We start from the raw sequence: 72,089 nt of genomic DNA on the forward strand, positions 1-72,089 counted from the left end.
TCAAACAGCTCTAACACTAAATTACTTTCGGAATTTCAAAGAATTATTCTAACCTCATAGTGGAAATATACACTCAGTGTCCAGTCTATTAGGTACACCCATCTAGTTCCGGGTCGGACCACACTGTGCCTCCAGAACCGCCTGAATTCTTCGGAGCAAGGAAATTGGTATCAAGGGACCTAATGTGTGCCAGGAAAACATTCCCAACACCATTACACCACTGCCACCAGCCTGTACTAATTACACCAGACAGGAGGGGGCCATGGACTCATGCTGCTTATGCCAAATCCTGACTCTGCCATCAGGATAATGGAACAGGAACCGGAATTCGTCAGACCAGGCAATGTTTTTCCACTCCTCAATTGTCCAGTGTTTGTGATCACATGCCCACTGGAGCCACATCTTGTTTTTAGTTGATAGGAGTGGAATCCGGTGTGGTCGTCTGCTGCAATAACCCATGTGTGATAAGGACAGACAAGCTGTGCGTTCCGAGATGCCGTTCTGCACACCACTGTTGTACTGTTCCATTATTTGCCTGTTTGTGGCACGCCTGTTAGCTTACACGATTCTTGCCATTCTCCTCGGCTTCTCATCAACGAGCTGTTTTCACACACAGGACTGCCGCTGACTGGATGTTTTTTGTTTGTCGCACCATTCTCGGTACACCCTAAACACTGTCATGTGTGAAAAGCCCAGGAGGCCGACCATTTCTAAAGTACTGAAACCGGCGTGCCTGGCACAGACGATCATACCATACTCAAAGTCGCTTAGGTCACTTGTTTTGCCTGTTCTAATATTCAATCGAACAGCAACTGAATGCCTCAATGCCTGTCTGCAAGCCACGGCCACGTGACTCACTGTCTGTGAGGTAGTGTACCTAATAAACTGGCCACTGATTGTATCTAAAACACAGAAAAATCATGGTTTTGACAGCACTGGGCCTTTAAACCTTTTGGTTTTCAGGAGATCCAGGTCAAGAAGTAAAGGCCACGTTTTGTAGATTAAAGGTTTGTAAAATAGTGGTATAGTCTGCGGCCATTTAGTAAAATGACTGCCCCACGACTCCCAGGGGGGCAAATCTGTGGTGGCTCCATATCTAATTGTTTTCTTGCTACGTAAATCTAGCTTTGTGACAAATTTGGTGTGTTTGTCTCAACAACAAAAAAAATCAGAACTGTTAATTAGTGCTACCGTTAGCAGCCATTTCAAATGATGGCTGCTACGGCCCCAAGGGGCCAAATCTGTGGGGGCTCCATATCAAATTTTCTTGCTATATAAATCTAGCTTTGTGACAAATTTGGTGTGTTTGTCTCAACAACAAAAAAATCCATCTGAACTGTTAAATAGTGCTACCGTTAGCAGCCATTTCAAATGATAGCCGCTACGGCCCCCAGGGGCCAAATCTGTGGTGGCTCCATATTTAAATATATTTTCAATGTCCATAAATCAAGCTCTATGACAAATTTGGTCCCTTGACCTCAAAGCAGTCCTTCTGATTTGTAAAATATAATTACAGTCAGGGGCCATTTTTCCCCAAAATGGGGGATAGGCCAAATCTGGGGTGGCTCCATATCTAAATATTTTCAGGGCACATAAATCTACATCGTTGCCAAATGTGGTGCTTTTATCAAAACGTTAATTTATCAGATACACCACCCCACTATTGGGATAAAGGCACATCCATAGAGATAGTTAGAGGATGCAACATCTTATCTGTCCCACCATGGCGTCTATGAGAGCATGGTTAGTGTCATTTTGGCCATCTCCATTTTGAAGTGGTCAATTTTCTTCTTTTACTGAGTTGGCAAGCAAACTGAAAAGGTGCATACTGCCACCTGGACTGTGTTTTTTGAACAGGTAGAAAGCCAAGGTTGGCGATTTATGCCACCTGTAATTATGGAATGTTTGCTTACAAGTATAATTAATTGTCTGGTCCATCCTTGTGATCTGGGTGGAATTATGTGATACTTCCTTAACCTATAGGAAGTCCACCCAGTTGACTACTACAAAATGGTGAAAGTCCTCAATGCTGCTGCCCATGCTAAAACGTAAAACGAGCTTTCTGGCACTGGAGTCCTCCATATATCTCTATTTCATTGTAGTGGTTGACCTATTATACCCAGTAGGGGGTGACAAAGTGCATGAAAATTAAGAAAAAATATATTTAAGCGTCATCGGGAAATGTAGCCTACTATATTGTGACTCAAACACAAGCTGGTTTTCAGCAACAAACATACTAACCTGAAGCCACAGCTCTGAGATCAGTGACTGAACTGTATTTTACAATGGAAGAATACGGCAAAGAAACCCAGTCGAGAGAGAGTAAAAGACGGGAACGTCAAGCAGGTAATCCGGTTTATTTACTAAATCCGGCGGATATGTTTATATTTATAGACAAAATGGCCACATTTGCGTCTCTTTAGACAACACATGACCAAAGAAAGTAGTGGGACAGGGACACGCCCTACAAAACACGGCTGTGTCATGCAAGTCCAGCAACCCACGCATTTATGCCACAATGTAGCAGACTTGCTGATATAACGGTTACAGTTTGAGATTACAATTACATTGTTGCATTGAACACATTTTGCCTACAGTGTTGTGCAGAAACTACGAGCTTCCAGTAGCTGTGCGTGGATAAAATCACCAGGGAAAAGTCAGAAAAAATAGCCATATTACAACCTATGTTGTGATAATTGAGTTGTTTGCTCTAGAACCTGTTATTTCATATGCATTGCGACCGTGATTATATAGACCTAAAGGCCGAGACAATAAGAAAACACAGTGGCAGAATAAATTCAACCACCCCTTTGTTGTATCACACAACCGGAGTGCAACCTCTATCCGGTGAAGTCCACAAAGCAATTTGCATGTAAACAAACAGTTAATTGACCTACAGCACGACCAAGCAAGTTAATGTTTCCCGACATTTTCGGACCACTAAACAACTAGCCAATTGATTTAGAATCACGAGAGTTATGCGTGTGCACAAAGAAAACAGGAGCTGCCTCCACTATTCCAGCACCATCAAATCACATGTGCTTAGTCTAATACAGTGACAACTAAAAGATACTAAAAACAACTTAGTCCAATCAACGTAAGCTACATACAGTGGCGATTTTAGCATGTCAATCTTGGTAGGGCAAATTATTTACTTGCACTATAAATGGTGACAAACGGTGAACACAAACTGTTAGGGCCTACATAAAGTTGTCCCAACAGCAGTCCCAACACTTTACCACTGCCTCACCTGGCTAACAGCGGAGCCTTGTCTGGCAGCGATACAGTTCATTGAGCCTCAATTACTGCCTTTTTAAAAAACATAGCTGACTTGCTTAAACAAATGCGCTTTCTACTGACAATAAGCAGCATAAGGGGGAAGACAATACATAAGAGGCAATACGTAAAATGATCAAGACATTAATGAGCGAGCTAGGACGGTTTTAGTCGTGTAGTAAGCTGTTAGTAGCCCATGTGCCTCACCCTAATAATTTGGTATATTTTCCCCTCATAATTTCACCCACTGCTCTGACATGGTGGTGCACAGGCCTATAACCGGTTTTAGAGAAATGTAGGCCCCAGGAGTAGGGTTGATTTGAACAATGTAAACTTACAACGGCAGTCAAGCCCCCAATCTAACTGTCCAACTTGCTAGCTACTTACAGACACAAATGAGAGACACCACACTCTGACCATTTTACTCGCTCTAGCAGAGCTGGTTAGGCAGTTTTCATGTTATCCAGAGCGTTGCTGCTGGCAACAATTTAATTACGTTTTTTTGCCGACGTTTACTGAAGCCGGCCATATTCAACGGGTGTTGAGCGTTCGTAAATGTATAAGTTATTCTGTGCTCTGGTAGAGTGCTCTGAAATCGGAGTAGATAGCCAGAGCAAATTTTTACGAAGGCACCCGAATGTCCATTGAGAACGGACAACAACTATACCACTTAGTTAAGAATGACAAGAATAATCAGGTCAATAAACGTTGGGTAGTTAGGTTATAGTTAATATACTGGCAAGTTTGATGTATTAGTAGCCAATTAACGTTAGGTAGCTAGCTAACATACCGGTACATACTGCTGTAATGACATGCTATGTGGTTCATAAGGATAGCGTAGCAAAAAAATTGTCAGCCAACATAACGTGTAAGGTAACTTATTTGAAAAGTCATTACTTTATTATATTGCTCAACATTTTAATATTTGTCATAATTAGTTTAAGCAATGAATTTCAATCCGCTCTCGTTGGACTTCGGCTGCATATTTTCTGCCATTTTCTTCAAACCCGAAAACGATGTGAATCTACCCCCATTTTCCAAAGAATTGCATTATGGGCCCTAAAAGCACTGAAGGTGTCCGCTGTTTGTATACTTCGTATTTTGGCAAATGTAGTTTATTTATTTTTTGCTCGGCCCCACCTGCTGTGAATGACGGGTCGCCACTGGTTAAATATGATGTGGCTGTCCATGGTTCTGATCTATTTGTGTGTTTCTGGAAGTAGAAAAACATGTTGACTCGCCCTACTTGTAGAGAAATGCCAATGCCACCCTTCTCTCTTTCATGTTGACAAAATGGTTTGTCACTCTGTCATGAAGTACACACTTTTATTTGTTGTTGTCCTACGCTACCTGGTTAAAATTCTTGCTCACTAGCCTAACTTCCTTGCATGGGCAACGTTAGCTAGTTAACATTAGCCTTCTACATCTAGCTACATATTGAACTTCCATCCCTTCAGGCCAGGGGAACAGTGTATGAACGAATGGTTGGATCAGAGTTGCCATTATAATCATTGACCAGTACGGAGAACTAGTTAAAACCAGAAGTACAAATCCCTATCTCCATCCATGGCTAGTTTATGAAAGGGCAATTTTAGCTAGCTAGCCTCCAGGAGGACAAAAACACAGCAAGATGTAACAATTCAAGTTGTTTCTGTCATTTACGTATGCTCTCAATGCGATTTGATAGGAGTGACGCCAAATTCAAACTGGCTTCCCTTGACACTTTTTGTTAGTGCGCCAGGACACAGTTGAGCTCACTCATTTTAGCTCGAAAGCCATATTATTTATATTTTTTAATCAAGGAAGGCCAAATGCTCGCTGGCTTTCCTTGCATTCAATGTTACGGGCGGCAAAGACGTCATACTCTTTAGGACTAGACATTAGCAGACAGAGACAGAGGGGCGCTGTTTCACTCACTTGGTAGCTTTCTCCAGTGATACTACTGTACATTCAGCCTCGTGCAAATTGAAGAAAAAGTATGAAACACAGAGATACGAAAGATACATTATTTTCTGTATTATTTTTTTCTTGGTCATTTTTTTGGGGGGGAAGCCTGGCATCCATGAATACACGCCACTGCCAGCCTCAGACCGTAATTCAGATCTTAACGGGCTCTATCTAATGCCACGTTAAACAACTGTGAACTCGTAACTCTCCGACTTCAGTGCGTTCAAAACAACTGGTAAATCTGAGAAAAACTATCTCTGACTGGGAAAAAACGATTTGAACAGTCATCCAACTCGGAATTCCAACTCGGGAACTCGGGCCTCTTTCTAGAGCTCCGACGTTCCGACCTGAAGATCACTGACGTCATGATTTCACCTCGTATTTTTCCAAGTACTCAGTTGTTTTGAACGGGGCATTATTGCAAATTCTGAATTAGTAAACATTTCTAAAAACATAATCCCACTTTGACATTATGGGGTATTGTGTGTAGGCCAGTGACAAAATAAATCTACATTTAATAAAACAATTATTCAGGCTGTAACACAGAAACATTTAGAAAAAGTCAAGGGGTGTGAATGATTTCTAAAGGCAATGCGGATCGTTACATTTGCAGACTAATGTCAGTTACATGCTGACCAAACTGGACGCGCGCATGCGCATGTTGATTTTGTACCTCCACACCAGACACGATCAGGGCACGCAGGTTGAAATATCAAAACAAACTCTGAACCAATTATATTAATTTGGGGTTAGGTCGAAAAGCATAAAACATTTCTGGCAATTTAGCTAGCTAGCTTGCTGTTGCTAGCTAATTTGTCCTTGGATATAAACATTGGGTTGTTATTTGACCTGAAATGCACAAGGTTCCTTTACTGCAACAATTATTAATCCACAGATAAAACGGTAAACCGAATTCCTTTCTCGTCATCTCTCCTTCCTCAGCCTTCTTTTTTACTTCTTTGGACTTTATATGGTGGTTGGCAACCAACTTTACGGTGCATTACTACAACCGACTGGAGTGTGGATGTCAGTTCATCTTTCAATCACCCATGTGGGTATATGCTCTTAAAAACCAATGAGGAGATGGGATAGGCCAGACTTGCAGTGCGTTGAGGGTCACAAATAGAACCTATTTCTATTTTAGCGCCTGGCCACGCAGACGCTCGCTGAGGCGCAGTGATTGAATAACATGTACCGCACGCGACGCGAGCATGTTAGGCTACTATTCCTAATGTGAGGAGATTGCATAGTCATCATTTTGGCTAATAATATATCTCAATCACTGTTAGCAAAATAGACAGTTCTGAACAATGCATGCCTGAGCACGTTTCTTCTCATTTCGTTGCATAGGAATAATGTAGCCTTTTTTATAAACACATTTCATGCAATTCTACTAAACTTTATATGACTGGAGACATAAGCATAAGCCTATTTTAGTAGCCTACTCTCCTACTCACAAATTAGTAGCCTACTCTGCTGACACTGACCAACAGATCAAACATCTAATCTAGGTCTACGAAAAGGGGAGAAGCAAATTGTACAGTATGACATCCATCTAGCCTGGAGGAGGAAATGATTGTCCCCAAAAACACGTTCCAGTGGTAGTGATCCAATGATAAAGAAAGTGAATATGGGCACACTCACTGGAGATATGGCCAATGCTCTCCACTGGTGCCAATAAGATAGATAGGCTACTGTTCACTCAATTGGGAGTTGAGGCAGTTTAGTCTATTTCTTCTCTTTTCAGAAAAAAGCCATTTGCTTTCTAAACTGTTTTTCCTACGATTGTATTTTTAAATATTTAACTGCTTTTCACTGACCGCTGCAACTCAACAAACAATGTGGCTGACTGGCAAAGTAAACTGTCTGGTACTCTCTTGAGAGAATGGCGGGCAGGCTGGCAGCTTCTCTCAGAGAGATGCTCCACATGGTCCTAAAGCCAGCCAATCAATTGATGCCAAATTGCCATTGCATTTTAATTGGGTTTGGAATGATTTTAGTCTACTTTTTTGTAGCCTACTTTTGCATTTTTGGTCTTGAGCTTAGGTAGGGCGACATCCCTGCTAGGTAGTAGTATAGTAAGGTTATTTGCCAGATAAAATCCATAACTTAGTTTAGTGTCAGTTAGTATTAGTAACTATTAGCCCTAGAATGCACCAGAATAGTTTTGCTAACTGGGCTATTATATGAGTGTATCCCCCTCATTAAAGGCTTGCAATGTTACTGTTGTGAATGCTTTGTATGACATTTCTCTGTAGGCTCAAGAAGTTTGCTTACTGATTGTGATTCCTTGAAGGGATAGATGCTTGTTAGATATGTAGCCTGTAGGTTTAATTCAATTAGTAAAACTTTAGGGGTTTGCATTTGCCAAATTTTATTTGGGTGGTTCAGGGTGTTAATCTAGGGAAAGGTTAGTGTTACCTGGATGGGATGCTTCCGCTGGTTGCTGACATGAGACACATGCACACTGTTTCTGGGTATTACCGGTAGTTATAAAACAAATTTCAGCCTAATTGTTTGTAGCCTATGTATCTGATTCACAATTTAGGTTATTAAGGTTGCGTTTACACAGGCAGCCCAATTCTGATATTTTTTACATAATTGGTCTTTTGACCAATCACATCATGTCTTACCATATCAGATCTTTTTCAGAGCTGATCTGGTTGGACAAAGACCAATTAGTGGGAAAAATATCAGAATTGCCTGTCACAAAAAGAAGATTGGGTTAAATACGGAAGACACATTTCAGTTGAAGGCATTCAGTTGTACAACTGACGAGGTATCCCCCTTTCCCTTTCACTTGGCAATTCACAGAAGAATCCAAATGAAAAATAAAGAGTAAAGAAGTTACCAGAAATGCATGATGTTGAAGGGGCTGCTCTTGTAATGGCTGGGATGTGAAAAGGTTTATTTTCTGTCTTCGGTTGTATTTTACTCTGTTTGTATGTTTTTGTATTGTCTTTCAGCCTTGGAGAGCTCAGATACTGACAATGGCCTATGTGGTTGGATCATAGTCGGCTTATCCATCCTTCTGATGCTTGCAACTCTGCCTCTCTCCATATGGATGTGTATTAAGGTACAGTTATTACCTATACATCCACACAAGATAGATGATGCGTGAACTGAGAACTGGTTAGTGGTGTCATTCTATTTATTCTATGAGTTGATCACTTACCAGTATGCCTTTATTCCCAGTGAAATTGGCTTTCTCTCCTCTTAATGCTACACCAGCTGCCAGAGTTGTATTGTTAGATATATATACTCACTTTAAAGTTGATGTTGTTGATACCCAATCAGTGGTATTTCAATATTGACTGATCAGTGAAGGTAGAGTGAGAAATGTCAAATGAGGGCTAGGGGACAACTAATTAAGCCACTGTTTCTTTCTCTCCCAGATTGTGAAGGAGTATGAGAGGGCCATCATCTTTCGCCTGGGGCGGATCGTACGAGGAGGAGCCAAAGGGCCAGGTAATAGATACACTTCCCATCACCACCATCACATGCACTGTCCCTGGAGAAAGTTTCACTGTACATATTTGCTATGATTCTCTCAAGGTCCCATACTTACTTTACCAAAACCCTTGATTAAACATATTATGATCACAGACCGTATGAGATGGATGAAAATTGCAATAAAAAGTATGTGGGCCTGTCTTAAAACCACCTTAACTGTGAAAATATGTTAGGAGAGAGTCAAGCCTCTTTTCAGTGTTAATGTGGTTAGGGGTACATCTGCTTTGACCTATTTGTTTTACATTGTAGTGGGCTGCTGCACTACTACTTCCATTGGACCATTGTGCAGGGGTGCACTGCAACGGGTCAGTTCTGCACATCCTGTGTCCTAGTTTAACCTCTCCTGTCCTGTAGTAACTTATGTGTTAACATAATTCCCGAATGTACACAGAATTCCAGGGTTCACACATGCTTTCAGCAAGCACACTTTCTTTCCTTAAGCATAGTTTGTGTGGTAAGATGTTTGCCTTGGTTACACTGTAAAAGATGTCAGGTGTATCTGGTATGATAAACTGAATATGCAAATATGTTCCCTGCAAATCTTCATAGAATACTTTAGCAGAACTTTTAAAGAGGTCATTATTCAACAAATACGGTCACTACAGAATCTGGCAATAAGTGCAATCAATTAACTAATGCTCTTAAGAGGCTTAAACTAAAGATCTTGTCTGAATTAAAGTGATCTGAGAGCTTTACTGCTATCCTGTCTACAGATTGACATCTTGATGAGCAGCAGTGGGCCTAGTCATGGTGCTGGATTGGTAGTGAAGAATAAACACCCACATCCCTCTTCAGTTCTCTGCTCTCTCTCATCTTTCTTTTGTATTTTTTGTTTGTGTGTTGTCCTTCGCCCTGATGATATTACCCTTTGATTGATGCTAACCCTATCCCTATTTGACATGCGTTGCCATGATGTTGTAATGGGTATTTGCAATGGGTTCTCTTTCCTAATTTCTGTAACTGATGTGCTGAGCAGAGGGCATGCCTCTCCTCTCTTTTTGTAGTTGGAGTGGAAGAGTGATGCTGAGGGTTTTGTTGACAGTTTTCCCTCAGTATATAGTGTCGTTCTTAAGATGGCTGATTAATTAACTGTATTTACACTAGTGTGAGATTTTGTGGTGGTCCGGGAGTATGTTGGAAAATTGCTGCGGGGACTTGCTTCCATTCAGCCACAAGAGCATTAGTGAGATTGGGCACTGATGTTGGGCGATTAGGCCTGGCTTGCAGTCGGCGTTCCAATTCATTTCAAAGGTGTTCGAAGGGGGTTGAGGTCAGGGCTCTGTGCAGGCCAGTCAAGTTCTTCCACACCGATCTCGACAAATCATTTCTGTACGGACCTCGCTTTGTGCATGGGGCCACAAAGGAAATTTCAATGGAACATTGTCATGCTGAAACAGGAAAGGGCCTTCCCCAAACTGTTGACACAGAGTTGGAAGCACAGAATCATCTAGAATGTCCTTGTATGCTGTAGCGTTAAGATTTCTCTTCACTGGAACTAAGGGGCCTAGCTCGAACCATGAAAAACAGTCCCAGAACATTATTCCTCCTCCACCAAACTTTACAATTGGCATGTTGTTCTTAGGCTTGTGTACGGCTGCTCGGCCATAGAAATCCATTTCATGGAGCAGTTTGGAACCCGGTAGTGAGTGTAGCAACAGAGGACAGATGCTTTTTACGCGGTTCGGCACTCAGTGGTCCCGTTCTGTGAGCTTGTGTGGCCTACCACTTCGCGGCTGAGACGTTGTTGCTCCAAGACGTTTCCACATCGCAATAACAGCACTTACAGTTGACTGGGGCAGCTACTGCCAATGTTTGTCTATGGAGATTGCATGGCAGTGTGCTCAATTTTATACACCTGTCAGTAACGGGTGTGGCTGAAATAGCCAAATTCATTCATTTGAAGGGGTGTCCACATACTTATGGCTATTTAGTGTACTTGAGTCAAGGGGCATTTCAATATAACCTTTTCTAATTTTGTATGACTTTCTATCAACTCTGTCCAGAACAAAGCATACATGAAAATGCCTACAAATATGCAGGCCTCATTTATTTTCAAAGACACAACTGGAATATCAGACTTCAAATAAGTAGTTGCACCGTCAAAACTGGGTCAAGTTTGTCGGCAAGAATGCTGACCGGATTTAAATGATTGCCTGAACAAATTATTAGAGGGCCTACACATTTCAGTAAAGACATTGAACACTGAAAACATTTGCGGGGACCAGAATGAGGTTCTCTCTCCTCACTAAATGTATTTATTTATTTGTTTTACCTTTATTTAACTAGGCAAGTCAGTTAAGAACAAATTATTATTTTCAATGACGGCCTAGGAACAGTGGGTTAACTGCCTTGTTCAGGGGCAGAACGGCAGATTTTTACCTTGTCAGGTCGAGGATTCGATCTTGCAACCTTTAGGTTGTTTTAAATGGTTCCTTCTGTGAGGAATTGCCATCTTCAGAGAATGTTTTTAACTTATTTGCAGATAATTGTTGTCTATAACAAAAAAAAGTAATAGTAACAGTATGCAGAGCCAAATTAACCAAATATTCTTCACTTTTACTGACTGGGTAAGTAGAAAAGGGCTTAACTGCCAAAATCGCGCACTATCCCTTTAACAATGTGGAAGATATGCTATTACTACACAAACCTCCAACCTCCAGTGATTTCAGGTGACATGGCATTACTTGTGCAGGGGTGGTACTAATGTAACTGTAAAGTGGCCACAGTAGTGTATCTAATCTACCATAGCCATGCTATGGACCTCAAACTCTCAAGTCTGTTTTATGTTTGTGGGAAGCCTTCTGTTATGCTCTCCATGGATGAAACATGATCTCACGGGATTCCGGAACAGCCACATGATAGCAGCCTGGGGTAATAATAGACCCTCTCCATCTATCACGGAGGGACCTTCACGTTCCTCATCTGCCCTAAGAGCCCAGGCATAAACACCAACGTTTAGTTTAGTATTTGGTTTCCCCAAGTAAACTCTACTCATCTCTACGCTCTCTCCCTCGCTCTCCAAAGCAAGCCTTGTCCAACTGACGGATAAGATCTTTTAACAGGATCAACTGTTATAGGTCAGACTATAGGCTAGTCAGTAGTCATTACTTTTTATGCCAGATCTTTCCCTGATGCTTTATGCATTGGTCTTGCTCTGCATTAGCCTTAACCAAGTTGTTGCCATTTTTAGGGTGGGAATCTTCCATCATATCCCATGATGCTTTTCATAGCAAATTTAGAGCATACTCCTACATTGCAGTATTACCAGGGCCAGCTGGCACTAGGAAAAATTATTATAGAAGGAAGGAGAAGGAAATGTATACACAAGTGAAGTTTTAAATGCCTCTGTTAAGACTCTTTCTTACACACCATCATGCCCAGCACTCTGTGTTTGTACTGTGCTATATTGTACCATGCTGAACCTGAGTGTGTGCAAACAAATAGCAAATGTATATAGTCATGACCAACAGCAGTCGTGTGACTAATGGAACTCAGGCTTGAATGTAGTCTTATGCCAGACATTTACTCAATTCTACTGTACTGTATGTTAAATGATTTATGCTACCCTTACTGACAATGACATTTTCTCAGCTTTTGTGATATTGAGTAGCTTTAAACTTTGCTGTTAAATTTGTGTGTGTGTGTCACACCCCACAGGCCTGTTCTTCATCCTGCCCTGCACAGATAGCTTCATCAATGTGGACATGCGCACCATCACCTTCGACATCCCCCCACAAGAGGTGAGCCCCCCCCCCGTATTACCATGATTAGCCTATCATGTAATACATAGTTGTCAGTGTAACTGAATGTTCCCCCCTCATCAGGTTCTGACAAAGGACTCAGTGACGGTCAGTGTCGATGGTGTGGTATACTACCGTGTTCAGAATGCCACCCTGGCTGTGGCCAACATCACCAACGCTGACGCTGCCACCCGCCTCCTGGCACAAACCACCCTGAGAAACGTCCTGGGAACCAAGAACCTGGCTGAGATCCTATCTGACCGTAATGAGATCGCCCACAGCATGCAGGTACTGAACCACATCGACCACTAATGACTCTGTACTGACCATATGCTGACATGCACAACTCCACATCATGCATGTACTAGAGGACTGTGTAGATTATAGGTATTCATTTAGTGTTGAACAGCAAGCCATAATTGCCATAATACAGGAGAAGATATTGCGAGAGTTCACTGAATGGCTCTGTTTTTAGAATGTACACTGTAATGGGTAAGGTTAGGATTGGAGAAAACTCATTCATTGATCTTCCGGTTATGGCCTTTCTCATTGTTTTTAACCTGGTCTCTCAAGACATTTCATCCTCCAGACTTACTGCTGCAGGAACATTTGGATCTCTATCAGTTTAATATAAAGATTTATTGTTTTCACAGATACTGGATAGGTGCAGTGAAATGTGTTGTTTTACAGGGACAGCCGTAGAAGTACGGAGCCGCTGGTTCAAATTAGAGTTAAGTGCCTTGCTCAAGGGCACATCGACAGATTTTTCACATTGTTGGCTCGGGTATCCGAACTAGCGACCTTTCGGTTACTGACCCAATGCTCTAACCCCTACAGTACCTGTATGTCAGATTCATATGTCATCTAGTCTTCAAAGAGATGCTAAGTAAGGGGTGTTCTGGGCCTATTATGACCTGAGTTTACCTATTGGATGTGGAGCTGAATGTTTTACCACCTGTGTTGTTCCCAGTCCACCCTGGATGATGCTACAGATGACTGGGGTATCAAGGTGGAGCGGGTGGAGATAAAGGACGTCAAACTGCCTCAGCAGCTCCAGAGGGCCATGGCAGCAGAGGCCGAGGCTAGCCGCGAGGCCAGGGCTAAGGTACAGCACTGACACATATAGACCAGGGTAACACACACGCTGGAACATACATGCATTTAGTCTATTTTTGAGGTTAATCCTTTTCCTCTGAGTGAAAATTCCAGTTGTCTTCTTAGTTTTGTTATTTCTTGGCTTGATTTACTTTCAAAATATATCATTCAGATGAATTTTTTTTTGTGTAGGGTCAAGATGTCATCTGCCTTGTTCCTTTGCAACCAGTGGTCTTGCTGTAAAAACCCTTCCATTAAGCTAGAATAGATAGTGAGAGCAAAGCAGGCCACAAGCAGGGGAACCTCTAACCGAGTCTCCTCCCATCGGTCATTACACTGATTGGATACCATCTTCACATGTTGAATCTGCTGGTTAAAGATGAGGTCTCTGGGATTGATTGATTTAATTTATTTAATCATCCACTCTCTCTATGGTTTCTCTCTATATACTCACATTCACTTGTTCTGTGCATACTGTGGAATTCTCTCTCTCTCTCGCTATCATCTCTCTTCATGAATTAATGGTCCCTCTTTTCCCTCCATCTCTCCCTTTCTCTCTGTATCTGTCCTCCTCCTGCTGTGTCCCCTGGGCCCTTGTGTCTGTGTGTAGGTGATCGCAGCGGAGGGGGAGGTGAACGCATCACGGGCTCTGAAGGAGGCCTCCCTGGTAATCGCTGAGTCTCCGTCTGGCCTACAGCTGCGCTACCTGCAGACGCTCAACACCATTGCTGCCGAGAAGAACTCCACCATCATCTTCCCTCTGCCAATGGACATGATGCAGGCCTTCATGAAGAGAGACTGAGGAGAGCCTGATGGGTGCTTTGTAATTGCTGTTACACACACATTCAAGAAACAAACGTTCACACATATATCATAGTGTGTTGCTTTGCGAATCTGCTGTAGAAATGTAGTGGCTGTGATTGAGTGAACCATTTCCCTTGTGCCAAATGTTCTTAGGTCAATGCCAGCTGGTGCAGAGGAGGATAGTTAGAGAGCTTGCCTAAGCTTATGCGTCAAAGAACTTAATGTCACCATTTTATGTGTGTGTTAACGCAATTGAAGTGAACAGAGAAACAGGGTTTGAACAAAACCAAAGGAAACTGAGACACCAGCTCTACTGAGGTGTGGTGTTTCCTGCACTGCTATGAGGCTGAGACCAGGATGTACTAGGGACCCTGTTTGTCTGTCTCTATGGGCAGAAACCTCTTTACTATGGCCATGTTAAACCTCTCAAGCCTTAAGTCATTGCTATGGGGTCAGTATACTCATTTCATGTCGTTTCTATGCATATCTGGATGGAAATTGGAAATGGATTTTAATATTTTCAAATAGCAGTACTTTATAACCACACTCGAGTGTGAAAGAAGCTACATGTAATTTGTATGGGATTTGGAAATTGGTCCTGCATTTTCTGATAGCATACTCATGTATTGCTATATTTAAAAAATATAATCTTTGGAGAGTCCTGATCAGTGTTTGTATTGGCACAGAGTTTAGTGATCGGTTCCATCCAGATCAAAGATGTCTTTGAATCAGAAAAGCACCGTGATCAGATGCTGTTACAGATCCTATACAGTATAAATTACTTTACTGTATAAAACCTGGTATGTGTTTTATGTTTACTCTGCTGTTTGTGTAAAGGACATTGTTCCCTTATTATGTATGTTACTAAACTGCTCTGTTGTAGCCTATTTTTATCATATTGAAATGATTTCTTATCAAGTTAGGGCTGGCCGATTATATTTGAGTTTGTGTTTTAGCACGATGTGGAAAATGCCTGTATCGCAATAATCGAGGTTCTGTTATAACGTAACGTTTTACAAATGCAGCATCTCACTGTCTCTTCTGTCAGCCCAATGTCGAATCATCTCACTGTCTCTTCTGTCAGCCCAATGTCAAATCATCTCACTGTCTCTTCTGTCAGCCCAATGTCGAATCATCTCACTGTCTCTTCTGTCAGCCCAATGTCGAATCATCTCACTGTCTCTTCTGTCAACCCAATGTCGAATCGTCTCACTGTCTCTTCTGTCAGCCCAATGTCGAATCATCTCACTGTCTCTTCTGTCAACCCAATGTCGAATCGTCTCACTGTCTCTTCTGTCAACCCAATGTCGAATCGTCTCACTGTCTCTTCTGTCAACCCAATGTCGAATCATCTCACTGTCTCTTCTGTCAGCCCAATGTCGAATTATGTTCCAATTGCGTGCCAACACGTGCACAGAGGTTATCCACCACAGCCCTAGACAGCCTTTCACAAGTTGTAACCACGCCGGAGAGGTGTATTAGCGGTAAAATTCCACCAACATGGATAGTGAGGAAGCCAGCTCAGCCTCTCGTGAGGATGAAATCATCCCCAAAAAGGGCAGCAATAGTTTTTTCTGTAATATGGAAGGGGTTCGGGTTTAAGAGGTCTGATGTTAAGCAAACGAATGGCCTGTGCAAAATGTGTCGAAAGAGAATTGCTACGAAAAGCAGCAGCACAACCAACCCCTTCCATCACCTGCAACTGAAACACGGTGGAATGCGTGAGACTACGCAATGATGATTCCAGTCGCCTGAGTCCCAAAACGTCTTAATAATTAAAAGAGAAGCTACCATAGCCGAAACCTTTTCAGACGCAATCCCTTATGACAAGAAATGTTTGAGGTGGAATGAGAATGGATGCATTGACCTATTACATGGCGAAATATATGGTTTCAGTCTTTACAGTAGAAAAGTCAGGCTTTAAAAAGCTGATAAGTACAGTTGACCACAAATATTAGCTTCCAAGCCGTAGGTATTTGACGGAAGAAGCCCTGCCGCGATTATACACTGCTACCGGCGAAAGAGTCGCAGAGAAGCTGGCTAGTGTTTCTTATTTTTCCACCACAGTCGATCTATGGTCGAGCAGAACGTCAGAGCCGTACCGAAGTTTGACAGTCCACTATATCAATGAACACTGGAAATTGCGAAATGTCTGCCTCCAGACGTCTAACTTCCCCGATGATCATACGGGTGAAGTAATGGCCCAGGATCTCAACGACTCTGGCATCGTGGAAGATGAGCGAAGACCAACAGGTGTACATGACAACTGACAGCAGGAGCAAAAAAACAACAACATTGCGCTTGAACAACTGGACCGGACTGCAGTGCTTTGGGCACAGGCTTCACCTCGCCATCGGTAAGTGTGACATTGGATAATTAAAGTGCATTCAAAAAAGTTATGTTCAGGCCAGCTGTAGGCTAATGTGTTAGTAGTTGTCATTCTGCCAATCCAATAGCAAATAACCATAGGCTGTTTTTAATTATAACAAATGAACTAAATTAATTATATAAATTAAATATTCCAACAGCTAGTGGTCAACCATTCCTAAACAATAGAATAGGCGTGTGGGTTTGTTCATTTGTTTTGCACAAATAGGCCATGAGGCCTTGTATATTTTTTTCTTTAAATGAAGAAAATTCCGTTAAGAATTATGTCTTGGCCTTTTTTAATTTGTTTAGCGAAAAACAAGATATCAAGATATATATTGTGAATTGTCCAAACCTCTGAAAAAAATGAGTAGATGTAGATATTACTTTTAGGCCATATCGCCCATCCCTATATCAAGTTAATATTTTCACATCCACATCATTAACCTGTACTACAAAACATGAACTTGTATGTTAGTGTGACCTTCAAAGCTGTAGCGTGTTCTTTCCACTATGATTCAACCTTTAAATAAAAAGTATATACACACTTGAAATGGTATACGATGGAGACAACCCTCAACACATCTAGTGTCGGTGACATTGGGTTTTTTATTGAAACAATTGGGGAAAACAATTGACAGGTGTGATGTGGTGGCTAATGAGAGTTATAGCAGCAAAGCTTTGGATTCCCGATGAAGAACCACATTGTAAGGCTGCAGACAGAGCCAGGCCAACATGCACTGACCAGTGAGGAGAGGAGTGAGACACCTAGAATAGAAGCACTAAGGCCTGAGAAAACCATTGACAGTTGTGGGTAGGCCGTCATTGTAAATAATAATTTGTTCTCAACTGACTTGCCTAGTTAAAGGTTAAATAAATAAACAATTTAAAGAAATGAAGGGTGCTCCTGTTGTGACACACCAAATAAAAACAAAACTGGCCTGGTTCAGTCCCTCTCCCCTGCATTCCTTTCCATTATGGCAGAGAACCACTGCATTCCTTTCCATTATGGCAGAGAACCACTGCATTCCTTTCCATTATGGCAGAGAACCGCTGCATTCCTTTCCATTATGGCAGAGAACCGCTGCATTCCTTTCCATTATGGCAGAGAACCGCTGCATTCCTTTCCATTATGGCAGAGAACCGCTGCATTGACGAGTAACTTCATACTGAACATGAAGTATTATAGATTAAGGCTACAATGGTTATATTACTTGGGTGGGGTTATGTCTGGCAGTGTTTTACTGCATTACCCCCTGCCTCTGGTTCAGAAGATTGTACACTGAACAAAAATATAAACGCAACATGCAACAATTTCAAAGATTTTACTGAGTTACAGTTCATATAAGGAATGTTAATTGAAATAAATTCATTAGGCCCTAATCTATGGATTTCTGGGCAGGGGTGCAGCCATGGGTGGGCATAGCCCCACCCACTTGGGAGCCAGGCCCAGCCAATCAGAATGAGTTTTTCCCCACAAAAGGGCTTTATTACAGACTGAAATACTCCTCAGCTTTTTGTGCGAATGCAACATTTCTGGTATCTTTTATTTCATTCTCATGAAACATGGAACCAACACTTTACATGTTGCGTTTATATTTTTGTTCAGTGTAATATGCTAAGTTCTTCATGTTGAAATTGTAAGATTCTGAATAGCGAGAAACAGTCTGACATTGTAGAAATAAATTTATAGCATATCTCACACATAAAATATATTTAAATATCCATGCAGATTCCCTTATCTAAGCCTGCGGTTCTATTTAAGCCCTTATTATTGGTCACTTACATGCTTATTTGCATATGTATAAAAGCTAATAAAGTATTATCAGGAGAGATTAATATAGTGTACCAGTGCTCTGTGTCAGCTCAACAGGTGTATGAAAGCCTGTTCTACTCTCTCAATATATATTTTTTTATTTATTCCAAAAAGCCTCCTTCTCCCACTGGCAGTCAGAGGTAAGGACGTTGGCAGGGCATAAAGGGTACAACCATTGAAAGTCTCATGACTGGAGCTGCTCAGTGTGTGTTGTAGAGCCAGGCAGCAGGGTTAAAGGTGAGGGTTCAGAGCTCCAGCTCAGCCATGGCACGCTCCAGGGGGTCGCTGGTCCAGTACTCATGGTCCCAGCCCAGGAACCAGCCGGTGAACGTGGGTGGCTCGAACCCTTGCTTGATCTTCACGATGGGCGTCCTGCGGTCACGGTTGGCAGGGTCCGACTCAATGTAACGCACAGCTAGGGGAGGAGGGGTTTAAATGAGGGTTCTATAGAGGGCAGTTTTCCCAGTGGTAAACTTCTCAATCAAATGATTTTGGTCATGACATGAGTAATGCACTCAAAAGGCAGCATGCCATGTACATTCTCTATGGAAAACAGTCTAGATGATAATGAATGAATAATTCAATTCAGCAGTTTTCCATATTCACTTACCGGAGGCCATAGCCTCAGTCTTCTCCTCTTCATGGGCTTCATTCCCGATCCAGACAAACACCTAGAAGAGGATATTCAACCTACATTAGACTACGTACAGCAATTCAAATCAATTTAATTGGTTGTGTACATATATTTTGCAGATGTTGTCACGGATGTAGCGAAATGCTTATGTTCCTAGCTCCAACAGTAACACCTAACAATACTGTGGCGTACCGTGGACAAGCCACCAGGGGGAGACTCATCGAGGCCTGGTGACAGAGAGTCTACATCACGCAGCGGTGGCTCCCTCTGCTGGATGTGCCAGATCTCGACGGGTCCTCCGGCCAAGACTAATTGAGGCTGGTGAGTAACCAAGGGGCTGATTGCTCACCAGCCATACGGGGCCCATCAAGCTACACGGGAGGGTTGGAGGTAGTAAGAGGTTGCTACTGGATGGACATGCTCACGGTCTTCTAGAACCAAGAGGCTCAGTGTTCTACACCAGAGTAGACAGCATTCCCCAGAGCCCAGAAGGTGGTAACCCAGAAGAGGTCTCCTGGAGGAGACTGGCTTCTTTTCTTTTCCTTTATTGTTTAAAATACATCAGTTTCAAGGGTGTTTATCACATTTATGTCAGTGTCTGATCTGTGTAAAAGTCTTGATCAAACCCTTTGGTCTGCCACAAGTGTTGGAGAATGCGGGAAAATCTGACAAAGTGGTCAGACCAGGGTTGACATTTACGCAGTATCAGCATGGGCGAGTTGATAGCTCAGTTAGTTCGGGCCCAACAAGTGCAACAGTACAGTCAGGAACGAACGCTGGAAGAACCGTGTCTACAGAAGCCCGCTTGAGGAAGTCAGGAAGCTGCGAGGAGAAACGCAGACCGAATTGAATCCCAATCAGTCAGTGTTTAATCAAGCTAATGGAAGATGACCACTTCAAGACCTACCTCTGCACGTTTGAATGGACAGCACTTCGGGAAGGATGGCCCAAGGCAAAGTGTGTGAGTCTGCTGGCACCGCTCCTGTCCGGAGACGCCCATAAGACATATTATTACCTCAACATCGAACAGGAGGCTAACTACGGTTAGCGAGGGAGGTACTCAGCTGCTACGGGTACAACCTCCCCGTTATCAACAAAGTGGTCATGGATCACTTCTTACGGGCGTTATCTCATGACATGAAGAGGGCACCAAGCCTATGCGCGCCCCAGACCTTGGAGGACCTCTTGGGAGCCGTGGAGACGCACCAGAATACTGAGGCCCTGCTGAACAAGACGCAGGCTGACCCCACCACCATACTCCCCAATCTGACAGTCAGCCGGGCTAAAGGACTGCAGACCCGCGGAGAGACAGACGGGGGAGAGTCGACCTGCCGCCGCCGACTCCAGGTGGATGAAGACCAAAGGAGGTGTTTTGAGTGTGGCTCCCGGGGACACCTCACATGGAATTGCCCGGGTCAAGAAGAGTCGATGTTATCAGAGGGCCCTCGAGACGGAAGTTTACATACACCGTAGCCAAATACATTTAAACCTGGTAAAAATGACCTGGTAAAAATGACATTTTTTCAGTCTTTTTAAAATATATTTAAATCTCTTTTTCCATTTTTAAATGGCAACCCAATGTGATACGGATCTGCTATTTTTAGACCTTATAGCTAGAACCTCCATCAGAAGCTAGCCATCAGATGCTAACCAGCTAATTAGCTACTAGCTATTTAGTTATTGTTAGCCACTGCTAGCGGCCTTTACCTTTAGCTCAGACACCAGCCACTTTTAGCCTGGATAATACCCGCCAGTCTGCATAGCGCGATATCAACCCTGAGCATACCAGACTGCTTTTTTATACTACATCACCAGATTCCTGCTGTAAGCTCTGGACCATTACTCCAGATCATCGCAGCTATCTAGCTGCTACTGAGTGGCCCAGCCCCAAAGCTAGCCTTGAGCCAGGCCCATCTCCCAGCCTGCTCAGTGGACCCTATGATCACTCGGCTACACAGCTGATGCCTCCCGGACTCTTCACTAGCACGACTAGAAGCCACTACATCACTGATTCCTGCCATAAGTTCTGGACCTTTGCATCGGCTCATCGCAGCTAGCTAGCTGCTACCGGGTGGCTATAGTGGCTAACACCCTTGTCACGAAGCTAGCACCAGTTAGCCTCGAGCCAGGCACATCGCCCGGCTAGCAAACTAAATTACTCCAGCTACAATACCTCTTTTGCAAATTGGCCTTTGTCGACAAGAAGCCCCGCCGATCCATCACGACTGGTCTGCCAACGTAATTCCGTCCGTTGTGCCCTCAACCGGCCTTTGCCGGACGTAGGTGAAGATGCTTCCGCTAGCCCCGGCCTGCTATCTTTTTGAATGCTGTGTCTCCTGCTTGCTAGCATAGTAACGACTACCTAACGGCTTCCCTGTTTCATCTATTGCTGTTCACTGGACCCTATGATCACCTGGCTACATAGCTGATGCCTGCTGGACTGTTCATGTATCACAGTCCTCCATTTTGTTTATCTGTCGGCCCCAGCCTCCAACTCAGGCCCTGTGTGTAGTTTAACTGACCCTCTCTGCCCATTCATCGCCATTTTACCTGTTGTTGTTGTCTTAGCTGATTAGCTGCTGCTGTCTTACCCGTTGTTTTCTTAGCTAGCTCTCCCAATCAACACCTGTGATTGCTTTATGGCTCGCTTTATGTCTCTCTCTAATGTCAATATGCCTTGTATACTGTTGGTTAGAGTAGTTATCATTGTTTTATTTTACTGTGGAGCCCCTAGCCCCACTCAACATGCCTCAGATACCTATTTTGTCCCACCTCCCACACATGCGTTGAACTCATAACTAGTGCCTCCAGAGATGCAACCTCTCTCATCGTCACCTAGGTTTAGAGAGATTTACATCCCCAAATACAACATTTTCCATCAAGATAGAACTGCCAAAGGGGGAGGAGTTAGCCTGCAGAGTTGTGTCATACTTTCCAGGTCTATGCCCAAACAGTTCTAGCTTCTAATTTTAAAAATAAATCTTTACAGAAATAAGTCTCTCATTGTTGTCACCTGTTATAGACCCCCCTCAGCTCCCAGCTGTGCCCTGGACACCATATGTGAATTGATTGCCCCCCATCTATCTTCAGAGTTTGTTCTGCTAAGTGACTTAAACTGGGATATGCTTAACACCCCAGCCGTTCTACAATCTAAACTAGATGCCCTCAATCTCACACAAATTATCAAGGAACCCACCAGGTACAACCCTAAATCTGTAAAAATGGGCACCCTCAGATATTATTCTGACCAACCTGCCCTCCAAATACACCTCTGCTGTTTTCAATCAGGATCTCAGCGATCACTGCCTCATTCTCTGCATCCGTTATGGGTTCACGGTCAAACGACCATCGAACGACCAGCGAACAGGCCTTTCTAATCGACCTGGCCCGGGTATCCTGGAAGGATATTGACCTCATCCCGTCAGTAGAGGATGCCTGGTTGTTCTTTAAAAGTAATTTCCTCACCATCTTAAATAAACATGCCCCTTTCAAAAAAAAATTAGAACTAAGAACAGATATAGCCCTTGGTTCACTCCAGACCAGCACAAAAACATCCTGTGGTGTACTGCATTAGCATTGAATAGTCCCCGCGATATGCAACTTTTCAGGGAAGTCAGGAACCAATACACACAGTCAGTTAGGAAAGCAACGGCTATCTTTTTCAAACAGAAATATTTATCCTGCAGCTCTAACTCAAAAAGGTTCTGGGACACTGTAAAGTCCATGGAGAATAAGAGCACCTCCTCCCAGCTGCCCACTGCACTGAGGCTAGGAAACACTGTTATCACCAATAAATCCACGATAATCGAGAATTTCAATAAGCATTTCTCTACGACTGGCCATGCTTTCCTCCTGGCTACCCCAACCCCGGCCAACAGCTTCGCACCACCCGCAGCTACTTACCCAAGCCTCCCCAGCTTCTCCTTCACCCAAATCCCGATAGCAGATGTTCTGAAAGAGCTGCAAAACCTGGAACTGTACAAATCAGCTGGGCTAGACAATCTGGACCCTTCTAAAATTATCCTCCGCCATTGTTGCAACCCCTATTACTAGTCTGTTCAACCTCTCTTTCGCATCGTCCGAGATTCCTAAAGATTGGAAAGCTGCCGCAGTCATCCCCCTCTTCAAAAGGGGAGACACTCTAGACCCAAACTGTTACAGACCTATATCCATCCGGCCCTGCCTTTCCAAAGTCTCCGAAAGCCAAGGTAGCAAACAGATCACTGACCATTTCGAATCCCACCGTACCTTCTCCGTTGTGCAATCTGGTTTCCGAGCTCACGCTCAAGGTACTAAACGATATCATAACTGCCATCGATAAAAGATAGTACTGTGCAGCCGTCTTCATCGACCTGGCCAAGGCTTTCAACTCTGTCAATCACCGTATTCTTATCAGCAGACTCAACAGCCTTGGTTTCTCAAATGACTGCCTCGCCTGGTTCACCAACTACTTCTTGATAGAGTTCAGTGTGTCAAATCGGAGGGCCTGTTGTCCGGACCTCTGGCAGTCTCTATGGGGTACCACAGGGTTCTCGGGCCGACTCTTTTCTATGTATATATCAATGATGTTGCTCTTGCTGCGGGTGATTCCTTGATCCACCTCTACGCAGACGATACCATTCGGTATACATCTGGCCCTTCTTTGGACACTAACAAACCTCCAAACGAGCTTCAATGGCATACAACACTCCTTCCGTGGCCTCCAACTGCTCTTAAAAGCTAGTAAAACTAAATGCATGCTCTTCAACTGATCGCTGCCCGCCCGAATAGCATCACTACTCTGGACGGTTCCGACTTAGAATATGTGGACAACTACAAATACCTAGGTGTCTGGTTAGACTAGGCTCTCCTTCCAGACTCATATTAAGCATCTCCAATCCAAAATTAAATCTACAATTGGCTTCCTATTTCGCAACAAAGCCTCCTTCACTCATGCTGCCAAAATACCCTCGTAAAACTGAATATCCTACCGATCCTCAACTTCGGTGATGTCATTTACAAAATAGCCTCCAACACTCTACTCAGCAAACTGGATTCAGTCTATCACAGTGCTATCCGTTTTGTCACCAATGCCCCAAATACCACCCACCACTGCGACCTGTATGCTCTCATCGGCTGGCCCTCGCTACATATTCGTCGCCAGACCCAATGGCTCCAGGTCATCTATAATGATTTGCTAGGTAAAGCTCCGCCTTATCTCAGCTCTCTGGTCACCATAACAACGCCCACCCGTAGCATGCGCTCCAGTTATATCTCACTGGTCATCCCCAAAGCCAACACCTCCTTTGGCTGCTTTTCCTTCCAGTTCTCTGCTGCCAATGACTGGAACGAATTTCAAAAATCGCTTAAGTTGGAGACTTATATCTCCCTCACTAACTTTAAGGATCAGCTATCTGAGCAGCTTACCGATCGCTGCAGCTGTACACAACCCATCTGTAAATAGCCCATCCAACTACCTACCTCATCTCAATATTGTTTTTATTAACTTTTTTTTGCTCTTTTGCACACTACTTGCACATCATCATCTGCTCATCTATCACTCCAATGTTAATTTGCTAAATTGTAATTACTTCGCTACTATGGCCTATTTATTGCCTTACCTCCTTACTCCATTTGTACACACTGTAAATAGATGTTTCTATTGTTATTGATTGTACGTTTGTTTATTCCATGTGTAACTCTGTGTTGTTGTTTTTTGTCGCACTGCTTTGCTTTATCTTGGCCAGGTCGCAGTTGTAAATGAGAATTTGTTCTCAACTGGCCTACCTGGTTAAATAAAGGTGAAATAAAATAAAAACACCTGTATGTATATGTATAGAAATGATGGACACTATATAAATAGAAAAGGTGTGTAGAGCAGTAGTTATATAGGATGAACCTTGACTAGAATACAGTATATACACATGAAGTGGGTAAAACAGTATGAGAACATTATTAAAGTGACATTAAAATGAATCTGTTATCCACTGTGTTACTGTTAATACATCTCCACACTTAATCATATTCACATCTTAGAAAATACCACATGCTAATGTATCTACCTGATCCCACGTGTCCATGATCATGACATCATCGGTAGCCAGATCCTCTTGGGTCATCTCCCCAGGTACCTCCTCAATCTGAGTGGAGGAAACCAGGAGCATTAGAAAGACCAGGTTAATTAACCACGAATGGCTGAAAGTAATAATATGGGACTCACAATGAAGTTTCCGGTCTTGTTGGAGCAGGCAAAGAGCCTGGGTGGATGGGCGTCCATCTTGTCCTTGCTTCTCAGTCTGGAGGAGGTGCGGTATGCTGCCTTCCCTCCCAGAGCCTCCCAGTAGTCATCTGCACAGAGACACACAGCAGGCAGTTGGTTAGGGCATGCTACAGCCAGCCACAGAGCAAAGAAAAGCCTATGTTCATTGCCACAATGTACAGTACATACCAGTCTCTCCACCCTCAGACAGTTCTGAGGAGGACACCCCCAGAATGTCACAGAGCTGCTGGGTGCCATTTTTCTCAGTGTCACTGGCCCCCTGGCCCACCCACATGAACGAGGCTGCTGGGGTCACCAGGAGGAAGGTGTCGTTGGAGTTCAGGTTGGAGGACACAGCATCAACCTAGAGGTGGATGGATGAAACATGGTGTGTGGAAAATGACCACGAGTGTCATGTATTTAAATATAGTGCAGTTGAGTAGCTAATTTCAGAAAAACAGGGCACTATCGCCATGTTACTCACCTCCACAGCTCTTGTGCACCCTGCAGAGTTGGAGCGCACCTGGAAGAGTCGTGTTTCTGCAGGAGCGGACTGACCCCCGTCTCTGGACGTACCTCCCTTGTACACCACCATGGGCTGTCCCCTGAACAGGCTCATGAGGTGAGCTGGCTCCTTGCCCTGGACTACTCTCACCTGGACCACAGAGCAAACTACTTAACAAACATCTATACTGTTGTGATGTACAGCAGTTGGACACATTGTTAATCATGGTGATTCATGCTGGATAATTTCAAAAAAATAATTGTCTGTGCAATAAGAAATTCTGAGACCAAATGTAGAGAAAATCAGGAAGCAGTGGATCTTTGGAAGAATATAATTGTAGACTTGCATACGTCTACAGTAATACCCCACAGGGTGGCATCAGTGAGCTCTGAACAACAACAGGGTAGGAAAACTCTGACAGAGTTAAGTGTTCCATGGCGCTCCCTACCCTAATCTCCCAGCATACTGTGCGCCTGTCTGTATGTCTAGCTGTCTGACAGCAGGGCGTCCTGTTTGCTGGATGCAGCCAGCTTGCCTCGTCATCCCCCAGCACAATGGGGGCCTTCTCTCCCCTCCCAGGCCGATGGACTGTGTGGCTATCTCACTGTTCAGTCACTCAAGAGTGTGTTTATTCTCCTCTCAACACCATTCCTGAAAGTTTGGGACCTGCGTGGGCCTGCACAAAGCCTAGTTTCAGATTTTTTTTCTCCCAAAATTGGAGACTGCTGGACGGAGGGTTAGAGAGCTTAGGTGCATATTGAGTGAAATAAGGAGCCTCTGTACTGAAAACTTGTGAGGCAAGGTTCCATGTTTATTGTGCTAACTTATTTCCATGCATTAAGTTAGTCTAAATGCTGTTTATTTTGCATGACTATGAATTATGCTGTTACAAATGTATGGGAGATGACCTGTGTCATCAGCGTTTCGACTTCAGGGACAGTTGCTTGGAACATTAACAGATTTGTGATGGAAGTTTTCACCCTGGTGGGCTTCTACACAAACTTAGGATCACTGTTAGTCATGCATTAAAACACATCAATAACATAACTACGCAGTGCACGGCAAACATTTTCACACTGTATATAGACAGGAGGGTGAGACACTGACAGGCATAGACAGACACACAGACAGACACACAGCAAGAGATGGTCACAGACATTCCCAGAGCATCAAACCTTATACAGAGCCAAGGCATGATCTAGTTAAATCATAAAGAACTGCAGCATACAAGACAACCTAGAATCACTGTTGGCCTCTCGATAACCTATGCTTGAGTAGAACTAAGTTCTTAAGGACAAGCAAGAGAGCTCTTTCCCCCCACTGCAGGCCAGAAAATAGGCTGATCTGGGAACAGTAGTATGTGTCAGAGTGGTCGTGAGCGGCGCAGTGGTCTGAGGCACTGCTTCGCAGTGCTAGAGGCCCAGCGTCGTCAGGATTAGGGGAGGGTTTGGCCGGGGTAGGCCATCGTTGTAAATAAGAATTTGTTCCTAACTGACTTGCCTAGTTAAATAGATAATGCAACAGAATCAGGGAGGGCAAAGGGAACTCCATCATAAACATGGCTTTGGAATGTCCTGTTTGATTTCTCTGTAAACACATTGAGCCATGTCAGTTAAATACACAGATTCTAAGTCCCCCATGCCTGGGCTATGTACTGAGTCATGCAGCCCTGGCAGAGGAGGGGGGTACCTGGGTGGTAATAGGAGCCCCAGCAACCTGGAAAAAACAAAGAGTCAGGAAATGACAGGAAGCAATGAGAGGAGGAAAAGGGAGAATGATCGGACACACTGGTAAGGAAGGAGGTTACTGGGCTGAATACAGATGAGGCCAAGAGGAAAGTATAGAAAAAAGGAATATGCGATGGGAAAAGAAAGCCACTTCTTCCATACACAAACCCACTCACAAACACCCACTCATTACCTGCACAGGCCCACCACCAAGCTCATCGTCCAACTGGGCAGCCAAGATGGCTGAAGCACCAATTTCGTCCTGGGAAGAATCACTTCCCTGCCTGAGAAAGACTCCAGTTAGCATGCAAAATATCTCTTATGATAGTTTCTACTGTTTATTTTCCATCATTTTAATTCTACTTTAATGTCTATCTTACCACATGTAGATAATGTGCCCTTGGCGTCCTCCATGGTGATAGTTGTAGAGGATGATGTAACTGTCTCCCCCATAGAATTGTCCGTGTGTGGAGGGGTCCACTTCCACCTTGTCTGATCCCTCAATACGCCAGATCTGTACATGAACATACACATGATGTGACCCCTAGTTGTGGCAGGCTACTGAAACAAAGCTGTATATGTAAATACAGTGTGTATCATGCATAATCATGTCCCTCTCATTTGATTGCTATCTGTTTTACTATTTAATATCCTTCCTGTTTTGACTGCATCTGGTTGAAACCCACACATGACTGCTTCACAGAATGCAATTACTGTATAATAGACCTACTATGTAAAGTTGATAGTTGCTAATAGCAATACATAGTTACTTTAAGAAAGATTAATGGGAAGGCTTGCTGTCTACACATGCTCCAGCCCCTCCTCTCGTCCGCTCACCTGCTTCTCTCCGTCGCCCCCGTCCACCATGCCGTGCTGGGCAGCCATGGCAGGGGAGTCGTGGAGCGTGGCGGCATCGAAGGACACCTTCGCTATCTTGGCGATGCTGTTGGAGACATAGGCCACACCCAGACCCTCCGTCTGGTCCTTGTCACGCCAGTTCTTGAAGAACTGCTTGAAGAGCGGCGTCTCTCCCATCTCCGGCAGGATCTGCACCTGGGTGTGTTTGGGGTAGCCCATCTTCTTGATGAACTCATCTGCTGCTTTCATGGCTGCCTTACGCTCCTCCAGGTTGGCTTCTTTGCCTGGGTGAGAGTGTGCGGGAGGGAAGAGAAATACAAAAAAATAAGTTTCATTAATTAAACCACTTAGAAACTCTAATGACTGAAAATCAACATCTACGTATAACTGTCAGCATGGTTGATAACAGAGGACCATTATCTTTTAAAAGAAGAACCCCCTTCTAGTTGCATCATATTATCTCGGAGGGAGTTCATGTGACACTGTTCAATGTCTCATTCTTTAAATGTGGTCTGTAATGCTACACTTTAAGTGTTACCAAATGGACATGAAAGCAACCATACCATGCCAAAACAAGTCTAGCTATTGTGCTTTAATTGACTTGCTGAATCAGCTGATGATAATATTTGATGTTGGGTGACCCCAACAGACCTTTCCAGACGAAGATCTTGCCATCAGAGCCATGATCCAGGATGAAGCAGTCGCTGGACTCCAGTGCACTCTGGGAGAATGGGTTCTCTGCTGCCACCATGGACATGGCCATGTCTCCACTGCCATTGGACACCTGGGGGAAATGAGGAGAGACAGAAGAAGAGTTGTGTTTTTCTCTTGATAGCCACAGGTGAATGTGAAAAGTCCTCATAATGCAACTAGACCAGTTGGATGTTCGTTTCAGTGGTTTGTTCACTGTTCTCCAACCTTGTACAGTTTGGCCATTTTCCTGTTTGAGGCATCTGCTTTGATGTCATCAGAGGATCCTTCAGGCAGGTCTGATTTATCTCCCAGAACCTGAAGACGCACAGAGAAAATCCCTTTTAGATATACTTCAGAAAAGAAAACAATAATTTTACCACAGCTGGAGTTCATTCAAACATCCATTATACATCATTAAACATCATAATGGACGTCAACAAATCACAGACATAGAGAGAGTTCTGTTCTTTAGTAGTTTATGATCTCACCTCTATCATCTTGTCTCTCTCTGCCCCCTCGTCACACACGTACACGCGGGCTCGCCCACTGCGCTCGTTGTCACGGATACCCTTGGCAACCTGGGTGGCCTTCAGCTTCTCAAAGCGGTTGCTCTGGGAGCCACACCACTGGTAGATCTCCTGTGGGAGGAGACAGGGATACACAACACAAAGAGGAATAAGCTAAGGAGCTTTTATTCATTTTATTTGATTATTCTTGTTTTGTTTTATACTCTTTGATGTACGGTGTTCTTGTTTTTTTGAAAGGCGCATAAAATCCCATGTATTATGATTGATTTATTATGATTATTATGTGGTCAGCATCGACCAGGAATTAGTTGGCAAGAATTTCAAGTACAATCTCTCTATTAAATGTTTATATTTTATTGTAAGCAAGATATAAAACTTACATTGTACATGCTTCTCTGTTTTATCATTTAAATGTGACACCAACGTTTGATGACGCTGTGTCCTATATGAAACTTAAAAGTCCCCCTGTCTCCCTCAGGCTGATGGTAACTCACGCTTCCCAGGTCCAGGATGAAGCAGTCTCCCTGGTTGAAGCTGTCCCAGCTGACAGGCACCTCTGTTGCCCTGACAACACGGCGACCTTTGACCTGCAGCACCCGCTGCATAACCACCTCGTTGGTGACCACATGTTTGAACCCAGATGCCACACCTCCTTTCTAAAACAGTGACAAATGATATGGTACAGTTATTATGCAGGTAGCCTAGTGGTTAGAGTGTTGGGCCAGAAACCGAAAGGTTGCTGGATCAAATCCCTGACAAGGTAAAAATCTTTCGATCTGCACCTGAACAAGGCAGTTAACCCACTGTTCCCCGGTAGGCCGTCATTGTAAGTAAGAATGTGTTCTTAACTGACTTGCCTAGGTAAATAAAGGTTAAATTAATTTAAAAAAACATTTAATGGAATCATTCACATTTCTAGAACACATTTCGCCATACAATTCCAATTTCTATGAATTGTATGGAGGAATACTTTATACTTTATTCCCATTAAAAGGTTGATTAGGTTGGTTACTCCATAACCATTCAGGTATAGACTACTGCATAGTGCATAACAATAACCCTGCCTGAGGTATGAATGCAATATCATGTATCATGGACAGGATTGTAGCAATAATGGCAAAAGAAAATGATCTCAAATAATATCTCACCAAGTACTTCAGTCCAGCCTTGAAGTAACCCAGGAATACTTTGGACTCATGTCCCTGGACCTCACGGTACTGGATGGGTTTACCCCCCAGATAGTCATCCATCTGGACTGTGAAGATGGCTGCTGCTCCACTCTCATCCTGGGTGCAGAAATCGCCTGGAGCAGAGAAACCACAGATGTTACACACTGAATTACAACATTTTGCTCTCAGGTCTATCAATGGAGGCCCAACCCCCAATGGCTGCTTAGTCTGCTAGATTTCACAGATGTCACCGATTACTATTTCCCTAAAGCAAAACCCAATTGATACATACCGGTACAAGGAATTAACCTAGTTTGGGCATCACTCACTTAGCAGAATGTTATGGGAAATGTACTAAGGTTCAATCTAACAGGCTACCTAAAAGTAGTCATGATCAATACAATAAAACGGGCCTGACTCAGCACTCTGCCAGTGTACATCAATCATAGAGATAGAATTAAACTCAATATGGCCGCCGGGCCACCCATCACAGTACATTGACATCAAGAAAAATTCCCGTTCTAGTAATTATATTTCTATGACCTCAATCATATCCACCAGGCTTTGTAATGCAACCCATCCTGCTCCTGGTTCTGTCCTCACCCAGCCAGAAGTGCAGGTCATACTGCAGGTTCCCGGAGCGCTGCTTGATGGTGTTGAGGACCAGGTAGGCATCTCCCGTGTAGAAGCTTCCATACAGGTTCTCTGGCACGGCCACCAGGTCAAACTTCTCAATCCTCCACACCTGCAGGCCCGCCTGTTGGCCAGCCTTCTCAAACTCAGGATGGTACACCATGCTGCCTGCATGGAGAAATCACACACACTGGGTTAGAAGGTATGGATGATGTATGGAAGATCGTTGTTAACCAATTATAGTTAGGATTTGACAGTTACTGCTAAGAGAAATGGGTTATTCTGTGAGGACTCTTTCAAAATTGATCTAGTGAAAAACAATAAACGTCAATCTTTAGTATTTGTGGGTATAGTTTGCAGAGGGGAGCCACTCCCTTTACTCAGAGATGTTGCCATGGATATAACGTTTCAAGTAGTGAGTTATTAATGTCCAGTTGGTGTAATGACTCATTGATGCCCTGTGCTCTGGGTGTTTCCTTCTCTCTCTGAACAGGAAGTGCTGTGACTCAGTTTGGAACAGACAGCCCCAGCACTGGTGCCACCACAGGACGATATAGGACGCTGGTGGCACCTTAATTGGGGAGGACGGGCTTGTGGTAATGGCTGGAGTGGAATAAGTGCATTGGTATCAAATACATCAAACACATGGTTTGATGCCATTCCATTTGCGTTGTTCCAGACATTATTATGAGCCATCCTCCCCTCAGCAGCCTCCACTGCAGGATGAGTGTGTGTAGAGAAGAGAGGGGAGACTCCCCAGGAGAGACCGAAGATGAACTACAGCACAGTGCACACACACAGCCCAATGAGACTGGTCCACAAATTTCACACTTCATTCATATCAGAAACAAAAAAGTCAAGAGGAGCTCTATTAAAAGCTTCAAGTGGGTGCCTACGCTCAGTGAGATTACCACCTACTGTACTTGAGGTAATTTTGGCATGTGGCCATTTGTTAGATTTTGAAGACATTAGCAGTATATCCTGTTGATATCTAACTGGCAGACAACTCCTTCCTCCTATCCTCTTTGCAGGTCACTATAATGACCATAGAAAAGCATTTCCAAAATGTCTGCCAGTTGTCTAGCTGCCAGGCAATCATGCCTCAGTTGGTTCCTGTACAACAGCCCTGCCACACATTGTTTCCATAGCACCCAGACCCGTAAGTTGTTGCCCACTGAGAGGAAAGTGTCAGACATCCTATATTTTTTCATCTTTCGTAAGCAGTGACCAATCAAGATAAGTGGTGACTTCATCCATTTTCTAAAACACAACAGTTAAAGAAGAACACTTAAAATGACTATTACTGTAGGCCCACATCCACACAGCATAACACGCCCTGAATCAATTAGATCCACACTTAACGTTCCAGACAGCTTACACAGGCTGTTCTGTGCACCTAAATAAGGCGGTGTTCTAGAGAGAACACAGCTTCTAAAAACACAGCGTTTTCTGCACCGCGGTCAATCTGCGTTCCTGTCGACTCTAGACTCCAACTCATTTATTTAGAAAAAGACTGCGGTTTGAGCAGGCTCCTTCTCAGTTTGTATGACTAACCGTCAGCATCAGAGCAGGCCTTGCCATTCTTCTTGACAGCCCACTGGCCACAACCATGGAAAGAATCCGCTCGTGACCTTGTTTGGGAGAGAGAAGTCGTTGGTTCAAAATTCATGCAACCCTGACCCGAAGAATCTGGGGTTCCTTTTTCTTCGGTCTCTTCTCCTCTTTTAAACCTTTGACTTATTTCACAAACAGCCACACATTATTTTTATTCTCTCTTTTCTGACATGAAGACCTGGTAATAGAGAGAACAACAGCTGCAGCTCACTGTGTTTCCATGCCTCCATATATTTGCATTGCGGGAAATTCCTCATGGCAAAATGTGTAGAATAGCAGGAGCTCAGGGATTCTTGAAAGTTGGGACAATCCTTGTTCAGCAGGGAAACTTTGTTTTTATAGTATATATTTTTTTATTTTGTTGCATTATTTGAGCTTATCATTTACATTAAGGGGAATCTTATGAGAAAAATATTTGTTTTGGGAATTTTCTAAATACTTTCAATATTATTAATTTCCGTGTAGGCACTATGCCTGGAAATGCCTTTGTCCGGACCAAAGGATGCCAATTTCAAACTCTCCAAACAAAACATTCTAAAAACCGGAAATAATGGATATTAACTTAAACATGATTTGATGTAGTTTCTTGCAATAGCCCTATGTGCCTTTAAACAATATTTCTCTAAAAACTGGGATTGCTAAAAGAATCTGTCAGATTTGTCAAAAATCCTAAATGAATCACGGATGAGCAGGGTCATCTATAGCATAAGGACCCATTATTCATGTCCTCATTACATGTAGTGCAACAAGACCACTCATGGTCTATAAAGTTCTCTACTTTTGATAGCTTTAAACAAACAATATTGGAATCACTATGGTCACAACCACAAACTGTCAATTCCATCTGCCTGATAGATTACAATAGAATATACATTTTGGTTCAAATAGGTTACATTTTGCTGACTTCATCAAATTGATTTCTAACGTCAACTCTGTTAGAGAGCTGAAAGATCTGATAGAATGGTTGTTTTTATTGGAGATTTTTAAATAAATAATTTTCCATACTGTTTATATTGAACTTTTATTTTTAGAAGCAGAAATACACTATATACACAAAGGTATGTGGACACCCCTGCAAATGAGGCATGACTACAAACCCAGGTTCGATCCCAGGCTATATCACAACCCACCGTGATCCGGAGTCGCATAGGGTGGTGCACAATTGGCCCAGCATCATCTGGTTTAGGGGAAGGTTTGGCCAGGGGAGATTTACTTGGCTCATCGCCCTCTAGCGACTCCTTGTGGAGGGCTGGGCGCCTGCAGGCTGACCTCGGTTCATCAGTTGAACGATGTTTACTCGGACACATTGGTGCGGCTGGCTTTCGGGTTAAGTGGGCGGGTGTTAAGAACCGGGGTTTGGCGGGTCATGTTTCGGAGGACGCATGACTCGACCTTCGCAGCGATGAGATAAGATCAAGGGTTAAATACAAAAATAACAATAATCGAGCACACAGCCATAGACAAACATTGGCAGTAGCCTTACTGCAGAGCTCAGTGACTTTCAATGTGGCACCATCATAGGATGCCACCATCAAGTCAGTTCATCAAATTTCTGCCCTGCTAGAGCTGCCCAGGTTAACTGTATGTGCTGTTATTGCGATGTGGAAACGTCACCAAAGTAGTAGGCCACACAAGCTCACAGAACGGGACCAAACTGCCTCTGGAAGCACAAGAACTGTTGTGTATGTCGAGCAGTCGTACACAAGCCTAAGATCACCATGGGCAATACCAAGCGTCGGCTGGAGCAGTGTAAATCTCGCCCCCATTGGATTCTGGAGCTGTGGAAACGTGTTCTCTGGGGTGATGAATCATGCTTCACCATCTGGCAGTCTGATGGACAAATCTGGGTTTGGCGTATGCCAGGAGAACGCTATCTGCCCCAATGCGTAGTGCCAACTGTAAAGTTTGGTGGAGGAGGAATAATGGTCTGGGGCTGTTTTGAGTATGTTCTCAACTCAGTCACTGATGGCTAACCCCCTTAAGATTGTCAATATTCTGAAAAAAATATTTGAATTACTATTGTGCAAAATACAGTATGATTAAAGAATTGAATTATCTATGCCACTGCTAGCTAGGCTATACTAGCAGAGGTTACTATGTGCATGGTATGTTTCAACACAAGCTATACTCACTCACTTCTCTAATGATAATCTGCTCTGTGTTCTGGCCAGAGACCCAGAGGGGGTAGTTTAGTAGACTCCACACCCCACAGGAGGGAGTATAAATAGAACAGGTCATGTGACTGCTGGTCTCAGCCTCATTGGCACATGGGAAAAAGAGACTGTGTTACTCCGTGCAAAATCTCAGGACCTCAGCAAGTCATAACCCCTCCCTCTTCTCCACAACCACGTAAAAGTGAGTCAGTCATTCCAGGATTCTCACCCCCAGAGACTTGCTGCTGGCCTGCATATGGTGCACCCCTCCCCCGTGAACCAGCCCTTTCCTCAGTATCAGATGAACTGAAGAAAAGCTTCTGGGTTGGCTGGTGCAAAGCCTTCAAACTGGGAAGGGGGATGCTGGATTTGATCCACTGCATTGAACTGATAGCTGTTTCTATAAACCAATCGTGTGACTGATTACATTGAACAAATGAGGAGAGAGGATGTTTTAGAATTTTTCTGTTTGGATGTTCCCTAATTTTTGCTCATCGATCAGATCTTAGAGTTCAAGGGTTACGTTATCAAATCAATGCATAATGCATTGATAATCTAAAATTCTGTTTGCAAGATACATTTCTCAGCACTTAGTGGAGGATTCAGGGGTGACTCAGTTTCTCCACTCAGGCTCCTCCCTCAGGCCTCTCCTTCAGATATCCACTCATCCACACACACAAACATTCATGCTACACATATTACATACTGGTCTCTCTCTCTCTCGGATAAAATAATCAACACACACAGATAAACACACACACTAATGATTGGTTATTGTTCCAGCTAACAGTGGAATAAAGTTTGATAAAGTGAGTCACATGGGGATTAGGTTTGCTGAAATCTGTGGTGTCAGACAGCTGGCCTTGGTCTGGGCCCTCTCACAGCTGTGCGTGTAAGATTTAGACACAACAATTCCCCTGCTGACTGAGTGCCAGAGTGCTCTGTCTCACACACGCAAAAACAGTTTTTAGAGTTGTGAGTGTTACTATGGTGTCTACGAAGTCCATTTAAAGATAGGAGAATGCCCAGCTGTTGATGGGATATGCCCAGTAGGCCTAAACAAATGGGCAATGTGCGGCATTTGATTGACACGCCCTATCTCAGCCTTTTCAACAATATACATTAACAAGAGGAATATTTTGATATTCCAAAATGAAAAGTGACCAGAAATAATGTAAGAAGAAAATCTTTCTAGAATTTGTACATATAAAATGTCTATACAAATATAAATAAAACTTTTTCTTAAAGTATAGTTTACTTTACACTACAGGGGCAGCATGAACGTATAGCATACTTAATATAATAATGGTGTTATCAAATATATTGTGCGTGGAAATATAATCCGACCTGAGTTTGACGTGCTTTTCTTTTTGTTCTCTTTTTTTGGCAAACGTCTTTGCTTTTCCTAAGTTTTAAATCCACGTTTTCTCGTCTCTGTCCATATATGGCATCCTTAGATATCATGATATGGCAATGCTCAATTTAAATAATTGTGTCTATGTTAACATTTGGTCATTCATAACGATGGCTGTTTTACTCCAATTACGCACATTTACCAACAACAAAGCAACATTGACGAAATAGAGGTCCCATAAACAGAAGGGGGGAAAAAAAATACTCGACCCCCCCCCCCCACGTAAAGTTGCTGCAAATAGTGTCCAACCAACGAAACATCCCAGGTAGTATAGAACTGACTGCAAATTTGGTTTTCAGAATATATCTCGTAGCCTATAATGATAATCGAAAGAATATAAAGGTCCGGTTCTGGTTAAAACAAAGCTTTAAAAGGCTTCTACATTTCTGCATTGATTTGAAGCGTCATTGTAACAAAGGCACTGGAGGGGCGGTCCACAATGTCTACGCAGCCAATAATGATAATAGAAAGAATATAACGGTCCGGTTCTGGTTAAATCAGAGCTTTAAATGGCTTATACATTGCTGCAATGACTTGACGTGTCATTGTAACAAAGGCAGCGGAGTGGCGCTCCACAATGTCTAACATTAAAAATGGCATTTCTTACCTTATGCTGTCTGATTTAGACGTTTTCTAGGCCGCGGCGGGTATTTTGGTGATGCGGGACAGGAGAGTTTTTTTTATTTCGACAGGACTATGTTGCTTGGCAGGGTGTATTGGTGCGTCTGGTCTAGCCCGGGCAACTCCCCTCTATGTCATTAACAGGGCCTCCCCCACCTACAAATGGAGTAACCTGGCATTTAACCCCGCCTTGTCTGGATGACAACGAAAGATGACAACGCAGCATGATGGTTGACTATTACAGCTGCGTCTTGCAGATTCTCTGTTTTTAATGGATTGTTTGAAAGCACATAATTAAAATGACCCCTCTTTTTCTCAGTGTTATGCATCCAAACGTGGCCATAAAACACAGAAAAACGATTAGCTTATGTTGCAGTTTATTTTGATGACACTTTGATAAAAAAAATCAAATATCCCCTTTTGATTTACCTAGGCCGTCATTGTAAATAAGAATTAATAATTTGTTCTTAACTGACTTGCCTTCGTAAATAAAGGCACAATAAAAATAAAATAAAAATACCTCTTCACTGTTGGAGAGTCATTATGAAGGCCAGTGAAGTCTGCCTGTTGGAGAGTCATTATGAAGGCCAGTGAAGTCTGCCTGTTGGAGAGTCATTATGAAGGCCAGTGAAGTCTGCCTGTTGGAGAGTCATTATGAAGGCCAGTGAAGTCTGCCTGTTGGAGAGACCATGGCACCATCTGCTGGTAAGGCTAAAGTAGACTCAGAAAACTAAAGTACAGTCGTGGCCAGAAGTTTTGAGAATAACACAAATATAAATTTTCTCAAAGTCTGTTGCCTTAGTTTGTATGATGGTAATTTGCATATACTCCAGAATGTTATGAAGAGTGATCAGATGAATTGCAAAGTCCATCTTAGCCATGCAAATGAACTGAATACCCCAAAAACATTTCCACTGCATTTCAGCCCTGCCACAGAAGGACCAACTGACATCATGTCAGTGATTCTCTCGTTAACACAGGTGTGTGTTGACGAGGACAAGGCTGGAGATCACTCTGTCATGCTGATTGAGTTCGAATAACAGACCGGAAGCTGCAAAAGGAGGGTGGTGCTTGGAATCATTGTTCTTCCTCTGTCAACCATGGTTACCTTCAAGGAAACATGTGCCGTCATCATTGCTTTGCACAAAAAGAGCTTCACAGGCAAGGATATTGCTGCCAGTAAGATTGCACCTAAATCAACCATTTATCGGATCATCAAGAACTTCAAGGAAAGCGGTTCTATTGTTGTGAAGAAGGCTTCAGGGCGCCCAAGAAGGTCCAGCAAGCGCCAGGACCATCTCCTAAAGGCACCACCAGTACAGAGCTTGCTCATGAATGGCAGCCGGCAGGTGTGAGTGCATCTGCACGCACAGTGAGGCGAAGACTTTTGGAGGATGGCCTGATGTCAAGAAGACGCCACTTCTCTCCAGGAAAAACATCAGGGACCGACTGATATTCTGCAAAAGGTACAGGGATTGGACTTGCTGAGGACTGGGGTAAAGTCATTCTCTCTGATGAATCCCCTTTCCGATTGCTTGGTTAATCCAGAAAATAGCTTGTCCGGAGAAGACAAGGTGGGCGCTACCATCAGTCCTGTGTCATGCCAACAGTAAAGCATCCTGAGGCCATTCATGTGTGGGGTTGCTTCTCAGCCAAGGGAGTGGGCTCACTCACAATTTTGCCTAAGAACACAGCCATGAATAAGGAATGGTGCCAACACATCCTCCGAGAGCAACTTCTCCCAACCATCCAGGAACAGTTTGTGACGAACAAGGCCTTTTCCAGCATGACAGAGCACCTTGCCATAAGGCAAAAGTGATAACTAAGTGGCTTGGGGAACAAAACATTGATATTTTGGGTCCATGGCCAGGAAACTCCCCAGATCTTAATCCCATTGAGAACTTGTGGTCAATCCTCAAGAGGCGGGTGGACAAACAAAGCCCCACAAATTCTGACAAACTCTGAGCATTGATTATGCAAGAATGGGCTGCCATCAGTCAGGATGTGGCCCAGAAGTTAATTGACAGCATGCCAGGGCGGATTGCAGAGGTCTTGAAAAAGAAGGGGCAACACTGCAAATATTGACTCTTTGCATCAACTTCATGTAGTTGTCAATAAAAGCCTTTGACACTTATGAAATGCATGTAATTATACTTCAGTATTCCATAGTAACATCTGACAAAAATTTCTAAAATACACTGAAGAAGCAAACTTTGTGAAAATTCATATTTGTGTCTTTTTCAAAACTTTTGGCCACGACTGTACAAATAGCTTCATTTAGGATAAACTAGAAGGAAAGTGTTAACTTTGGAAGACTACCATTCCAGACGGCAGCTAGAACGCCAAGTCAGGTAAAAGGGTGTTTGAGATATTCCTATAGGTGTAGTTTTGGTGGTATTTGTTTGCGGTTTGAATTGTTATATGAATATACCATATATAATCAGTAGCCTCAAAAGTCTTTGAAGGAGTTTCATGGTCTTTATGCACTTGTAAACCGGCAGTGCGCCATGATGAACAGTGCGAAATGTTTCATTAAAAGTAACCAAAACCCTAAAGTATGCCCCCTTGTAGTTAAATAGGTGTCTTTTGGCATGATCTTGATTTCGACTCACATTAGACTACCTGTATTTTTTCGTTCTAAATGACATTGTCGAGCTCCAATAGCCTACCCAACGTGGTGCAGTTATGCAAACACTGCCGGTTTCCAGAACGGGCAATCAGGGCATGTGCCCCTGGCCCCTCCGAACTTCATGCCCATGAGGCCTGGTATGCTTAACATACATCTCTCCAGTCATTTGAAGTTGGGTACAATCAATACGATATTGTCATCTTTTTATGTTTGTAGAGCAAATCAGAAGTGACTCAAACTGGGTGTATGCTGTCGCTGTGTCCCCATCTGTATGCATTGATCATTTCCTTTCCACCATGGCATTAATGGGTAACACTTTACATTACAGTGCCCTCTTATCAAATCAAATCACATTCTATTTGTCACATGCACCGAATACAGCTGGTGTAGACTTCACTGTGAAGTTCTTGCTTACAAGCCCTTCCCAACGATGCAGTTTAAAAAGAATAAGGAAAAAATAATAATTGTAACACGAGGAATAAAATAAAATACTCAAGAATGGAGCTAAATACAGGAAGTACCAGTACCAGACCAATGTGGAGCTAAATACAGGAAGAACCAGTACCAGACCAATGTGGAGCTATATACAGGGAGTACCAGTACCAGACCAATGTGGAGCTAAATACAGGAAGAACCAGTACCAGACCAATGTGGAGCTATATACAGGGAGTACCAGTACCAGATCAATGTGGAGCTATATACAGGAAGTACCAGTACCAGACCAATGTGGAGCTAAATACAGGAAGTACCAGTACCAGACCAATGTGGAGCTAAATACAGGAAGAACCAGTACCAGACCAATGTGGAGCTATATACAGGGAGTACCAGTACCAGACCAATGTGGAGCTAAATACAGGAAGAACCAGTACCAGACCAATGTGGAGCTATATACAGGGAGTACCAGTACCAGATCAATGTGGAGCTATATACAGGGAGTACCAGTACCAGATCAATGTGGAGCTAAATACAGGAAGTACCAGTACCAGACCAATGTGGAGCTAAATACAGGAAGAACCAGTACCAGATCAATGTGGAGCTATATACAGGGAGTACCAGTACCAGATCAATGTGGAGCTATATACAGGGAGTACCAGTACCAGATCAATGTGGAGCTATATACAGGGAGTACCAGTACCAGATCAATGTGGAGCTATATACAGGGAGTACCAGTACCAGACCAATGTGCAGAGGTATGAGATGAAGGCAGGGTAAAGTGACTAAGCATCAGGATAGATAATAATAAGTGTACAATTAAGAACAGAGAAGCAGCAGAAATCATGAGTGTAAAACTGTGTGAGTGTGCCTGTGTGTAATGTTGATGTATGTGTGTTTGTGTTGGGACGGTATATGTATGTGTTGTGTGTGTGTGTGTGCGTATGCAATATATGTGAATGTGTGTGGGAGTGTCAATGTAGTGTGTGTGAGGGAATGTGTACATGGTACAGTGCCATCAGAAAGTATGCATACCCCTTGACTTATTCCACATTTTATTGTGTTACAGTCTGAAATTCTCACCCATCTACACACAATTCACCATAATGAGAAAGTGAAAACATGTTTTTTGAAATGTATTGAAAATGAAATGCATGTTAAAATCACCTTGGGCAGCGATTACAGCCTTTCTGGGTAAGTCTCTAAGAGCTTTGCACACCCGGATCATACAATATTTTGCACATTATTCTTTCAGAAATTCTTCAAGCTCTGTCAAGTCGGTTGTTCATCATCGCTAGACAACCATTTTAAAGTCTTGCCGTAGATATTCAAGCCGATTAAAGTCATAACTGTAACTATTCCACTCAGGAACATTTAATGTCATCTTGGTAAGCAACTCCAGTGTACACTACATGACCAAAAGTATGTGGACATCGGCTTGTCGAAAATCTCATTCCAAAATCATGGGCCTTAATATGGAGTTGGTCCATGCTTTGCTGCTATAACAGCCTCCACTCTTCTGGGAAGGCTTTCTACTAGATGTTGGAACATTGCTGCAGGGACATTATTGAGGTCGGGCACTGATGTTGGGCGGTTAGGCCTGGCTCGCATTCGGCGTACCAATTCATCCCAAAGGGGTGTTCGATAGGTTTGAGGTCAGGGCTCTGTGCAGGCCAGTCAAGTTCTTCAACACCGATCTCGACCAAGCATTTCTGTATGGACCTCGCTTTGTGCACGGGGGCATTGTCATGCTGAACAGGAAAGGGCCTTCCCCAAACTGTTGCCACGAAGTTGGGAGCACAGAATCATCTAGAATGTCATTGTATACTGTAGCGTTACGACTTCCCTTCACTGGAACTAAGGGGCCTAGCCCGAACCATGAAAAACAGCCCCAGACCATTATTCCTCCTCCACCACCGAACTTTACAGTTGGCACTATGCATTGGGGCAGGTAGCATTCTCCTGGCATTTGTCAAACCCAGATTCCTCTGTCGGACTGCCAGATGGTGAAGTGTGATTCATCACTCCAGAGAACACGTTCCCACTGCTTCATAGTCCAATAACAGCGAGCTTTACACCACTCCAGCCGATGCTTGGCATTGCCCATGGTGATCTTAGGCTTGTGTGCGGCTGCTCAGCCATGGAAACCCGCTTCACGAAGCTCCTGACAAACAGTTATTGTGCTGATGTTGCTTCCAGAGGCAGTTTGGAACTTGGTCGTGAGTGTCAGTTGTGAGTACAGGAGGTGACTAAGCACACACCCCTGAGGGGCCCCAGGGGTTGAAACTCAACGTGGCGGAGGTGTTTTTCCAAGGTCCCTAATTTGGTGATGAGCTTGGAGGGGACTATGGTGTTGAGCTGTAGTCTATGAATAGCATTCTCACACAGTTATTTCCCTTGTTGTTTAGGTGGGAGAGGGCAGTATGAAGTGCAATTTAGATTGCGTTGTCTGTGGATCTGTTGGATCTGTTGCAAATTGGTGTGGGTGTAGGGTGTCTGGGATGATGGTGTTGATGTGGGTCATGACCAGCCTTTCATACCGCTTCATAATTACAGATGTGAGTGCTACAGGACGGTAGTCATTAAGCAGGTTACCTTGGAGCTCTTGGGAACACGGACAGCGGTGGCAGCTTGAACCATGTTGAAATTACAGACTGGGATAAGGAGAGATTGAGCACATCACTGGTACCTCCTGTTTGAGCTTTTGTTGTAAACAGGATGCAGGAGAATGGAGTCATGGTCAGATTTACCCAAGGGAGACGAGGGAGGGCCTTGTATGCATTTCTGTGGGTAGAATAAAAGTGGTCTAGATCTAGCGCCCCTATTGGCCCAGGAGACATGTTGGTAGAAGTGAGGTAGAACGGTTTTAAGTCTCCCCGAATTAAAGTCTCTGCCCACCAGAAACGCTACCTCTGGGTGTAATTACAGTGTAACAAGTATTGTAATTACTCATTGTAAACTTCTGACCCACTGTGAATGTGATGAAAGAAATAAAAGCTTAAATCAATCATTCTCTCTACTATTATTCTGACATTTCACATTCTTAAAATAAACTGGTGATCCTAACTGACTTAAGACAGGGCATTTTTACAAGGATTAAATGTCAGGAATTATGAAAAACTGAGTTTTTAAATGTATTTGGCTAAGTTGTATGTAAACTTCTGACTTCAACTGTAGTTAAGGCTGCATTTTTTTCTATATAGTTTTTCTATATAAAAAACATTTGCATAGGCAACAAATTAGGTTAGTTCATTATGGTGATTATAAAGGGCATGCAATTTAGGCTTAAAACTGAATGCAGATTTAGTTTCTGCATTCTTATCAACAACTATACAGGTACATCTGCCAACAGGCCCGTGTACAGACCTTTCAGGGGGCAGGTGCTCTAAATAAAAAACATTCTAAGGGAAGCTGAGGAGAGGAATCACCTAAAAGCTACAGGTAAACAAACACAATATTTAGATCTAAAGGTGACACTCCAGAGGAATGAGGAAAATGAATATGTGTGACTCAGAGACTACCAGAGGAATGAGAAAAATGTATATGTGACTCAGAGACCAGAGGAATGAGGAAAATGAATATGTGTGACTCAGAGACTACCAGAGGAATGAGGAAAATGAATATGTGTGACTCAGAGACTACCAGAGGAATGAGGAAAATGTATATGTGTGACTCAGAGACTACCAGAGGAATGAGGAAAATGTATATGTGTGACTCAGAGACTACCAGAGGAATGAGGAAAATGTATATGTGTGACTCAGAGACTACCAGAGGAATGAGGAAAATGTATATGTGTGACTCAGAGACTACCAGAGGAATGAGGAAAATGTATATGTGTGACTCAGAGACTACCAGAGGAATGAGGAAAATGTATATGTGACTCAGAGACTACCAGAGGAATGAGGAAAATGTATATGTGTGACTCAGAGACTACCAGAGGAATGAGGAAAATGTATATGTGTGACTCAGAGACTACCAGAGGAATGAGGAAAATGTATATGTGACTCAGAGACCAGAGGAATGAGAAAAATGTATATGTGACTCAGAGACCAGAGGAATGAGGAAAATGAATATGTGTGACTCAGAGACTACCAGAGGAATGAGGAAAATGTATATGTGACTCAGAGACCAGAGGAATGAGGAAAATGTATATGTGACTCAGAGACCAGAGGAATGAGGAAAATGTATATGTGTGGCTCAGAGACTACCAGAGGAATGAGGAAAATGTATATATGTGACTCAGAGACCAGAGGAATGAGGAAAATGAAAATGTATATATGTGGCTCAGAGTACTACCAGAGGAATGAGGAAAATTCAATTGTGTGGCTCAGAGACTACCAGAGGAAGTTGAGAAAGAATTTCAAGGGTCCTTTAAAAATTCTAAAGAGACTGTCAGACGTGCTATGAAGTCGTAAAGTGTAATGGGCCTTATCATGCCATTGTAGACTACAACAGGCTCAAACCTTACTGTGGGGTTGTTTCAGAGCAAGAGGGCACTGGTACGGGACAAGAGACTGAGTTGAGCACTGACTCATTTGTGCCTAGTCAGACATACAACTCCTCAAGGAAACAGGGTGCTCCGAGTAAAAGCAACCAGTGTTGCCTAGATTACCCTTCAGCAGAAGGGTGGACGGCAATGTGACACTGTGGGCGCCAACGGATGAAACGGAATCCGACACTGTCAGGACTAAAATCTCAGTTGAAGACACAGAGACTCATAACCAGTGTCTGATGTGAGATGGGTCAAGCACCTGAGTCAATTGCAGCAGAAGGTCACATGGGTCGTGGGTTAAGACCCCAAATAACTTAGGATGCCAATTTGCAAATAGGTTTTTGTGTTAAACACTCTCTGTTACTGTACAACGTCTCAGACGTTGTGTTTATCCAGGCTATGTAACAGAGTGTGTTTCCCGTCTAAGAAGGGGGTCATGTAATGTGTGTGTATATTTCAGTATCTCTCAGTCTATCACACCTATCATGCAAATTAGTTGCTGTATGTGATGATGCTGGGGCATGCTGGGTCAGTCCATTTTGAGAGGCGCTTTTGTACGTTGGATTGGTGCTGGTGTGCACTACCCTTACAAAAAAACATGAAAAAATGTATTGTGAAAAAAAACACGTGGTTTTCAGACACATCAAATCAAATGTTCTTTGTCACATGCTTCTTCAACAACAGGTGCTTACTTATCGGCCCTTCCCAACAATGCAAAGGGCAAACATTCAAACAATAGAACAATAATAACATGAGGAATAAATACACAATGAGTAACAATAACTTGGCTATATACAGTACATCACAAAAGTGAGTACACCCCTCACATTTTTGTAAATATTTGAGTATTGGGACCAATTAGCCATTTTCCCTCCCCGGTGTCATGTGACTCGTTAGTGTTACAAGGTCTCAGGTGTGAATGGGGAGCAGGTGCGTTAAATTTGGTGTCAACGCTCTCACACTCCCTCATACTGACTCTGAGGATCTGAACAAAATAATTGTTGCTCTACATAAAGATGTCCTGGGAAATAAGAAGATTGCCAAGACCCTGAAACTGAGCTGCAGCACGGTGGCCAAGACCATACAGCGGTTTAACTGGACAGGTTCCACTCAGAACAGGCCTTCTCATGGTCGATCAAAGAAGTTGAGTGCACGTGCTCAGCGTCATATCCAGAGGTTGTCTTTGGGAAATAGACGTATGAGTGCTGCCAGCATTGCTGCAGAGGTTGAAGGGGTGGGGGGTCAGCCTGTCAGTGCTCAGACCATACACTGTACACTGCATCAAATTGATGATGCACAAGAAAGCCCGCAAACAGTTTGCTGAAGACAAGCAGACTAAGGACATGGATTACTGGAACCATGTCCTGTGGTCTGATGAGACCAAGATAAACTTATTTGGTTCAGATGGTGTCAAGCGTGTGTGGCGGCAACCAAGTGAGGAGTACAAAGACAAGTGTGTCTTACCTACAGTCAAGCATGGTGGTGGGAGTGTCATGGTCTGGGGCTTCATGAGTGCTGCCGGCACTGGAGAGCTACAGTTCATTGAGGGAACTGTGAATGCCAACATGTACTGTGACATACTGAAGCAGAGCATGATCCCCTCCCTTCGGAGACTGGGCCTCAGGGCAGTATTCCAACACGATGACAACCCCAAACACACCTCCAAGACGACCACTGCCTTGCTAAAGAAGCTGGGGTAAAGGTGATGGACTGGCCAAGCATGTCTCCAGACCTAAAACCTAAACCCAGACCTAAACCCTATTGAGCATCTGTGGGGCATCCCCATGCCCAAGAAGGTTAAGGCAGTGCTGGAAATGATGGTGGCCACACAAAATATTGACACTTTGGGCCCAATTTGGACATTTTCACTTAGGGGTGTACTCACTTTTGTTGCCACCGGTTTAGACATTAATGGCTGTGTGTTGAGTTATTTTGAGGGGACAGCAAATTTACACTGTTATACAAGCTGTTACACTCACTACTTTACATTGTAGCAAAGTGTCATTTCTTCAGTGTTGTCACATGAAAAGATATACTCAAATATTTACAAAAATGTGAGGGGTGTACTCACTTTTGTGATATACTCTATATGGGGTACCAGTACTGAGTCGATATGTAGGGGTACGAGGTAATTGAGGTAGATATGTACATATACAGTAGGTATACAGTGACTAGGCAACAGGATACATATTAAACAGTAGCAGCAGCGAATGTGATGAGTCAAATAAGTTCAATGCAGACAGTCCGGGTAGCTATTGGTTAACTATTTAACTAACTATTTAGCAGTCTTATGGCTTGGGGATAGAAGCTGTTCAGGGTCCTATCTGTACCGCTTGCCTTGCGACAGCAGAGAGAACAATCTATGACTTCCTCTGACACCGCCTGGTATGGTAGAGAGCACGGCCCCAGTGATGTATTGGGTCGTATACGCACTACCCTATGTAGCGCTTTGCAGTCGAATGCCAAGCAGTTGCCATACCAAGTGGTGATGCAGCCAGTCAAGATGCTGTCAATGGTGCAGCTGTAGAACTTTTTTAGGATCTGAGGGCCCATTCCGAATCTTTTCAGCCTCCTGAGGTGCGAAGAGACTTTGTTGGGCCTGCTTCACGACTGTGTTGGTGTGTGGACCATGATAATTCCTTAGTGATGAGGAACATGAAGCTCTCGACCTGCTCCACTACAGTCCTGTCGATGTGGATGGGGGTGTGCTCGGCCCTCCATTTCCTGTAGTCCACGATCCGCTCCTTTGTCTTGCTGATATTCAGGTAGAGGTTTTTGTCCTGGCACCACACCACCTCACTGACCTCCTCCCTATTGGCTGCCTCATTGTCGTCGGTGATCAGGCCAACCATTGTTGTGATGTCAGCAAACTTAATGATGGTGCTGTAGTCGTGTGCGGCCACACAGGCATGGGTGAACAGGAAGTACAGGAGGGGACTAAGCGTTGAGGGTCAGAGTGGTGGATGTGTTGTTGCCAACCTTCACCACCTGGGGGAGGCCCGTCAGGAAGTCCCGGATCCAGTTGCAGAGGGAGGTGGACAGTATATGGGCAGTATGTGGACAGTATATGGACAGTATGTGGACAGTATGTGGACAGTATATGGACAGTATGTGGATAGAAAAGGTGTGAGCCTTGATTATAAAACAATATATACATAAGAAGTGAGTAAAACAGTATGTAAGAATTATTCAAGTTAAAAATGTTCACACCCACCACAACTTGCATTAGAAGTTCTGAATGGGAAGGTACAGGCAATATAGAAATAATCACGCTCAAATTGAAAAATCATCAAACAAAATAATTAGGATTAATATTATACTAATCAAAGTGTAGATTACATCTCACATTCCAGTGTTCGAACTTGTAAACAAGGCTGCATGGGATTTCTGTTCATGTGACCTAAGCATGACATTATTTGGCTTGCTCTAAAAGGATTGGTGATGTACCAGCTAAGGCGAGGGTTCCCAAACCTTTTTGGCTCACGACCCCATTTTGATATCTGAAAATTCTCGTGACCCCAACCATGTGAAAAAAAATTATGTAATAAACAGCCAATTGTAACTTTTTTTATTGGGGCTATGGCAGTCAACTGCAAAACATTCTAACAGTATTTTTGATTGTATTCTCAACTCACTATCACATACTTTTAATGTGGGGCTATGACAGTCAATTGCAAATTGGTCTGACATAATTTGTCTTTTCTCACCAACACTAATGAGATGTGTGCTGGATGCATGTCACGTCAGAGCTTCTCAAAGTCAGCGGGTGTGGTTGATAGTGCTCCCCTCATTTCTCCGGTTACACCCAACCTGGATCGATGTTTGTTTTTAATGCAGACGTGAAAACTGAATCAGCGTACAATGAGTTTTAATGCTTGGAGGGAGGCAGCCCAGTATTCCCTTCGAGTCAGAAACCAAAACTCCTGCATAGTGACTCATGAATGCTTCGGTCGTGTGACAGCTCAATCAGATGTTCGATTTCAGTTACCAGCATGTCAACCGAGACAGCCAGGATCACAATCAAACGGATTTAACTGATTCAGTCACTCATCTGTAGAGTGTTTTTATATTTCCCCTGCATGCTTGCGTTCAGTTCGTTCTGTATCCCAAATACTGTATGTCTGTTACTTAAGGAGACACATTTTCTTTTCATTACACAGAAAGTCAACAAAGTCTGTTTTTTAAATCCATTGTGAATGACAACAGTTCCTCTCTCAATTTGAAAAATCTTTCCAACACTCCCCCTCGATAACCACCAAGCCTTGGTATGTAATAGAACATTGTCATGCTCTGATCCCATATCTCTACATAGTTTTGCAAACAGGAGTGCGCAAAGTAGTTTACAATCAAAGTTACCTGCTGCATATCTCAGAATTCTGGCTCAGCTCTTTTGCCACCAGATGCTCTCGGTGTATCCATTCTAGCTCAGTGGATGTAACATGCAATGCCTCCATATGGCAGAGGGAGACACATTCATAACTAGAGTGCAGAGGCCTGCCCGCAGTGCTGTGATAGATGGAGCCCCATCTGTGCAAAGGTCCACCATTCGATCCCTTGGAATCTGTTTATCGTCAATAAAGCTGAACATCTCCTTTTCCGTTTCATGCTTGGGAATTGTGAGAGAGAACAACATGTCCTTGTGAATAACATCCCCCAACATGTAGCGAAAAAAAGTCAATGCATCTCGGCCCTCACAGCTAACATCCATTTGGAGAGCATAAGGTGGGGAGTTTTTAAGTCGTTCAGTCAGTTTCCTCTTGATTGCTAACTATAGCATCAATTCTTAGTTTCACAGTTATCGGACAAAGTATCAATGTGAGTTTCTGTGCCTCTGCCTCCCCACACATTGTTTCAACATATCAATTGTTGCCGGTGATATCAATGTCTCTGCAAAAGTGTGTGGTTTCATAGCATGTGAAAAGGTAGTGTTAACATGCAAACTCTAAATGTAATAAATGTGAAAAGATTGTTTCACGTGTGAAATTCAAGTTCAACATGTGAAAACAGCTGTTTCACATTTGAAAATGTGATATTCACATGTGAAACTGCAAATTTGACATTTTTTTTGCAAGGGTATGTTCACCCAAATAAATGACAACTTGATTATGTAATGGGAAACAAGGCAACGGTAAACATGTCGTCGCCCACAAATGATGCAGCGCCCCCCAGTGCTGTCTGAGATACCGCGTGTGACTAACAGGCTGACTACACCACTTGCGTCGCGTGCGCGAGTGTTGCAAAATAAATTTTGAAATCTATATTATTCAATTATTGCACCCACACTGCTCGCGCGCGCCAATGAGCGTCAGCGTTGCCAAGGGCTAAAATAGAAGTCAGTTCTATTTCTGACGCAGATCGCGTTGCAAGTACTGCCTCTCCCATCTCCTCATTGGTTTTTAGAAGCAGGCCATTTCCTCATTGGTTATACACGTGGGTGACTGAAAGACGAACGAGGTCGGTGGCGGTAATGCACCTAATTTATGAAAGTTGACAATCGCAATATAAAGTCCAGAGAAGAAAAGGCCTGGAAGGAGGAGAGATGACTAGAAATTATTCGGTTGACCGTTTTATTATGTGGATTAATTGTCGGAGTAGAGGACCTTGTGCATTTCAGGTAAAATAACAACTCAATGTTTATATCCCAGGACAAATTAGCTAGCAACAGCAAGCTAGCTAAATAGGACAAATTAGCTAGCAAGTGCAAATGTTTAATGCTTTTTCTCCTGTCCCCAAATTAATGTAATTGGTTCAGAGTTTGTTTTGATATTTTAACCTGCGCGACGTGATCGCGTTTGGTGTGGGGGACAAAATAAATGTATGCACGATGGCACACGCACGCAGCCGGTTTGGGTTCCGTGTAACGTACAAACAGATGGACAGACAGAGACAGATCCACAGTCCCCTCCCCGATTTCATCTTGGGGGACAATAATCTTTATGCTGGACTGTTTATACTAGTTAAAGACATGCTCCGTAACTTTAGTGACTACTAATTATTTTTGTAACATCCCGCTTTGGGCTGAATGTGTAAATGAGTAGCTCATTTTCCTCCACGTGGGCCAGCTCCCTAGCAATTTGAGTTCTAGCCAATGAGCTTCAGCCCCTCGCCATTTGATTGACAGCTAGCAAGATCCACACACAGCAGAGCGAGAGGAGGAACACTCTTTTCGCGCCACTTCGATACAGCTAAGACCGGAAGTGACTTTTTCGTGGCAGGTTAAGGGAACTTAAGCAGCAGGTTTGGATAATTAACATAGCAGATTAGGAGACTGAGGTTAAGGTTAGGAAAAGGGTTAGGGTTAGCGAAAAATGCTGTCTTACCCTGCTACGAAAATCACTTCTGGCCGTAGCTGTATCAAAGTGCTGTGAAAAGAGTATATCCCGAGCGAGAGCAATGATGTGGTGCACATATGTGACTGATGTAGTACTCACTTTTCTGGGACTACTTTTGGCTCGTGAGCTCTAGTTTCAAGCCTACTGGATAAAAAGCATACAAAAGTACAGAAGAATCTCCATCACAAACTACCTGCACGTGTGAGTTTCGGTGGCTGTACAGTCTCGTTACAATACCAAATGAATGTACCGGATTTCTGTAACAACACACTCACTCACTCATCATCACAAATGGTTAGCAAGCTAGTTACAGTGCCTCCTAAACATATTGACATCAGAAAACAGTACCTCCTAAACATATTGACATCAGAAAAGACATTGTAAAAAGACATTGTAAATACATTTGATTGATTGATTATGCTAGGGACAATAAAATGCCTCTTTACAGTGTTGTCACACAACACAATGCTTCAGATACCTCAAGTTCTGAGGGAGCATGCAATTGGCATGCAGGCTGCAGCAATGTCCACCAGAGCTGTTGCCAGATAATTGAATGTTCAGTTTTCTACCATGAGCTGCCTCCAACAACGTTTTAGAAAATTTAGCAGGACATCCAACCGGCCTCAAAACCACAGACCACGTGTAACCACGCCAGCTCAGGACCTCCACATCCTGCTTCTTCACTCGCGGTATGTCTGAAGGGGGATATGGTGTCTGTAATAAAGCACTTTTTGTGGGAGAAGAACTCATTCTGATTGGCTGGGCCTGGCTCCCCAGTGGGTGGAACTCTGAATTTAGGACCTAATTTATTTATTTCAATTGACTGATTTCCTTATATGAACTGTAACTTAGTGAAATATTTGAAAATGTTGCATGTCCCATATATTTTTTTTTTGTTCAGTATATATAGGTATATATATATATATATACACACACTCGACCGATGACGCAGTCTAATCGGGTGCACGGAGGGGAAAAAGGCGCAACAGGTGCATTTATTTTGGCATTGTTTACATGTAAAACAATTATGGAAAGATATTCACAGTTTTATAATAGTTCATATTCTTGATGACTTTTGTTTTTTTTATGGGAGAATGTGTTGCTCCCCCTAGCATATGTTATCATTGTCTATTTGTGTACTTCTAAGTTAACAGACTTTTCTACATTATAAAAAAAAAAGGAAAAAAATAAAAATAAAAAAAGGGGGGCGCAACAGGATGCGCCCGAGGTCTGTAGCGCAAATTAACAGAGGCAACCAACTGACAGGGTGGCGATTTGACGACGTCACGACGATTTGCGGCAGACAGTGGGTTCCGAACAACAATTAATTTTCTATATATGTAAAACAAACCTTTTTAGGGTACCCAAAAGCCCACTTCGGAAGGTAAGCAGAGCTCATATTTGCACGTGCCTGTTTTCTATAGGTGATAAGCATCATAAAGCGAAAGTGAAAATAGTATTCTGTATGATATAGACAAGTTTGTAACTTTTGATGGGAAGACTAAGTTACCATTTCAGACAGATAAAGGTTGTCTACACATTCTGAGAGAGGACGTCAACGAATGTTTGGGATATTCTTAAAATGTTTGTTCGGTGTTGCTTAGAGTGCGATATGAATTCGTTATGAATAGTCTATAATCACGCAAAATTATTTTTCCTGCGCGTAAACCATGCGCCATGATTAGTAATTAGTAATCAGTTCGTAATTTTAAATAAAAAGCACCTACAGTATGCCCCTCTATTCAAATAAGTTTATCTTCAACTGTCATTGTAAGATACCTGCCTTACATGTAGCCTGGGTATCAGTCTGGGCTATCATTTCAATGCTTGCCATTCCTTGTAATGCCACATGTTTGGCATATGACACGGAGTACAAGGAGTGGAACCTAAGCATAAACAGACCTGGTTTGCAGGCTACCTTACATGTATATTTGGGTGATTCTGCAACTACGGGCACTTCTATGTCCTTATATCATAATAATACACAACTGTGAAAACTGACGCTGGAGATGAGAAGCAGGTACGGGGAGTCAACATTTAATTTGGAACGGACAAAGAACAGGGCAGGAACAGCGTCAGCGCCGGGTAACATAAGGACATAGGACAATTAATGCTGCAGCTGGTGCCCTCGAGCGGGAGCAGGCGTGACACATAACAATAACAACAATAACACACAATTTTAGTTCAGTGATTATGATTTTAGTGGCAAAGCAGAATATAAAAAATTATGTAAACTCCAAGCAGAGCCTCAAGTCCAATGGGTATATCCTCTGGCGTGTTGATGTTGATGTTCTCTGTATCCATAGCCAGAATGATTTTGCAGTGCATGGTGATCTAACAGGTGTCCTGTTTATTGATCAGAGGTGTAGGAAGGGTGAAGTCTGAATCCCAAAAATATTAATTATACAGATGATTAACAAAATATGCACACAACAGTATTCATAACTTTCATACACATACCTTGTCGATAATGTAGAGGCCTATGGGATATTCATTGAAGAGATAAGGGAGGAGGATGGTACATGTGATCTGTAAAACACACCAATACCAATTGCCATATCTTTGTATATCTCCTTGTCTGTATACCTGCAGACACAGACACAAAAGTGAGCAGTTCAGTCATCTGCACCCAATACAGCCAGCCTTCAACATATTCTTATAGCCCACATAGTCTCTTACCTCTTTGTTGGTTGATATCCATTGAATTGTGTCCATTTTTAAAAAAAATGAAAAGATAGATGGTATCATCATAAAACAATATACATTTAGTTCATATAAGGGACAAATCTTACCTTAAATTGAGGAGATCTTTACATTTTTCAGTTAAGTGCCTTACCTGCTGTCCTTTCAAATTCAAATCCAAGTGTTTCAGTTAGGCAGTTAGGTTCCTGGAAGAACCCCCACCAACTAAGGAGGTTCCTCGATAAACCCCACCTATTATGGGGTTCTTGGAAGAACTGTTTGGGGGGCATTTTCAGTGCCAAGAACCCTTGTTGAACCCCAACTTTTTAGAGTGTATGTTTTTCTATGAGAAAACATGAATAATTACTACTAGAGAAAGAGTCAATTAAATGAAATCAATATTCATTGTGAGTGTGCCCTTTGTATTGTTTTTACACAAAATATACCTGTCCTTTGGTAGTGGTGTCATTTCCACCACTGAGGGCAAATTCCTCATTAATATCAATTTTTCAAGAGAATGTTATTTAGTTACCATGGAAACATGTTGTGACACTGAAGCATGTGGCTGCAGCAGACAGTTGTTCCAGATGTGATGTGCAGAAGCTGTTAAGGTTTTCTTGTGTCGAAGGAGAGGACCAAAATGTAGCGTGGTTATCTTCATACATGTTTAATAAAGACGATACAATACAAAACAATAAACGTAACATGAAAAACCTAAACAGCCCTATCTGGTGCAAACAAACACAGAGACAGGAACAAATCACCCACGAAACACTCAAAGAATATGGCTGCCTAAATATGGTTCCCAATCAGAGACGACGATAAACACCTGCCTCTGATTGAGAACCACTCTAGGCAACCATAGACGTACCTAGACAACTCTACTATACTTACCTAAACAACTCTACTAAGACAAAACACACCACATAAATAACCCATGTCACACCCTGGCCTGACCAAAATAATAAAGAAAACACAAAATACTAAGACCAGGGCATAACAGAACCCCCCCCCCAAGGTGCGGACTCCCGGCCGCACACCTAAACCCATAGGGGAGGGTCCGGGTGGGCTTCTGTCCACGGTGGCAGCTCCGGCGCGGGACGTGGACCCCACTCCAACAAAGTCTTAGTCCGCTTAATACGCGTCCTTAGATATGCGACCCTCACCGCCAACCTTGGCCTAGTTACCCTAATCAAGGGCCCCACTGGACTGAGGGGCAGCTCCGGACTGAGGTAGCTCGGGACTGAGGGGTAGCTCGGGACTGAGGGGTAGCTCGGGACTGAGGGGTAGCTCGGGACTGAGGGGTAGCTCGGGACTGAGGGGAAGCTCAGGCAGGTTGATGGCTCTGGCAGATCCTGGCTGGCTGGTGGTTCTGGCAGATCCTGGCTGACTGGCGGATCCTGGCGGATCTGGAAGATCCTGGCTGACTGGCGGATCCTGGCAGAATGGCGTCTCTGGCTGCTCCATGCTGACTGGCGTCTCTGGCTGCTCCATGCTGACTGGCGGCTCTGGCTGCTCCATGCTGACTGGCGGCTCTGGCTGCTCCATGCTGACTGGCGGCTCTGGCTGCTCCATGCTGACTGGCGGCTCTGGCTGCTCCATGCTGACTGGCGGCTCTGGCTGCTCCATGCTGACTGGCGGCTCTGGCTGCTCCATGCTGACTGGCGGCTCTGGCTGCTCCATGCTGACTGGCGGCTCTGGCTGCTCCATGCTGACTGGCGGCTCTGGCTGCTCCATGCTGACTGGCGGCTCTGGCTGCTCCATGCTGACTGGCGGCTCTGGCAGAGCTGAACAGGCGGGAGACAGGCGAGGCGCACTGTAGGCCTGATGCATGGTGCTGGCACTGGTGGTACTTGGCCGAGGACATGCACAGGAAGCCTGGTGCGGGGAGCTGCCACTGGAGGGCTGGTGCGTGGAGGTGGTACTGGATAGACTGGACCGTGCAGGCGCACCGGAGTTCTTGAGCACCGAGCCTGCCCAACCTTACCTGGTTGAATGCTCCCGGTCACCCTGCCAGTACGGCGAGGTGGAATAGCCCGCACTGGGCTATGCAGGCGAACCGGGGACACCTTGCGCAAGGCTGGTGCCATGTAAGCCGGCCCAAGGAGACGCACTGGAGACCAGATGCGTAGAGCCGGCTTCATGACACTTGGCTCGATGCCCACTCTAGCCCAGCCGATACGAGGAGCTGGTATGTACCGCACCGGGCTATGCACCCGCACTGGAGACACCGTGCGCTCCACAGCATAACATGGTGCCTGCCCGGTCCCTCTAGCCCCCTGGTAAGCACAGGAAGTTGGCGCAGGTCTCCTACCTGGCGTCGCCATACTCCCTGTGTGCCTCCCCCCCAATACATTTTTGGGGCTGACTCTCGGGCTTCCATCCGCGTCGCCGTGCTGCCTCCTCATACCAGCGCCTCTCCGCCTTTGCCGCCTCCAGCTCTTCTTTGGGGCGGCGATATTCTCCTGGCTGAGCCCAGGGTCCTTTACCATCCAAGATTTCCTCCCATGTCCAGAAATCAGGATTTCGCTGCTCCTGCTGCCGCTGCCTGTCACCACGCCGCTTGGTCCTGTTGTGGTGGGGGATTCTGTTACGGTTTTCTTCCGTCAAAGGAGAGGAGGACCAAAATGCAGCATGGTTATCTTCATACATGTTTAATAAAGACGATACAATACAAAACAATAAACGTAACTTGAAAAACCTAAACAGCCCTATCTGGTGCAAACAAACACAGAGACCGGAACAATCACCCACGAAACACTCAAAGAATATGGCTGCCTAAATATGGTTCCCAATCAGAGACAACGATAAACACCTGCCTCTGATTGAGAACCACTCTAGGCAACCATAGACGTACCTAGACAACTCTACTATACCACAATCCCATAACCTACAAAAACCCCAAGACAAAACACACCACATAAATAACCCATATCACACCCTGGCCTGACCAAAATAATAAAGAAAACACAAAATACTAAGACCAGGGCGTGACAGAAGCTGACCAAGTAAAATCTTGGTAAATATTGCTTGTGTAGAGAATATTTTTATTGTCAGTCATTTCCAAACAGGCTATAATTTCTTTAATTTGTGGTAGAATAGAAAATAAATGTATATATTTTATGTTTTTTTGTGTAAACTATATGCTAGCTGTGTTACTAGCTAGGCATGCTAAGCAGCCTGTCATTTTTCTTCAAAACATGTAGAAACATAATTTCCATCACAGTCATTTTTATCACAAAGTTACCTGTGTTGGAAATGACAGAACGTGGTGGAAATGACAAAAATCCATGATATTCTAATGCTATATTCTAATGCTCCAAGGTGTGCGTGCACAAGTTGCAAACTTAAGTCGTATTTTCTTTGTTTTTAGAAGATGTCACATAAGCACAGAGGTCACAGACAGAAAGAAAATGAAAAAAATGATCCTATACGATACCAGGAACATCTACAAAAAGACAGGGAGAGATACTAGAAGAAAAAAGAGAAGGGAGAAGTGAAATCTATCTCTGAGCTTACAAAGCCAGAACAACGAAACAAGAGAAGACAATGGAAATGCAACCAAAACAGACTTTAAAGAGAACAGTTGCAATGGAGATCTACCTATCAGGCAACACACCACCTCAGCCACCAGATGACTTGCAGCCAGAACACGAGGCCACATACCTGCCCCTAACTCACCTGCCCCAGATGCACGCCCTGATACCCCTTCCTCATCATCTGCAACAGGAATGAGAGGTTTGGAAGAGGTCGCTCAAAAACATACAGAGATCTTTGCATGACAAATGTCAAACTTGATAAAACTTTACGGAAAGCTGAGAAATACAAAAAGGTATGATCAACTGATGAAGAAAATGGAGAGACAAGATTCCCCAAAGACAAAACAGCAAATGAAGGGAACTCTGAAGAACGTGACGAGGATTTTACTCTTTCAAAATGCCATCATTGCAGAGTTAAAGCAAAATTATCAAAAAATGCTCAGTGCCAAGGACAAACAAATGGCGTCAAAAATGCTGAGGCAACATCCTGAGAAAGTATGGCCTGGTCAAAGCCGCAAACAGAGTATTTGGATTTTCAGGGAAAAGCAATGAGGGCAAATGAGAACAGGCCAACACGTCTTCAATACTGCAGGATAAATCAGTGGAACAGAGTTAGCACAGCCACAGAAGAGAAAATCACTAGACTCTATGAACGTGATGACAACAGCAGAGCAACAACAGGGAAAGAGGACACAATAACAAAAAAAGCAGAAGAGCTTCTTGACAATTCAGAACCTTTATCAAAAGTTTAAGAGGGAATATTCAGATATTAAAATGTCATACTTTTAATTCTGCAAAAGATGTCCTTTTTGGGATTGTCAATCCAACAGTCCAGGATAGGGACACGTGTCTCTGCAAAACCCACGCCAACCCCCAGTTCCTGGTGGACAAACTCCAGTATCACAAAGTGATCAGCTGCAGGAGCAATGAGAACCTTATTGAGTCTTTGTGCTGTGAGGACCTGAAGAAAGAGTGAATGTACAGAGCGTTCCCTTTGCCAAACAAAATAGCTGAAAATATCTGACTCTGATGCTGGTGAGCAGACATGATGGTTTGAGTGGGGGAAAAACTTGAGGCGAGAGAGGAAAAATAAAGAGGGAAACATGGAGAAGTTCACTGTATATTTGACAGTAAAAGAAAAGGTGTGTGTCACACTGCAGATTCTACTGGAGGTTTTCTCCAAAGGATTGAAAGAGAAGTTGGTGAAACACGTCTACAACATTTGACACCAATACTCCAAAATGAGAGAATTAAAAGAGTTTCTGCGGAAAGAGGAGATCATAGTGCATATTTACTTTGCAGAGAACAATCTGTGTAAATACACCAGTGAAATCCAGGCAGCACACTTTGGTGATTGTCACAAACAGTTGACCCTCCACACCTGTGTTGGATGTACCACAAATGATACAGTTTCACTTTGCTCACTGAGCTCTTCTATGACCCCTCTGCTATCTGCGCCCATCTCTCAAAAACACTGGCCTACTTCCTTGATCTCTGCCCATTGGCTACTTTTGGAATCCTACTTTGTCTTAAATTGATTACATGTTGAACAATGGTTGTTGTTCAAAATATTTGCAATAAAAACAAATTTTTTCATGTGTTTTTTTCACACAGATGTCATTTCCACCCCGCCCATTTTTTTTTAGGTTAATTAGTATATTATGTATAATTTACATTGATTGGTTTGTTTTAGATAGGGGAATCATATGGTTGTTATCATGATCTCACAAAAAGGTTGGGTGGAAATATAATATTTTTCATGATAAATGAATGTTTTCTGCTGTCACAAAGGCAAGTTTATACATTCAGGCGTCGTGTTGATTTATTAATATAGGAAAACCTTAAAAATCACTTAAAATAATATTCAAATACAAGTTAATGTACAAACATATAAGAAATGAATTGTATTACATTTCATTTTCAACTAAAATTGATGTTTAATGACGTGATGTAAATTATATTTGTCTATGGCTGTCTGAGAAAAATGATAAAAAATATATACATTCCCTGAATAGGACAATTTCAGCCATTATCAGATATTATTTCTAGACAAATCAAAGACGATTATAATACTGGTAAAATGGTGTTTCAATAAGCTTTCATTTCAGAATGCTTGCAGGGCCAAAGTGCCCGAAGTTGCAGAATCACCCATTTACATTCTAAACAACATTGTGGACTGGAGCTCGAATAGCCAGCCCAAAATAGAGCAGTTACACAATGTCCTGACCCACAATGTAATCTGTAGAGACAAATGATATACCGTCTCTCTAGTTGTTGGTCATAATCAGTAAGATATATTATTTGTAGAGCAAATCAGATTTTCTTTCTGCTTGATAAGTGTCTCGAACTGTAAATGCTGTATCCCCGTCTGTATTCATTGATCATTTCCTTTTCCGCAATAAGTTACAATGTACTTACAAGAGTAACCCTAATCCTAACCTCAGCCCCAAACCTTAACCTTAACCCTCTTTTACAAAGGTCCACAGAGTAAGTACAGTGTAACACTGAGTAGTTACAATAGTACTATTTATACCACACTGTCTGGAATACAGGAACAATTACACGTTTTTCTCACCTATTCTAATATTCTGTGTCTAGTGAATGACCTACAATGGCGCCTCGTTCAGAATCGGGTCTGCTGCTGGAAACTCTGAAGAAGCTGGGCAAATCTGATCTGAAGACTTTTCAGTGGCACCTGATAAAGGGTGATGTGTTGGATGGCTTCTGCTCTATCCCAAAGGCAGAGTTGGAGTTTGCTGACAGGGAGGACACTGTGGATAAAATGGTGGAAACGTACACGGCAAAGGATGCTGTGAAGATCACACTGGCGATTCTGAAGGAGATTAGACAAATAAATCTTGCCATGGAGTTAAATGATGAGTACACAGGTAATACATCAGGTTTGAAGATATATGTATTCCCTGTCTAAAAACAGGTTCAAAGCTGTACATTATGATAGGAAGGGCTTATCCATTGGATCTGATTCTCAAACTGCACTTATGTTCTGTTCTGGTAGAACAATGTAAGCCATTATGATTGGGAAATGCAGTTAAATGTTATTGTCTATTTCCTCCCTCCCTCTCTCTCTCTCTCTCTCTCACTTTCTCTCTGTCTCACTCTCACTCTCTCTTTCTCTCACTCTCTCTTTCTCTCTCTCTCTCTCTCTCTCTCTCTCTCTCTCTCTCTCTCTCTCTCTCTCTCTCTCTCGCTCTCGCTCTCTCTCTCTAGCTCTAGCAGGACGACCAGGCCAAGCTGGGGAAGCAGGTGCAGGGAGGGGATCTTCTGCTGTCCAACCCATCACAATCTCAGCTCAGAATGGGGGCTTTGTCTTTTCTCCCATAATGACTGGTAACGCTGTTGCTGGATCAATCCATTTCCCTACAGGTAACGATGGGCAATATAAAATACACAATCATCACAAATGATTTCAAACAAAATAATCCACTGACAATTGTACACATATAAGATCTGAATTCAAATAGTGTTCAATTAAACATAAATAGATCTAACTCAATCTTCTTAATCGCAGCAGCTGGCACATAGGAGAGCACAAATGATCTCCACTTAATTAATCTGCATGAATTGATATACCTTCTCTGTTCTTGCAGGCCCTGCAGCATCCCAACATCCCAGGCCCTGAAAGAAGAAGACCATTTCTGATGTCAGACCTGGAGGGATTAACCACCTCCTAATACACTGCCATATCCATAATTGGCTACTTCATTCAGTTATAAATGTTTAATAAATAATGCAAATTATCATAGTTTTCTACATAATTGTATTAGATTTTTTTTTTATATATATAATAATATTACAACATGAATTAAAAAATACATTCCAATGAAATTGGCTTATGTGTCATATCATGTCTCTATTGAACAAGGTTTGTTTTTTTACCTTAACCTTTATGTTCTTGTGTTTGTGGCACTGAAGGGATGTAGAGGTGTGACAGATGTGTTTCCATCACAGGAGGCTGCTGAGGGGAGGACGGCTCATAATAATGGCTGGAATAGAGTAAATGGAATGGTATCAAACACATGGATTCAGTTCCGGCCATTAGTATGAGCCCGTCCTCCCCAAATTAAGGTGCCACTGGCCGCCTGTGGTTTCTATAGAGGCAGGGCAACTCACAGGTAAGAGACCTATACCTCTTTAAAGTTTGTGAGCAGGCCCTCTTATAAATTCTCAACCCTTTTTAAGAAGCAAATAAAGGATTATCTTTGGTGACATACAATCTCACTCTGCATATAATTGAACCCCATTTCACATCACTGTCAGTGATTAAGAGCCAGAGCCCTGATTCATCCACAAGATGGCAGTCTTGTCCGCAATGTTGAGCCTGGCAGTAGCAAGGGCTACAATATCAGCAAGTTCAGAGCTGGGAGGTTACTTGTTGAATATTGAGATGATTTACTTTGTGACCTTTGAGTGATGACCTCTCCTGGTCAATATAACTGGCCATATTGATTGCCCAGGGGGACATTTAGGGCCCGTTCCATCATAGACGTGGGAGGAGCAGGCAGAGAGACTTGGCACCCCTTCAAAATGGGATGAAGACCTACGTACTCAATATCCGTTCACCACATGCACATGGTGTAGTGACGTCCTAACCTGGCACTTTAGTGAACCCACTGTTCTACCATACCTGTCAACGACTACATGGAGATGACATTTCATGGGACAGGCTATTGAGAATAGTATAGCTGTTATCATCAATAGGCCACTGCAGGCGTGAGAGTGTAGTCAGCTGTTTTCTCTCAACCTGATGATAACCTAGTGACAGATGGGTGACCTGCAGCTTCTGCTTTCTGCCCATGTGGGAAGATGCAGGACTGTTTAATATGAGCGAGAGGGCAGGCAGGAGGGGGAAAAGGGAGGTAGGGAGTGAAAGAGAAGGGAGAAGGGGGGATGAGAGAAAGTGAGTCCTCATTAATGTTTTATTTATTTATGTTAGAGGCATAGAGAGGAGAGCGCTGATAGGCAGCTACTCCCCTGGCAGCAACAGGAGCAGAGAGGATCCTGGGAGACTTGCAACAATAATATAAATCTTATGGACATGTGGGGAAAGTATCAATGGAAATGTCTGTTATAAATTATGGTGATTGTCGGAAACTCTTCAAGCTTCCAAACTCTTCAAGCTATATTCCCGGTGAAGGCATAATACTCCGGGGGGCGGACGGTCGCTTATCAGCCCGCTCATGGGTAATCACTTTAACGTGCGTGTCGCCTGCAAGTCCCTCTCCACTTTCTCCCTGTTTATTAGCAAGTCTGTGGCGCCACACAACTGACAACTAAATACTACTTCAAAAATGGGTTTTGTGGACTAGGTAAAAATAAAATGGGATTTGAAATGGCTTTGCTGTGCTGTCATCCTCGTTATTTGTCAGATTTCCTGTCTAGTGATGGTTAATAATAGAGGCACAGCATGCTAGGAGTACTGCTCACCATCCACAGCCCCTGCAAACTACCTCCATTACTCTACTATTTGTAGTGGTACACACACTGGACAGTTTCCACTCTCAGTCAGTGTTGTGCTAGGTCAGCTCAGTACCCTCCAGTTCTATAGTCCCTCTATTTACATTGCCTTCACATACAGTAGTGATTTTATAGATTTGATCTTAATATTGCATTCTGCGTGATGGATTTTCTGTCTGTGACAGGTAAAGCAGTACTGCAAGGCCCCACTGGGTACAGACATCAGTTCAACGTCTATTTTTGATTTACATTTGGTTGAAACGTCAACTAACCTAAATTCAATGTGAAATCAACAAAACATTTCACCATGACATTGGATATAGATTAAAAGTGTGAAAAAAGACAACATTCATTTACATTGATTACTTTTCGCAAATCCAATCAGTTTTCCACATTTTTTGTTGTTGATGTTGAAATGACGTGGAAACAACGTTGATTCAACCAGTTTTTGCCTAGTGGGGTGTGTGTGAGAGTGAAGCGTGACTGTGTGTGCGCCTATTTGTTCAACAGCGTGTGTGTTTCTGAGTAATGTACAGTACGTGGGAGTATGCCTGTGTGTGTATGATATAATGTGTGTGTGTGTGTGAGAGAGCGAGGGAGCACATGTGAATTCATGCCCCTCAACACTCACACAGTTGTTTCTTTCATTGTGCAAAGCTTGCGTCACAACCCATATACAAGCCTCTCACTTCTCTCTCTGCCATGGCCACAGGCTAGAGCAGAGTTACAGTTGAAGCCTTTTAATTATGCTCGTCAGTGTGTGCTAGCTGGGATCAGGCCTGCCTGCCTGTGGGTACATTAATCACATTGCTCTCAACTGACTCCAGACCAGTCCTATCTTGTGTAGAAAGCTAGCTTTACATACGACAAGTGGGAAGACAGGTATATCTTCCATATCAAAATATTGCTTTTGGCACTTGGGTGCACAGAACACAACCTCTTTGTCTCTGTCCCAGACCTGGTATTCAGGTATAAAGTGGTGTTTTTAGAGGTAATAATTATATAGTATCTGTTTCTCTAAGAAGTTAAATAATATGTTAAGAGGAAGCTTGCCACTGATTAGAATTTTTTCCCAGCATGAATTTGTAATGTAGTTCATGTCTTTCCTTTCTATGTGATTTTTATGGAAAACCACTGGAGGGGAGCAACGGAGAACAATCTACCACAGACCACGTATGTCCTCATAGGTTCTCATACTGTGTTGCTGGGAGTCGACCCCGGGGGAAAGTCCGTCTCACGACACACTCTCCCCCATGTTTGACTTAGGTATGGAGAAGACCCACTCTCTTATGCCCTCTAGTCCCCCCCTTTCTCTCTCTTGCTCTCTCGATCTCTCTCTCTCTCTCTGTCTATATATCGTTTTCTCTATCTTTCCTGTCTCTCTCTCTCTCTCTCTGTCTTTTACTCTCTCTATCTCTATATATACAGTTGAAGTCTGAAGTTTACATACACCTTAGCCACATACATTTAAACTTAGTTTTTCCACAATTCCTGACATTTAATCCTTGTAAAAATGCCCTGTCTTAGGTCAGTTAGGATCACCACTTTATTTTAAGAATGTGAAATGTCAGAATAATAGTAGAGAGAATGATTTATTTTAGGTTTTATTTCTTTCATCACATTCCCAGGGGTAAGAAGTGTACATACACTCAATTAGTATTTGGTAGCATTGCCATTAAATTGTTTAAATTTGGTCAAATGTTTTGGGTAGCCTTCCACAAGCTTCCCACAATACGTTGGGTGAATTTTGGCACATTCCTCCTGACAGAGCTGGTGTAACTGAGTCAGGTTGTCAGAAATATGTGTATAGGTGGCAGGGAAGTCAGGCGCAGGAGAGTCAAACGGAGTGTAAAATGGAGTCTTTTAATAAATGTCCAAGTAACATGCTCCATTACACTAATAAGAAAAATGAATATAAACAAATATGGGTTCGAAGACCCGTCGCGCACCTATACAAAAAACACTACACTGACAATAAACAATCTCTGACAAAGACATGAGGGGAAACAGAGGGTTAAATATACAACAGGTAATGAATGGGATTGAAAACAGGTGTGTGGGAAGACAAGACAAAACCAATGGAAAATGAAAAATGGATCAATGATGGCTAGAAGACCGGTGACGTCGAACGCCGAGCACCGCCCGAAAAAGGAGAGGCAACGACTTCGGTAGAAGTCGTGACACAGGTTTGTAGACCTCCTTGCTCGCACACGCTTTTTCAGTTCTGTCCACACATTTTCTATAGGACTGAGGTCAGGGCTTTGTGATGGCCACTCCAATACCTTGACTGTGTTGTCCTTAAGCCATTTTGCCACAATTTTGGAAGTATGCTTGGGGTCATTGTCCATTTGGAAGACCCATTTGTGACCAAGCTTTAACTTCCTGACTGTTGTCTTGAGATGTTGCTACAATATAGCCACATAATTTTCCACCCTCATGATGCCATCTATTTTGTGAAGTGCACCAGTCCCTCCTGCAGCAAGGCACCCCCACAACATGATGCTGCCACCCCCGTGCTTCACGGTTGGGATGGTGTTCTTCGGCTTGCAAGCCTCACCCTTTTTCCTCTAAACATAACGATGGTCATTATGGCCAAACAGTTCTATTTTTGTTTCATCCGGCCAGAGGACATTTCTCCAACAAGTACAATCTTTGTCCCCATGTGCAGTTGCAAACCGTAGTCTGGCTTTTTTTATGCCGGTTTTGGAGCAGTGGCTTCTTCCTTGCTGAGCGGCCTTTCTGGTTATGTCGATATAGGACTTGTTTTACTGTGGATATAGATACTTTTGTACCTGTTTTCTCCAGCATCTTCATCTTGTTGTTCTGGGATTGATTTGCACTTTTCACACCAAAGTGCGATCATGTCTGGGAGACAGAACGTGTCTCCTTCCTGAGCGGTATGATGGCTGCCTGGTCCCATGGTGTTTATACTTGCGTACTATTGTTTGTACAGATGAACGTGGTACCTTCAGGCGTTTGGAAATTGCTCTCAAGGATGAACCAGACTTGTGGAGGTCTACAATTCTTTTTCTGAGGTCTTGGCTGATCTCTTTTGATTTTCCCATGATGTCAAGTAAAGAGGCACTGAGTTTCAAGGTAGGCCTTGAAATACATCCACAGGTACACCTCCAATTGACTCAAATTATGTCAATTAGCCTATCAGAAGCTTCTGAAACCATGACATTATTTTCTGGAATTTTCCAAGCTTTTTAAAGGCACAGTCAACTTCATGTTTGTGAACTTCAGACCCACTGGAATTGAGATACAGTGAATTATTAGTGAAATAATCTGTCTGTAAAATGTTTTGGGAAAAATTACTTGTGTCATGCACAAAGTAGATGTCCTAACCAACTTGCCAAAACTATAGTTTGTTAATAAGAAATTTGTGGAGTGGTTGAAAAACGATTTTTAATGACTCCAACCTAAGTGTATGTAAACTTCCGACTTCAACTGTATATTCTCTCTCACTCTCTCGATTCTATTCAGTTTCAATTCAAGGGGTTTTATTGGCATGGGAAACATATGTTTACATTGCCAAAGCAAGTGAAATGGATAAACAATAGTGACAACATAAATGTACATATAAACAGTAAATATTACACTCACAATTACACTCACAAGTTCCAACAGAATAAAGACATTTCAAATGTCATATTATGTCTATATACTGTGTTGTAACGATGTGGAAATAGTACCAAAATGCACAATGGTGTTTGTTCTTCACTGGTTGCCCTTTTCTTGAGGCAACTCTCTCTCTTTCTCTCTCTCCTTCTCATGTATAGATGTCTGGGTCATTCAAGGGCTCCGGAATGTGTCCCCCTCACATGGCATTACTGTATATAGAGACTATACAGTGTGTGCAGTCTTCTGGGCTTTCCCCGAGACTACCACTTTACTAAAATCCCTGGACCTGCTCAAAGAAACAAATATCATTTGATGAGCTAAAACGTTTTTTTTACATACAGCTCCTCGAAAAAAAACAAAATGAAAAAACAAATACTATTTAAAATACATTTGAACACCTGAACATGCAAGCAGAACTGCTATTATATTTAACAACTTTAGATACCTTTCAATAAATAAACAGCAATGAATGTGTTTTTGTATCAACACATTTGATGTGTTGATAAGCGCCTGTTAATTTATTGCTTTCAATCATGTGTCTTCATCAATGGTCATCATGGTAAATAGTTTGAGAGATTTCCTCTCCATACTTGAGCATTCATATCCAGCATAACCTTTACATAACAAAACACTATCTGTCAGTTTGTTGCCAGGTCCATGAATCAATTGGACATGTTTGTGAATGAGGAGTTTACACAGAATGGAAGCCATTGTGTGTTAGCATGCCGCAAGTATGGCAGCATCCCTCTCTGTATCCTTTTCTGTCTCTGACTCTATCTTCCTCTATCTTCCTCTATCTTCTGAATGATGCTCCAGTGGAAAAAGGTCAGTGAGAATACTACTCTAATTGGCATTCCACTTTTTAAGGATAGCTATGGAAAACACATGTTGGGTGTCTATCACCAATCCCTTGGTCTCCAGGAGCTGTGTGGTGGGACACTGCTTGCAAGCCTGGCAGGCCCCATGGCTGAAGGTTGTGTTACTGCTGCACTCAGTCCAGATTTAGTTAGCGCTTTTTCACCTCTGCCATATCAAGAATGGAGCCTGACATGTGAGAAAAAAAATAAAGATTTGGCAACTGTGTTAAAATTTCAGCCATAGATTAAAGGAGAATGCATTGTACTGACATCAAATGTGTTTTCTTTTAACGTAAAATCACACAATACGAGTTTTAACATGAAGCAGGGATAGGAACGTTTTTCAGTATCTATGCAATACTATCAATGGTATGTCAGGGACTTGTGTGTTTGAGAGACATACTAATGCTGTAACATAATGCAAATACCAGACATAGATTTGAGGCAGGCAGGCTCCCTCCCCAAAGTCAACTCCTGCATGTTGACTTTTCTTTGAAGCCCAGAACATGAATATGCTCCATAACATTTATAGCATTAAGTATGCCGTTATAAATTATGAAAATGTAAGGAAATGTACATGTCCTAGACATCTATGAAGTCCCTTTTCAAAAGTGCCCTTGATACAATCTCTGCGATAAACAGTCTTGTGCACCCCTCCCACCCCCGCCCCAAGTGTTGATGAATGGGCCGCTGACAGATGGTTACGTGACTCAGCGCAGCCTCTCCCACAGTGTTATCTGCACCAGTGGAACTGGTTGTCATCCATCATCCCTCTGGTTGACTGGCAAGACCCGGTCCTTAGTAGGCTGGGAGGCCCATCATCACTGCTCCTGGAGTAAGGACAGTCCAATAGCACCAAGACCGAGAACCAGCAGCTCTGCAGTAAGACGGGAAACGGTCCCCCAAAGAACAATAACGGAGATCAGCCTGTTGATCTGTTATTATGGGTGGTTGTCACCTTCTTCCTCACAGATATTCTCATAGAGCTTATGAAGTGTGTTAGCATCTTATGGTCCTTGCTGCTCTCTCATGGTGATCACAGAAAGCACTGACAAAACCCTCTGTCTGGAATAGGGAATATGTTCACAGATGTAGACTTGTTACAAGGTCTTGATTTTCTCTTCTTATCGTTGCCTTGACACACTGGTCCACAATGATTTCTCAACACGTGTGAGAAGAAGAAACGGGATTCACCAATACGGCTTATTCCTTGTCTGTATTGAGTGCCAGGGAACTCTGAGTTCACATCGACTGGCAACAGAAAACAGACTCGGAGGAGCTCAAATAAATGACATTACTACAAACGCAGAAGAGAATTGGCTTTTGTGCTCAGCGGCTAGGCAGTCAGTCCCAAACCCACAGTTCCATTTGAATTGTTCAAATCGAATGGAATCCGTTCAAACCTGTCCTTTGTGATTATTCTCAGTCCGTCAGTGAGTTTTTCTGCTCTGTTTGCCCATGCGACAGCCAAGAAATCTAGGATGGATAGATAGCCTCTTTTCTCCTGCTGGCTCCATGGCTAGGCTTGGAGAAAATGCATAAGCCTTTGTATGTTTGAATGTTCCAGGCATTTCTGGGCAGTTTCATAGGACATTTTTTAGGACTTCTCTCGGCTTGGCTCCCAGATCACAGGCTGGATGAAATATGTATGTTTGATAGAATAATAATCAAATGGAATATTGATTATGTTTTGCAAGCCCTGATTCAATACTTGTGTTTTGTTTATCTGGTCCTGAAAAATGACCCGATGGTTGCTCAATTCAGCGACTGTATTTGATGAGAAGCATGTTTAACTGTGAGTCCCACCAGCTGGTCTCCTTACACAATGTTTATTTTATGAAAAATCAATGTATGGTTTCCTAGGCTACGGAGAGTGGTTGCATCGACACTGGTTGCATTACTTCATTTGGTAACATAAAGGCTGGCTTATGTAAAAGCTCTGGGTCCAGCAAGGCCACAGCTCTCCTTAGTGCCCCCCCCCCCCTTATCCAAGCCCCGCTGGTACAATCCGACTGCTTAGTTGTCATGCTGTGGATACATTTCTGGTAATATTCCTTCAGCGGTGCATGCAGTATAGTCACAGTATAGTCATTTGAATCACTCTCAGTGATCATGATTTAATCACTCCTCTGTTGCTCGGAAGTTGACACACGAGACTGCCAGTCACACTTAAGACCTGTCACACTTAGTCAAAATTTTGTCAAAGGGGCTGTCCTCTCTCTCAGCCTAACCCACCCGCTGTTCTCTCTCTCTCTCTCTCTCTCTCTCTCTCTCTGTCTGTCTGTCTGTTTGTCTGTCAATTTCTATATCTATATATCTGTCTGTCTGTCAGTTTCTATATCTATATGTCTGTCTGTCTGTCTGTCTGTCTGTCTGTCTGTCTGTCTGTCAGTTTCTATATCTATATATCTGTCTGTCTGTTTCTATATCTATATATCTGTCTGTCTGTCTGCCTCTCTTTCTATATTTATCTATCTATATATCTGTCTGTCTGTCTGCCTCTCTCTCTCTCTCTCTCTCTCTCTCTCTCTCTCTCTCACACACACACACACACACACACACACACACACACACACACACACACACACACACACACACACACACACACACACACACTAACCTTTTCTTTCCTCTCATACTGCCTTTCTACCCCATTTTCTTTTCTGTGTTTAAGAATAAAACAATTGGCTCTATAATGATAGATGTAATCACATTGTAAAAACTGTCTTTCAGAATGATGTACCTTAATCATTGGCAATAACATGAAACTGTTGCAGTTTCCCTACGCCTTGCACACTTAGCTTCAGGGTGACCTTTCTATTCCAGTTTCTCCTTGAGTACATGAACAAGGTATTCTTCACAACACCAGAGGAGGTGAGAGAGCTCAGATCAAAGATGAGTAAGGAGCAGTGTTTCAGTATGATAATCTAGCCTTGTGCTCCTGTGGAAGGGAGATCAAAGGAAGACGAATGAAGCTGTGCAATAGCCCCAGACTGATTCTGCACTAGATGGAGTCGACCGCAATGAACAGAATTCAGCCTTAAGACTGCAAGTGAGAAACCCATTGATTACACCACTAGAATACTACTATTGACTACTTGAATGAATAAATAAATGATGTACTGACTGCAAACAGAATTTGTACCTATAATACACACTGGCACATACGTACGTGCACACACACTGAAACAAGGCACATACACACTGATATATTGATTAATATGCGCACATACACACTGATGTATTGATTAATATGCGCACATACACACTGAAGTTTTGATTAATATGCGCACATACACACTGATACATTTATTAATATGCACACATACACACTGATGTATTGATTAATATGCGCACATACACACTGATGTATTGATTAATATGCGCACATACACACTGAAACATTTATTCAATGGAAAAAACATACAAAGTGATACATTTATTAACATGCACACATACACACTGATACATTTATTAACATGCACACATACACACTGATACATTTATTAACATGCACACACACACTGATACATTTATTAACATGCACACATACACACTGATACATTTATTAACATGCACACATACACACTGATACATTTATTAACATGCACACATACACACTGATACATTTATTAACATGCACACATACACACTGATACATTTATTAACATGCACACATACACACTGATACATTTATTAACATGCACACATACACACTGATACATTTATTAACATGCACACATACACACTGATACATTTATTAACATGCACACACACACTGATACATGTATTAATATGCACACATACACACTGATACATGTATTAATATGCACATATACACACTGATGCATGTATTAATATGCACATATACACACTGATACATTTATTAATATACACACATACACACTGATACATGTATTAATATACACACATGCACAATGATACATTTATTAATATGCACACATACACACTGATACTGTCATGCCTTGACCATAGAGAGCCATTGTTTCTCTATGGTATAGTAGGTCAGGACATGAATAGGGGGTGATCTAGTATGTCTATGTCTATGTCATGTTCTATTTTCTTTTCTATGTTTTTTTTTTTTAATGATTGCCAATTAGAGGCAGCTGGTAATCGTTCTCTCTAATTGGGGATCATATTTAAGTCGTTATTTTCCCACCTGTTTTTGTGGGATCTTGTTTATGTTTAGTTGCCTGTTAGCACTTCATTGACTTCACGTTTCGTTCTTTCTTTATTATTTTTTGTGCGTTTCACTAAATACATATGTGGAGCCAACTCCTCGTGCTTACCGTGGGGAGCGTGTAACTGGTCAGGCACCTTGTTATGCAGAGATGTGCACGGTGTCTCCAGTGCGCATCCAGCCAGGACGGGTTGTGTCAGCTTTACACTCCAGACCTCCAGTACGCCTCCACAGCCCAGTACGTCCTGTGCCTGCTCCCCGCACTCGCCCTGAGGTGCGTGTCTCCAGCCCAGTACCACCCGTGCCGGCACCACACACCAGGCCACCAGTGCGCCTCCAGGGTCCAGTACTCCCTGTTCCTGCTCCTCGCACTCGCCCTGAGGTGCGTGTCCCCAGCCCGGTACCACCAGTGCCGGCACCACGCACCAGGCCTATAGTGCGACTCGGCGACACAGGACGCCCTGTTCCTTCTCCCCGCACTC

General features: G+C 43.1%; 3 protein-coding genes across 4 annotated transcripts; 2 read left to right on the forward strand and 1 right to left on the reverse strand.

The window, feature by feature from the left end:
- The first annotated feature begins 2,153 nt into the window (after positions 1 to 2,153).
- On the forward strand, positions 2,154 to 15,244 carry LOC139388711 (stomatin-like). Its single transcript, XM_071135564.1, has 7 exons — positions 2,154 to 2,346; positions 8,190 to 8,299; positions 8,619 to 8,691; positions 12,394 to 12,476; positions 12,561 to 12,764; positions 13,447 to 13,581; positions 14,182 to 15,244. Exons 1-7 carry the CDS (start codon positions 2,286 to 2,288, stop codon positions 14,371 to 14,373), a joined length of 858 nt encoding a protein of 285 aa, XP_070991665.1. The 5' UTR covers positions 2,154 to 2,285; the 3' UTR covers positions 14,374 to 15,244.
- Positions 15,245 to 17,331: 2,087 nt separating this feature from the next.
- Positions 17,332 to 37,477, reverse strand: LOC139388710 (gelsolin-like). Of its 2 annotated transcripts, XM_071135562.1 has the most exons (18): positions 37,331 to 37,477; positions 31,513 to 31,710; positions 30,889 to 31,043; positions 30,235 to 30,396; positions 29,702 to 29,851; positions 29,439 to 29,528; positions 29,172 to 29,304; positions 28,500 to 28,804; positions 28,043 to 28,176; positions 27,856 to 27,946; positions 27,625 to 27,651; positions 25,915 to 26,085; positions 25,620 to 25,794; positions 25,392 to 25,519; positions 25,234 to 25,311; positions 19,169 to 19,229; positions 17,797 to 18,973; positions 17,332 to 17,702 (listed from the first exon to the last, which is right to left on the reverse strand). In XM_071135562.1, exons 2-17 carry the CDS (start codon positions 31,703 to 31,705, stop codon positions 18,804 to 18,806), a joined length of 2,223 nt encoding a protein of 740 aa, XP_070991663.1. In that variant the 5' UTR covers positions 31,706 to 31,710; positions 37,331 to 37,477; the 3' UTR covers positions 17,332 to 17,702; positions 17,797 to 18,803. The 2 variants fall into 2 exon arrangements, with proteins under 2 accessions (XP_070991663.1, XP_070991664.1); XM_071135563.1 differs by lacking the exon at positions 27,625 to 27,651 and having other exon boundaries at positions 17,332 to 18,973.
- Positions 37,478 to 52,455: 14,978 nt separating this feature from the next.
- LOC139388530 (pyrin domain-containing protein 1-like) lies at positions 52,456 to 61,296 on the forward strand. Its single transcript, XM_071135236.1, has 4 exons — positions 52,456 to 52,613; positions 60,049 to 60,338; positions 60,679 to 60,834; positions 61,059 to 61,296. The coding sequence occupies exons 2-4, from the start codon at positions 60,062 to 60,064 to the stop codon at positions 61,088 to 61,090; spliced, it is 465 nt and encodes a 154-aa protein (XP_070991337.1). The 5' UTR covers positions 52,456 to 52,613; positions 60,049 to 60,061; the 3' UTR covers positions 61,091 to 61,296.
- Positions 61,297 to 72,089: the final 10,793 nt, after the last annotated feature.

This window comes from Oncorhynchus clarkii, chromosome 29 (genome assembly GCF_045791955.1).
Source record: "Oncorhynchus clarkii lewisi isolate Uvic-CL-2024 chromosome 29, UVic_Ocla_1.0, whole genome shotgun sequence".
Classification (NCBI taxonomy): domain Eukaryota; kingdom Metazoa; phylum Chordata; class Actinopteri; order Salmoniformes; family Salmonidae; genus Oncorhynchus; species Oncorhynchus clarkii.

Bases quoted from the DNA above. Each gene is read 5' to 3' on its own strand.
- LOC139388711 (XM_071135564.1), top strand. From the start codon at position 2,286: ATGGAAGAATACGGCAAAGAAACCCAGTCGAGAGAGAGTAAAAGACGG. The intron at 2,347-8,189 runs GTAATCCGGTTT...ATTGTCTTTCAG, and splicing joins AAGACGGGAACGTCAAGCAG to CCTTGGAGAGCTCAGATACT. The intron at 8,692-12,393 runs GTAATAGATACA...CACACCCCACAG, and splicing joins AGGAGGAGCCAAAGGGCCAG to GCCTGTTCTTCATCCTGCCC.
- LOC139388530 (XM_071135236.1), top strand. From the start codon at position 60,062: ATGGCGCCTCGTTCAGAATCGGGTCTGCTGCTGGAAACTCTGAAGAAG. The intron at 60,339-60,678 runs GTAATACATCAG...CTCTCTCTCTAG, and splicing joins GTTAAATGATGAGTACACAG to CTCTAGCAGGACGACCAGGC. The intron at 60,835-61,058 runs GTAACGATGGGC...CTGTTCTTGCAG, and splicing joins ATCAATCCATTTCCCTACAG to GCCCTGCAGCATCCCAACAT.
- LOC139388710 (XM_071135562.1), bottom strand. From the start codon at position 31,705: ATGGTGTACCATCCTGAGTTTGAGAAGGCTGGCCAACAGGCGGGCCTG. The intron at 30,397-30,888 runs GTGAGATATTAT...TCACTGTTTTAG, and splicing joins AGGCTGGACTGAAGTACTTG to AAAGGAGGTGTGGCATCTGG. The intron at 28,805-29,171 runs GTCTGTTGGGGT...ACTCTCACCCAG, and splicing joins CAAGATCTTCGTCTGGAAAG to GCAAAGAAGCCAACCTGGAG.